This window comes from Zalophus californianus, chromosome 15 (assembly GCF_009762305.2).
Source record: "Zalophus californianus isolate mZalCal1 chromosome 15, mZalCal1.pri.v2, whole genome shotgun sequence".
Taxonomy (NCBI): Eukaryota; Metazoa; Chordata; class Mammalia; order Carnivora; family Otariidae; genus Zalophus; species Zalophus californianus.
This window is the reverse complement of record NC_045609.1, coordinates 146,700-218,788: the sequence shown is the minus strand read 5'-3', so window position 1 is coordinate 218,788 and position 72,089 is coordinate 146,700. Positions and strand designations below refer to the sequence as shown.

At 46.5% G+C, this 72,089-nt stretch overlaps 1 protein-coding gene and 2 pseudogenes across 1 annotated transcript; all 3 read right to left on the bottom strand.

Annotated features, from left to right (window-relative positions):
- Positions 1-27,701: 27,701 nt before the first annotated feature.
- LOC113920791 lies at positions 27,702-28,840 on the bottom strand (annotated as a pseudogene).
- Positions 28,841-40,416: 11,576 nt separating this feature from the next.
- LOC113933900 lies at positions 40,417-55,660 on the bottom strand (annotated as a pseudogene).
- Positions 55,661-61,330: 5,670 nt separating this feature from the next.
- LOC113933908 (tryptophan 5-hydroxylase 1-like) lies at positions 61,331-62,666 on the bottom strand. Its single transcript, XM_035724331.1, is given in 2 exon segments — positions 61,331-62,365; positions 62,367-62,666. Coding segments are annotated over 2 exon segments (1,335 nt in total).
- Positions 62,667-72,089: the final 9,423 nt, after the last annotated feature.

The window sequence follows — 72,089 nt, the reverse complement described above, 5'->3', positions numbered from 1 at the left end:
TCACAATTCCAGATTTCAAGTTCTAATACGAAGCGGTAGTCATCCTCACAGCATGGTCCTGGCACAAAACTAGATCCAGCGGCCACGGGAACAGGACAGAAGCTCAGACAGATACCCCCAATCATGCGGTCAATTAAACTAGCAAACTCCAGTCTCACAAATGTGCTCACCATTAGCTCTGGAATTCCCTGGGTGGTGTCTACACTGACCCACACAGGTGTCCCATCCAGACCACTCCCCAAATGCCCTATGGTTTCAAACCACTTCCAAGCTGCCCTTAGAAAGGCAGGAACTAACCTGAATAGGCACACCAGCAAAGTGATTCCATGTGCTGGAAACTCGGACAACATCCTCGCTGAACACCAACACTTCCAAGTCCAAGCTTCAAACCTTCGCTCACTGGGCACTGAGCACCATGTCGACATCAGCACTTCTCTTTCAATTCACTTGTTTCCCATTCCTTAAATTCGGAAACCAAGCTCCAGTCACCATTCTAGTTTCCCTTTAGAGTAATAAGGCAAATGATAGTAAAAAACACTACATGTTCACAACACATTTCTAATCAAAATATAATTCCTGGGTCTTTGTCATATGGGCAGCCCCACATTACCCATACTAATGAGAGATGCCACGAGGTCAGTCATTATAAATATATTTGACCTTGTGTTTTTCCTTTGGATATTTGTATCTCGAAGTCAATGTCTATATTGCTTTCTTAAAGTTATAATAATACTAATAATGACATGGTCACATAAGGGTCTAGATCTCCATAGCCACACAACATGGTTCTGGTCCAGCTGAGGATGAAGACACAACCTCAGCCCAGGAAGCAAAGCCCACACCCTCAGGGATCCCGACATGGCTCACAGGTGATGAGTTCCTTTGCTATATGGAGTTGTCCAAGTACAAAGGATGCAGGCACCCTCCAGCATTCATTCTGTTTTCTTCATAATTCCCCAGTTCAAGTCACAAGTGACTCACTGGGTCAAGCTTCCAGAGGCCAGGATGGGCCACCAGGTAAGCAGCCCCCTTGGGGAAGGCTAACAGGAGGCTCGATTTCCTTTGGGAGCACAATGAGCCACTCCCCGAGCTCCTGAAGAACCTACACTCTTCCATGTGTCCCTCTCACAAAGGCCACACCCTATCACAACTCTGAGGCTGGGTTTTACTTTAAAACATAATTTCTAATATCAGAATGTGTTTCACGGGAGGGGCGGAGCAAGGTGACGGAGGAGTAGGGGACATAGATTTCGTCTGGTCTCAGGAATTCAGCTGAATAGGGATCAAACCATTCTGAACACCTACGAACTCAACAGGAGATCGAACAGGAGAGTAGCAACAACTCTCTGAACAGAAAACCGACCACTTACTGGAAGGTAGGACATGCCGAGAAGTGAATCCAAGGCGATATTCGGGAGGATAGACGGCGGGGGAGGGGCCTCCCCCGGCCACTTCTGGCAAGTGCTAGAGCCGCGGAGCACAAAATCGGACTTTGAGAAGTTGGCTCGGATGAGGGACGTCGCTGCAGTAGCTAAGCAGGGGGTGGAATTCTCCCGGGACAATGTGGTCTCAGGACCCTTGGGGTCACAGAAAGACCAGGGGTGCCTGAGTGCGCCAGAGCTCCCAGGTATTGGAGCGGGGAAGCCGGCTGCAGAGACGGAGCCGAGGCGCGGGCTCTCAGCTCGGGGCGGCCATAAACTGTGATCCGCGCCCAGTCGGGCCACTGCTCCTCCAGCAGGGACCCAACAAGCGGCAGAGCCGGGGAGACTCCCCTTCCTTCCCGGGGAGGAGCGGCGCGGGAGCGCACCGCAGGGATCTGCTGGGTTTGGAGACTCCACACGGGGTCGGGTGCCAGAGATACAAACGCTCGGTCACAGGCCGGGTGAGCACGGAGTGCGGCCGGAGACCAGGGACAAGGGAGTGACTGCTTTTCTCTGGGGGCGCAGTGAGGAGTGGGGCCCCGAGTTCTCAGCTCCTCCGGGTGGAGATTGGGAGGCCACCATTTTCAGTCTGGTCCTCCAAAGCTGTACCAAGAGCTTACAGGGAACAGAATCTCCTGAGAGCAAACCGGAGCAGCTTCCTTAGCCCGGACCGACAAGGGCGGGGGAATTCAGCCTCCAGCAAAGACATTTGGAAACCACAGCAACAGGCCCCTCCCCCAGAAGATCAGCACGAACAGCCAGCAACCCAAGACCAAGATTACCGATCAAGGAGAACAGGAGAACTCCAGCGCTAGGGGAATAATGCACGTAGAATTCATGGCTTTTTTTTTACCATGATTCATTAGTTCATCAAAGTTAATTTTTGTTAACTGTTCTTTTATTTTTCTTTTTCCCCTTTCAACCAACATCTTATCAATCCCTTTAAAAAAAAAAAAAACATTTTTTTATTTTTCATTTTTAGAGTCATATTTTATCCCTTCATAGTAGTTACCCTTATTTTTGGCATATATATATATAAGTTGTTCTCTCTTTAAAATTTTCAGATACAGTTTCTTCTAACAGATCAAAATATACCCTAAATCACTAGTGTATGGCTTTGTTCTAGTCTCCTGCCTGATCACATTCTCTCCCTTTTTCCTTTTATTTTTTTCTTAAATCTTCTTTCTTTTTCAAACAGCTTATCTTATCAAGTCGTTTTATAAAATATTTATAATTTTCATCTTTACAGTCATCTTCCATCCCTTCATTGTATCAACCCTTATTTTGTACATATGTCTTTCTTCCTTTATAATTTTAGGAGGCACTTTTTTCTAACAGAACAAAATACGCCCAAAATCTAGTGTGTATCACTGATCTATGCACTAGCCTGATCATATTTGATCATATTCTGCTTTTTTTGTATTGTTCTGTTTTTGTTTTTATCTTTTTTTCTTTTTTTTCCTCTTTCTTTTTTCTTTCTTTCCCTTTCTTTTCCCCTTGTTTCAGGTCTTTTCTGATTTGTATACAGTATATTTGCTGGGGACGTTGTAAACCTGTTAGCATTTTGTTCTCTCATTCATCTATTCTCCTCTGGACAAAATGACAAGACGAAAAAAATCACCTCAGCAAAAAGAACAAGAGGTAGTACCGTCAGCCAGGGACCTACTCAATACGGACATTAGTACGATGTCGGACCTAGAGTTCAGAACCATGACTTTCAAGATACTAACTGGGCTTGAAAAAAGCGTGGAAGTTATTACAGAAACCATTTCTGGAGAAATAAAAGAACTAAAATCTAACCAAGTCGAAATCAAAAAGGCTATTGATGAGGTGCAATCCAAAATGGGGGCACTAACTGCTAGGATAAATGAAGCCGAAGAGAGAATCAGTGATATAGAAGACCAAATGATGGAAAATAAAGAGGCTGAGAAAAAGAGGGAGAAGCAACTACAGGATCACGAGGGCAGAATTCGAGAGATAACTGATACGTTAAGACGAAACAACATTAGAATAATTGGGATCCCAGAAGAAGAAGAAAGAGAGAGAGGGACAGAAGGTATATTGGAGCAAATAATAGCAGAGAACTTCCCTAATGTGAGGAAGGAAACAGGCATCAAAATCCAGGAGGCACAGAGAACCCCTCTCAAAATCAATAAAAATAGGTCAACACCCCGACATCTAATAGTAAAACTTACGAGTCTCAGAGACAAAGAGAAAATCTTGAAAGCAGCTCGGGAGAAGAGATATGTAACCTACAATGGTAGAAACATTAGACTGGCAACAGACCTATCCACAGAGACCTGGCAGGCCAGAAAAGACAGGCAAGATATCTTCAGAGCACTAAACAAGAAAAATATGCAGCCAAGAATACTATATCCAGCTAGGCTGTCATTGAAAATAGAAGGAGAGATAAAAAGCTTCCAGAACAAACAAAAGCTAAAGGAATTTGCAAACACGAAACCAGCCCTCCATGAAATATTGAAAGGGGTCCTCTAAGCAAAGAGAGAGCCTAAAAGCAGCAAAGATCAGAAAGGAACACAGACAACATACAGTAACAGTCACCTTACAGGCAATACAATGGCACTAAATTCATACCTTCAATAGTTACCCTGAATGTAAATGGGCTCAATGCCCCAATCAAAAGACACAGGCTATCAGATTGGATTAAAAAACAAGACCCATCAATAGGCTGTCTGCAAGAGACTCATTTTAGACCCAAAGACATCCCCAGATTGAAAATAAGGGGGTGGAAAACCATTTACCATGCTAATAGACACCAAAAGAAAGCTGGGGTGGCAATCCTTATATCAGACAAACTAGATTTTAAAAGAAAGATTGGAATAAGAGATGAGGAAGGACACTATATCCTACTTAAGTGTCTATCCAACAAGAAGATCTAACAATTGTAAATATCTATGCCCCGAACATGGGAGCAGCCAATTATATAAGGCAATTAATAACAAAAGCAAAGAAACACATTGACAACAATACAATAATAGTGGGGGACTTTAACACCCCCCTGACTGAAATGGACAGATCATCTAAGCAAAAGATCAACAAGGAGAACCAGGAGAGATGATGGACTCTGAAAAACAAACTGAGGTTTCTAGAGGGGAGGAGGGTAGGGGGATGGGTTACCCTGGTGATGGGTATTAAAGAGGGCACATTCTGCGTGGAGCACTGGGTGTTATGCACAAACAATGAATCATGGAACACTACACCAAAACAAATGATGTAATATATGGTGATTAACATAACAATAAAAAATTAAAAAAAAAAGATCAACAAGGAAATAAAGACTTTAAATGGCACACTGGGCCAAATGGACTTCACAGACATATTTAGAACATTCCATCCCAAAGCAACGGAATACACATTCTTCTCTAGTGCCCATGGAACATTCTCCAGAACTGATCACATCCTAGGTCACAAATCAGGTCTCAACCGGTACCAAAAGATTGGGATCATTCCCTGCATATTTTCAGACCACAATGCTTTGAAACTAGAACTCAATCACAAGAGGAAAGTCGGAAAGAACTCAAATACATGGAGGCTAAAGAGCACCCTACTAAAGAATGAATGGGTCAACCAGGAAATTAAAGAAGAATTAAAAAAATTCATGGAAACCAATGAAAATGAAAACACAACTGTTGAAAATCTTTGGGATACAGCAAAGGCAGACCTGAGAGGAAAGTATATAGCAATACAAGCCTTTCTCAAGAAACAAGAAAGGTCTCAAATACACAACCTAACCCTACACCTAAAGGAGCTGGAGAAAGAACAGCAAATAAAGCCTAAACCCAGCAGGAGAAGAGAAATCATAAAGATCAGAGCAGAAATCAATGAACTAGAAACCAAAAGAACAGTAGAACAGATCCACGAAACTAGGAGCTGGTTCTTTGAAAGAATTACCAAGATTGATAAACCCCTGGGGTGCCTGGGTGGCTCAGTTGGTTAAGCGACGGCCTTCGGCTCGGGTCATGATCCTGGAGTCCCGGGATCAAGTCCCACATCGGGCTTCCTGCTCAGCGGGGAGTGTGCTTCTCCCTCTGACCCTCTTCCCTCTCGTGCTCTCTGTCTCTCATTCTCTCTCTCTCTCAAATAAATAAATAAATAAAATCTTTAAAAAAAAAGAAAAAAGATTGATAAACCCCTGGCCAGACTGATCAAAAAAGAGAAATGACCCAAATCAACAAAATCATGAATGAAAGAGGAGAGATCACAACCAACACCAAAGAAATACAAGCAATTATAAGAACATATTATGAGTAACTCTATGCCAGCAGATTAGATAACCTGGAAGAAATGGGTGCATTCCTAGAGATGTATCAACTACCAAAATTGAACCAGGAAGAAATAGAAAACCTGAACAGACCTAAAACCACTAAGGAAATTGAAGCAGTCATCAAAAATCTCCCAAAAAACAAAAGCCTAGGGCCAGATGGCTTCCCAGGGGAATTCTATCAGACATTTAAAGAATAATTAATACCTATTCTCCTGAAACTGTTCCAAAAAATAGAAATGGAAGGAAAACTTCCAAACTCATTTTATGAGGCCAGCATTACCTTGATCCCAAAACCAGACAAAGACCCCAACAAAAAGGAGAATTACAGACCAATATCCATGATGAACATGGATGCAAAAATTCTCACCAAAATACTAGCCAATAGGATCCAACAGTACATTAAAAGGATTATTCACCACGACCAAGTGGGATTTATCCCTGGGCTGCAAGGCTGGTTCAACATCCGCAAATCATTCAACGTGATACAATACATAAACAAAAGAAAGAACAAGAATCATATGATCCTCTCAATAGATGCAGAAAAAGCATTTGACAAGGTACAGCATCCTTTCTTGATCAAAACTCTTCAGAGTATAGGGTTAGAGGTTACATACCTCAATATCATAAAAGCCATCTATGAAAAACCTACAGCAAATATCATTCTAAATGGGGAAAGGCTGAGAGGTTTTCCCCTAAGGTCAGCAACACGGCAGGGATTTCCACTCTCACCACTGCTATTCAACATAGTATTAGAAGTTCTAGCCACAGCAATCAGACAACAAAAAGAAATCACAGGCATCTAAATCAGCAAAGAGGAAGTCGAACTCTCACTCTTTGCAGATGATATGATACTTTATGTGGAAAACCCAAAAGACTCCACCCCAAAACTGCTGGAACTCATACAGGAATTCAGTAAAGTAGCAGGCTATAAAATCAATGCACAGAAATCAGTGGCATTCCTATACACCAACAACAAGACAGAAGAGAGACAAATCAAGGAGTCGATCCCATTTACAATTGCACCCAAAACCATTAGATACCTAGGAATAAATTTAACCAAAGAGGCAAAGGATCTTTACTCAGAAAACTATAAAATACTCAGGAAAGAAATTGAAGAAGACACAAAGAAATGGAAAAAACGTTCCATGCTCATGGATTGGGAGAACCAACATTGTGAAGATGTCAATGCTACCCAGAGCAATCTACACATTCAATGCAATCCCCATCAAAATGCCATTGAAAAAATACTTTTTTCAAAGAAATGGAAGAAATCATCCTAAAATTTGTATGGAACCAGAAGAGACCCCGAATAGCCAGAGGAATATTGAAAAAGAAAAGCAAAGCTGGCGGCATCACAATTCCGGACTTCCAGCTCTATTACAAAGCTGTCATCATCAAGACAGTATGGTACTGGCACAAAAACAGACACATAGATCCATGGAACAGAATCGAGAGCCCAGAAATGGACCCTCAACTCTATGGTCAACTTATCTTTGACAAACAGGAAAGAATGTCCAATGGAAAAAAGACAGTCTCTTCAACAAATGGTGTTGGGAAAACTGGACAGCCACCTGCAGAAGAATGAAACTGGACCATTTCCTTACACCACACACAAAAATAGACTCCAAATGGTTGAAAGACCTAAACGTGAGACAGGAGTCCATCAAAATCCTAAAGGAGAACACAGGTAGCAACCTCTTCGACCTCAGCCACAGCAACTTCTTCCTAGAAACATCGCCAAAGGCACGGGAAGCCAGGGCAAAAATGAACTATTGGGATTTCATCAAGATAAAAAGCTTTTTTTTTTTTTTAAGATTTTATTTATTTATTTGAAAGAGAGAATGAGATAGAGAGAGAGAGCATGAGAGGGGGGAGGGTCCGAGGGAGAGGCAGACTCCCTGTCGAGCAGGGAGCCCGATGCGGGACTCGATCCCGGGACTCCAGGATCATGACCTGAGGCGAAGGCAGTCGCTTAACCAACTGAGCCACCACCCAGGCGCCCCAAGATAAAAAGCTTTTGCACAGCAAAAGAAACAGTCCACAAAACCAAAAGACAACTGACAGGATGGGAGAAAATATTTGCAAATGACAGATCAGATAAAGGGCTAGTATCCAAAATCTATAAAGAACTTATCAAACTCAACACCCAAAGAACAAATAATCCAATCAAGAAATGGGCAGAAGACATGAACAGACATTTTTCCAAAGAAGACATCCAAATGGCCAACAGGCACATGAAAAAGTGCTCAACATCGCTCAGCATCAGGGAAATCCAAATCAAAACCTCAATGAGATACCACCTCACACCCGTCAGAATGGCTAAAATTAATAAGTCAGGGAACAACAGATGTTGGCGGGGATGTGGAGAAAGGGGAACCCTCCTACACTGTTGGTGGGAATGCAAGCTGGTGCAACCCCTCTGGAAAACAGTATGGAGGTTCCTCAAACAGTTGAAATTAGAGCTACCTTTCGATCCAGCAATTGCATTACTGGGTACTTACCACAAAGATACAAATGTAGGGACCCGAAGGGGTACGTGCACCCCAACGTTTATAGCAGCAATGTCCACAAGAACCAAACTGTGGAAAGAGCCAAGATGTCCATCGACAGATGAATGGATAAAGAAGAAGTGGTATATATACACAATGGAATATTATGCAACCATCAAAAGGAATGAGATCTTGCCATTTGCAAGAATGTGGATGGAACTGGAGGGTGTTATGCTTAGTGAAATAAGCCAATCAGAGAAAAATATGTATCATATGACCTCACTGATATGAGGAATTCTTAATCTCAGGAAACAAACTGAGTGTTACTGGAGTGGTTGGGGGTGGGAGGGATGGGGTGGCTGGGTGATAGACATTGGGGAGGTATGTGCTATGGTGAGCGCTGTGAATTGTGGAAGACTGTTGAATCACAGATCTGTACTTCTGAAACAAATAACGCAACATATTTTAAGAAAAAAGAAAAAGAAGAAGATTGCAGGAGAGGAAGAATGAAGGGGAGTAAGTCAGAGGGGGAGAGGAACCATGAGAGATGATGGACTCTGAAAAATAAACTGAGGTTTCTGGAGGGGAGGAGGGTGGGGGGATGGGTTAGCCTGGTGATGGGTATTGAGGAGGGCACGTTCTGCATGGATCACTGGGTGTTATGCACAAACAATGAATCATGGAACACTGCACCAAAAACTAATGATGTAATATATGGTGATTAACATAACAATAAAAAATTTTAAAAAAAAGAATGTGTTTACGGGAGAGAAAACCATGAACACCCACAAAGGATTCTTTTAATATTTCGGAAGATTGTTTTCCCATTGTTTAATTAAAAGAGGAAATAAAAACACACAGATAACCCTTTCCAGTAGGAGGTTGGATTCACTTCACTGATTGAAAGGAGAGCAGGAAATGAAAGAGTAACAGATGTTCTGGTGACCCATCATTTCCATCATCTAAGTTTTCTCAATTTCACACACACACAAAGAAAGAAGCACGAAGAAATGTCTCAGCCTGGCAACTCTGAGGAGTGTGAACTGGAGTGACAGGGACAGACGATGAGGTGGTGTTTTAGGTGAGGCTGGTGGCACAGAAGGCGCTTGGCCAGCTCTCCAACTGTGACTCACGTGTCCTCAGCCAGGACCCTGCTCACAGCCCTCACCTCTCACAACTCTCACATGGGAGACCTACTGCCGCCCCTGCAGCTCGCACTGCCCACACCCCCCTGCAGAATGCACTCAGCTCTCCTCTGGGACCCCTGTCAGCTTTACCCAGAGCTGGAACTCCCCCGTCTACTGCAGAGCTCCAGGATTCCCCCTCTTCTTCCAAAAGGACATTGGCTCAAGGCTTCCATGAGAAAGGTAGAAGGCTACCTAAGGAATGGTTCACACCTATTTTCCTCTTCTGTCGTATTTCTCTCCACTTACCTTCCTACCTGGGCAAACTGTAAGAAACAGATCAATGGAACATAAACAAGCTCTGAGATATGAATCTTTCATTGCAGCCTTCTTAGGACTCCTTCTACAATAAAGTACCATATCCTACGACAGGGGTTTTAAAACTATTATTTAGAGAATAATGCAGCCCAAATCACCTCATTTTTAGTTTCTCTTCATTAGGCAGAACAGTTTCTGTGTAAAAAGCTTTTTCATAGATATTACTTTCCAATAATTTCAGAAGGAGTCAATGGAAGTTTTGTGGGATAACCTGACTCAGCCAGGGTCAGGCAAGCAGCTCCAGAACTCAACCCAGGGCTCCTAACATCAAGCCTCTTGAAACCACTGATGAGGAAAGAGAAGGCTGGCTGAAGATAAAGCATAAGCCAACACCCAGCGACCTCCCCCAACCTCCCACTCCTGGGTGGGGCATGTGTGACATTCTTCCAGGAAGTTCCCTACTATCTTAATGTGAATGCCTTACTACAGGGGTCAACAACCTTAACTTGACAATGGCAAGGCCTCTGGTATCCTGTGAGTCTTCTTTAATGTACAAAAATCCTTTTGAAACCTCCCTTTTCCTTACCTTCCCCAACCCATAGTATATCATCAGCCACCCCTCACAACCCCGGAGCAGCAGCTCTTTCTGCGCACGGGGCCTGTCCCTGTGCTTTAATAAACCACCATTTTGCTCCAAAGATGCCTCAAGAATTCTTTCTTAGCCGTCACCTCCAAACTCCACCCCACTGAACCTCACTTATATTCTAAAACTTCATCATATGGTGTCCGAACGTGGGGCTTAGAGTCTTTACGTCTGGACTCTGAGCTTCGGTGCAAAATTGGTGAGTACTTTCTCTCTTCCTTTACACTCATTTCCAGGGCTCTTCAAGGAATACTTCCATGCCAATTGCTCAGACTGCAATCCTCTAACCCGTGGCTACTCTACAGAGAGGAGAAAGCCTCCCTTTTTGCTGGAAGTTAGTACCTGGCCGGAATGGTAATAAGATCCAGAAACTTGATGCCCTCTCTTTATTCCTGTCCGTATACAGAGTTGTGTGTCTTGGGCACAGGAGAGACACCTAAGTCGCCAGTATGGCTGCCAATCTTAAAGATGCCCATATGAGGTTTCCTCCTGATTGATCTAATGTGATCCCCTTCACATCCCTGGTCTAGGCACTTCTGGCCACGGGACCTCCACTGGGAGCTGGCTGAAACCGATACCCAATTGAATTAAAACCCACCCAGGGACCATTTCCTAGGGAAGTTGGCTGTAAAGACTACCTGTGTTGGAATGTCACTTAGACATTTCAATCTATACAGTTTTCCGTCAAAGTCCTCTAGTAACTATTAAAATTCAGTAATTTCCTCTTGTAAAACTTTTCTAGTATTTTCCATGGGTTAAGATGGCAGGTCAATAACACAACATTCAGGACGTAGGATAGTATGGCACAAGTGTTTTGGTACATTCACCAGGCAGCCATTGGCAGCCTAGGATGTGATGGGGAAGGGGAGGGATGCCAGCATCCCTCATACAGGCCTTTTATGGCAGGAAAGCTTCACGGGAAGGCAGAATGGTGATCATTAGCGACTTTTGTTTGAGGGATGCCTCTGGTCGCTTTTGATGCCTGGAACCTCTGACATAGTCTGCGTGGGACACCACCTGGGAGTTGGGGGCTATTTTGGTAATGGACCTGTTTACTTTTCTGGGAGCATGGCCTTAGCAGGCTTCTTTCGTTCCCAAGGACTCTCCCTTGGGGTGCCTTTTAACCCACTGGAAACTATTCCAATTACACAACTTAGGAAAGCACTAAGCTCCTGGAACACTGCATGGCCTCAGTGCGATCTATTGGTTCGATCTCCTCTGCAGGAAACAGGGCACATGGACCTAGGGTAACTTCATTGCTCATACCTAGGCCTTCATTGTTCTACACCAGGACCCTGACCTAAGGGCGTTTTGCAGAATCTGATTGCCTGGTGAGTCCGCTAGTAAACCCTCTCGTGACATATTGGATGATAATTATCTAAATAGGCCTCCTCCGACCAAACCGCAGTTCTGGAAGAAACAGCCCATTCCTAGCGAAGGGGACTCTGGCTGTCTTTCTCTCTGTTCCTCCTAATAGATGTGGGGGCTTCTCCCTCACTCGTTTCCTGGGTTAATGCCTATAACTGGAGCCAAATGTGGTTAGTCTCCCTCGGAAGGGGGATGTTAAGAAATATTCCCAAACAGCTGCCCAAATTCCCTGTTTCGGGGAAATTCCCTGTCTCCTCTGGCCCGACACGGACGGCCTAACCCCTGCCCCCTTGTTCGCGGGAAAACATGGCATCTGCGCCTCCGTTGGAGCTGATGAGCTCTAAAACTGGGGCTCTTTCTCTGCCTTCTGGCAGCACTTTGCGTCTTCTGTCTCCCCCTCCCCCTTCTATCTCTGCACCACCTTGGGGGCGGCCTGCATGACTGGCTTCTGTACCATTCTCGGTACCACAGGTTCCAGGGCTCCTTCCCCCTTCCTTGTCAAGGAGCACGAAGAGCAACCCCTGGACCTACCACCACCCACTCCAGATTTCCCCACCAGCATCTCAGTTAAAAATGAACAATGAGGAGGATCCAGGTGGAACATAATTCAGTATTTAAACTAAGTTAACTTTGTGGTTTAATTAAGAGCCATGTCTTTCGGGGCACCTGGGTGGCTCAGTTGGTTAAGTGACTGCCTTCGGCTCAGGTCATGGTCCTCGAGTCTCGGGATCGAGTCCCACGTCGGGCTCCCTGCTCAGCGGGGAGTCTGCTTCTCCCTCTGACCCTCTTCCCTCTCGTGCTCTCTATCGACCCATTCTCTCTCTAATAAATAAATAAAATCTTTAAAAAAAATTTTAAAAAGATAGACATGTCTTTCAAGTTATCAGCACTAAACGTGAAATTTATTCTATCAAGGTTTACTGAAGGTCCAATAAGCTCACGTTATTTCTGTTGCCAATTGTTAGCAAAAAGATGACTAAAATGATGGTTAACTGTCTCATCAAAGTTTTCATAGAAGTTAAGATAGCTTTCAAACTCTTTGTTAATTTGAAACTTTAAAGTTTGCTTGGATAGGGGTGCCTGGGTGGCTCAGTCGTTAAGCGTCTGCCTTCGGCTCAGGTCATGGTCCCAGGGTCCTGGGATCGAGCCCCACATCGGGCTCCCTGCTCGGCGGGAAGCCTGCTTCTCCCTCTCCCACTCGCCCCGCTGTGTTCCCTCTCTCGCTGTGTCTCCCTCTGTCAAATAAATAAATAAAATCTTTAAAAAAAATAAATAAATAAAATAAAGTTTGCTTGGATAAGAAATGGGATTAATTCGTTGGACATCTAGGTCTTTTCCAAATAGGATAAAATGTTAAATCATTGATTACTGGACATAGGGTTGTGCTTTTTCACTTCTTATTGCAAAGAAACTAAGGATATTGAAACCTGTTGGTAAACATGCTTTGTGCTTAACTGACAAATTTGCCATCTAAAGAATTCTGGTATAACAGTTCACAATTGGCTCTACTTAGTCTTCACTGGAGACTAAGGTTTCTAAGAGTGCAAAATTCTGCTAAATGTTATTAAGACGGATGGGAAATCTCCGGAAAGGAATTTTAGGTGTGGTCAGGATGGACTGAAACTGAAATGAATGGATTTTAAAGGTACAGGGGCATAAGACTGAAATTATTTTCTGTTCAAAAGACAAGGTTTCCTGAATTGTTCATCTGCTCTGGATAAGAAAATGTAAACAAAGGTTTTTTTCTCCTCTATCCAGAAAACCAGTTTGTATATTTTATCATCAGGTCTTCAATTACTTGGTTAAGACTTCTCAATATTAAAGGAGCTAAGTTTTGCTAACAACTATAGAGCCCTACATATTTGCCTTTCAAATCTCTTATTGTCACCTTGGTTAAATAAAAATAATTGTTTTGTAATGATCTGTAAGCCTATTCAGTCCTGTGCTATACCTTTCTAAGGTTTTAACAAACTTCCCGAGATTTAAATTGTAAATGAAGTCCTTTAACTCATTAGGCCTTTTATTTGGTATGCTAAGTCACTCCAGAAGTACCCTTAAATGATAAGCCTTAGGTTACATTTGTGTAAATGCTATAACTATTCTAGAACTTATGTGTAATTTCTAAATGTTAGTGTTTAATATAAGGTCATTATTACTTGATATTCTGGCTATTGAAGTGTTATGTGTCACAGAAATGACCTGATTTCCTTGCCAGCTCTATTGTAAACTCGCATCTCATCAGATCTTGCGCCATGTCTATTCTGAGTTGTATAATTGTTCTTATTCTCTTGCAAAATGAGTTTCATCTTCAAAGAGATTCACAAGAAGGACTTTCCGGACACACACAGGTATTCAATATCTTTAAAATCCTAAAACTAAAATGGGTAAGACTTTCCAGAACTAACTAAAGCTGCACTCAAACTAAGTAAGAAATAGTAACATGGGTCTCAATGAATTAAAGAGATGATTATAGTGTTGGGACTCTGGCTTGAAACATTGCTGGTTCTTGAATGTTTATTCTTCCAGACTAAGGAGACTCTCTTAAGATATCAATGACTTACAGAAACGTGATAAAATACTCAATTGTAAACAAAGTGAAGCATTTAGCTTTTCTCTCTACCTGAACCCTCTAAAATTACAAAGGTCTCAGTAAGTAGTCTTCCCTCCATGGCAACCATAGTCATTTGCATAAGTTCAATAAGAATCTGTTCCCCTTGGACCAGGACACCATGGGTAACACTGGTTATTTGACCAAGGCTTTGACTGGAATGTCATATTTCAGAGACACATGTATAGACTCAGATATGACCAAACAGCCTGAAGGAACTAAGGTTGATTTTATCAGACCTGGAGCCATAAAGCCCCTTGACCTTGTTTACAGGGTTCCCAGCAGCCTCACCAGGGGAGTAGAGAATGTCACTTCCTGGCACATAAGGGAACCTCAGGATTCTTTGGGGATCTCTGTGAAGAGGAATTCACCAGAATCTACAGGTATTGCAGGAGTGTCTGATGGCAAGTACTTGGCTTGGCTTCTGGCTGGGAGAGCCTACTGCAAATTCAACCTAGAGATTCCTTATAAAAGTTCCTGCAAAGCAGATTCAAAAAGATCTATATGATCAATCACTATTCTTGCTGAGCTAATGCAAATGAGTAGGCCAAGTTTGTTAAAACTGGACTTGTTTTTCAAATTAGTCCTGATTTGACTATCTCTGGAAATGAGGAGTATTTTAGAAAGAAAAATTATGTTTCAATAACCCACCTTTGCAGATGTTAAATCCTAGTTTTGATTATCCATAATGTTTGCTTAAGTTAGACAAACAGAGGTAAACCAGAGAAAATGCCACAATCGTTCATATAGACTATCGTTGTGCTTTTTATTCTGGGGGATAATAACAGGATCCCTATGGGCGTATCATTATTTGAACAACTGGAAAATGGGATCAATTCCCCAACACCTGTATCACTCCACTAGCACCTTGACCAATTCTATGTGGCTGGGATGATGAAATCATTCCCTAAAAGCCAGAGCATATCCCGGGCGCCTGGGTGGCTCAGTTGGTTAAGCGACTGCCTTCGGCTCAGGTCATGATCCTGGAGTCCCGGGATCGAGTCCCACATCGGGCTTCCTGCTCAGCAGGGAGTCTGCTTCTCCCTCTGACCCTCTTCCCTCTCGTGCTTTCTATCTCTCATTCTCTCTCTCTTTCTCAAATAAATAAATAAAATCTTAAAAAAAAAAAAAAAGCCAGAGCATATCCCACTCCATAAGGTTAACTATAGACTTGTGGAGATAATGGATGACCCCACTTTCTTTATGATTGCTCTGGCTAATGTACCTGGGGATGCCCTTATATCTTCACAAGTCTTCTCCCACTTGCCAGTGATTCCTTGTAATTAGGGTATTAATGCATTACCTCAAACAAAAAGGGCTTCTTAATGGTTTTGTCTCTCATAGTCATATATATCCTAGAAGCCACCTCCATGGATGTACTATTGCAAACAAAGGCTTTAGCTAAGCCTACAACACTGCTCCTGGTAAAAGGAGCCTCCAAGCTCACTTTGGGAGGGTCCCTGACTGGAATGACTTCCACATCAGGTTCAGAATGTCTTAGAGACCAAAGGCCACCAATAGATGATGGGAAGCCGACTTATTAAACACCAGGCAATGCTTACAGATATGCCTGAAATAACACTTAAAACCTGTCAGACTTTAAACCCAGCTAGCCTTATACCTGGATCTGACCATTGTACTTCTATAGAGCATAAGTGTTCAGAGGTTATTGAGGTGACCACATTTAAGATGCCCCTGTTAAAACTGCCAAGGACAGCTGGTTTACTGATGACAATAGTTTCATGGAAAAAGGAGTAAGAAAAGCTGGGTATGCTATAGTCACTCTAACTCAGACTGTTGAGGCCAGAGCTCTGTCAGGAAACACGTCTGCCCCCAAAGCAGAATTGATAGCACCCACCTGTGTTTTGCTATTGGCAAAACCTTAAAAATATTTATACTGACTTCAAATATGTCTTTGTAGTTTTACATGCACTTGGAGTAATTTCTTTAAAGAAAAGGGGATTACTATCAAGCCGTAACTCCCCAATCAAACATGGGCCTGAAATTACTGCATGCTCAAAAAAGGGGCCTCCAAAATTGAGGAGCCCTTAAAGTCCTGACTGCAGTTCAAGGAGGCCCAGTATTAGATGGCTGCCTCCTGGCTGGGACCCAGTGGCTATGCAGCTCTAACCTGTGGCCATGGCTTCCCCCAGGCTGGATAGGTCACTGTACTCTGGGTTTTGCCTAGATGCATGGACGCATTATTAAAACCTTTACGGACCCAGCTAACCCTTAACATTTAAAACCATGGTGAACACGTTCTATGTCTCATTGGTATGACCACCTAGCATCCATCCTTGTTACCTCTTTGAGACTGGGGAATCTTGTCTGACACATGGTCAAAGCTCTAAGTGATATCCAAAACAGTATTCCTCTACTAAATACTGAAATGACTCAAATGCATAAAGCAGTTCTACAAAACAGAACGGCCGTAGATGTTGTAACTGCTGCACAAGGTGGAACTTGCGTTACTACAAAGACAGAATACTGTGTGTACAGTCTAGATTAGCATGAAAGACTTCTGCGTGCTTTAAAGGATCTCTTTCCTTTAGTGATTGCTTCAAACTCCTGGACTGGAAGAAAATTATCAAAGATCTTTTATTCAGACTCCTCTTTCTTGTTATAATATTAACCTTATTTTGTTGTCATTTCTGGTGTCTCCGGGCCTAGCGTCAGAAGACCCCTTCACTGCCAGAACTTCCAGCTAACACACGATCCTTCCCACTCAAGGAGGTTCATATATATTGACCGCGTTGGATTCAGCTGCCTCCACCTTTTGTAACTCCTCTAACATTCCCCAACTGACCAATATTGACCCATAGGAAGGGGCATCTCTACGCCCCTGTTCAGCAGAAGGACATTACAGAAGATGAGACCTTCCACCTTCAAAAACCTTAAAGATTAAAGGGTCAAAATTGTCCAGGGGGGAATGATGAGGGAACAGAAGGCTGGCTGAAGACAAAGCATAAGCCAACACCCTGCAACCTCCCCCCACCCCCACTCCTGGGTGGGACATGTGTGACATTCTTCCAGGAAGTTCCCAACTATCTTAATGTGAATGCCTTGCTAGAGGGGTCAACAACCTTAACTTGACAATGGCAAGGACTCTGGTATCCCATGAGTCTTCTTTAACATACAAAAATCCTTTTGAAACCTCCCTTTTCCTTACCTTCCCCAACCCATAGTATATCATCAGCCATCCCTCACAACCCCGGGGCAGCAGCTCTTTCTGCGCACGGGGCCTGTCCCTGTGCTTTAATAAAACCACCATTTTGCACCAAAGCTGTCTCAAGAATTCTTTCTTAGGAGTCAGCTCCGGACTCCACCCCACTGAGCCTCACTTGTAGTCTAAAACTTCATCACCACCAGCATGCCTCTATCCAGAATTCCCAAAGACTCTCCTTCTGACTCCAGCACCAAAGAAACTACAGAGCAAATACGGCATGTCAAAATATCTAGATGAGGGGCGCCTGGGTGGCTCAGTTGGTTAAGCGACTGCCTCCGGCTCAGGTCACGATCCCAGAGTCCTGGGATCGAGTCCCACATCAGGCTGCCGGCTCCTCAGGGAGCCTGCTTCTCCCTCTTAAACTCTCTCCCCTCTCATACTGTTTTTCTCTCTCTCTTTCTCTCTCGAATAAATAAATAAAATCTTAAAAATTATTTTAATAAAAAAATATCAAGATGATACATTTAGTAAAACTAGAAAGTCAAGCTCAACTTTTAAACAGTAAAAGGCTGCTTTGAGTAATTTTGAATTTCCCCTCGACCCTAATTGTAACTCTTCTGATGGAAAGACTAATCAATTATGAAGCATCACCTTTGACAAATGACAAGACATCATCCAAGTCTGTATCTGACGAAAAAAACCACCTAACTCTAAATGCTGGCCACTCAACCATGTCTTGGGCCCAACTGAATAAACACTGTTAGATTAAGGAACAAATTATGTTAAAAACAGACAAAGTAAATTTCACCTTCCCTCTCTAATAAAAGTTATTTCCAGGAAACATATGATCAGAATATATCTTGTAAGCAATAAATGAACAGAGAAAACGGGATCCCCTGCAATGTTGTACCTGCAGGGAAATTAAATAACACTTGCACTAAATGGAGAATGCTGACAGCTACTTACGTTTTACTTCGTGACTCAACTAGAGAAAAGAGGAAAGCCCAGGAGGTTTAGGGTTAATGAGAAATTTTACCTCCAGTCCTGACATGAAGATGCCCTTGTGCCAAATGTACCTGCTGCTTTCTCTGAATGCTGACGTCCTGTGACAAGGCGCATCACTGACTCAGATGCGGATGTTCCAGACTTTGGTTCTCCTGGAGCCAGAGCAGAGAAGTGCTGTCAGGTGGGGATGAGAAGGCACCTCCCACCTATGGCCTGCACACGTGCTTCGGTTTGGGGAGAAGGGGAAACACATACTTCTTTTATAAGTAGTAATTAACTTCCTTCTAACGTAGACCAATGACGTTGTCATTTTTGGAAAAGCAAAATTAGTGTTCCAAACGAACACCTCAGCTCCTCTGTTTCTCATGCAACTTGAGTGGGGTCTGGTTGACTCCAGCCTCCAGCCCCCCCCCCCCCCCCCCCCCGCCCCGGGACCCTCCCGCACAATCCTGGCAGCCCATTACCACCATCCCCGGGGGACAGGGCGCACAACGCTGAAGGTGGGGGATGGCTCTGAGGCTTGTTGCCGCCGCACCTGTGCACTGGGGAACAGGGACACCCTGCTGAAATCGGGTGCTGCCAAGGCCCATTACCTGCACTGTCTGCGCCAGGGGACGGGGACACACCACTGAAGTTGGAGACTGTGTGTGGTCCTTACGTGCACTCTTCCCGGGGAACACGGCAAACCCTGAAATGTCCACAGCCCATCCCACAAAAGCTCAGGGGAGCGGGCGCGCCGGAGTTCCCGGGTCTCGGGGTACAGCCCGCTGACGGACATCCGGCAGAAGAGACTTTCAAGGGAAAAAGAAAACTCCTCTGAGTTCGTGGGATGAGCTAGGGCCCCGCAGCCTTCGAGGACCCCAACTCCCACCTGGGGCGCACGCTACCCCTGGGATCCCGCACCCCGGCTCACAGCGTAGACTCACCGGCCGGGAACCCCACAGGTAAACTCTCTCTTCACCTGCCCCACCTCTGCATCCGGGGGCAGCTCCTGGTCCTCCCACAGAGAGGTAGCTCCACCCCCACGCGGTGCTCGGTCGGGGAGGGTGGTGCCCCGAGCCCATTGGATGACGGGTCTGCCTGTACCGGGCAATCCGCCCTCACACTCCCGCCTCCCTGCGACTGGTCCTAGAGGCGCCTCCTGGCCACAACACCTGGCTTGGCGGCGCAGGCATGGGTGGGGTTGTGGCCAGTCCCCGCCCCCAGACATCGGACCTTTCTGTGGACCCCTCTGGCTGCAGACCACCCCCAGAGGCCTGCCCTTTCCCTTTCTGCACCAACCCTGCCGGCAGGGGTGTTCCTGGCTCCCCGCAAAGTCAGCTACTCTCAGACCTTCCAAGGTTTGGGCTTTAGGAATTGCAATGGTTTCCCACTTTTCCAAGGCAATTTTAAGACCCAAAAAGGAATGCTCTAAGCAGGAAGAGCTTCACCTTCCTTTCTCACCCATGCAGTGATAGTGCTTCTTGGACCTTCATAGCATCCTTCTAGGATGAGCCCATTTGTTCTGGAATATATATAGGTATGCTTGGTTCTGCAGGGAAGCTCCAGGATGAAGAAGAGCCGTCCTTCTGTGCCCTTGGAGTTGTGAACCAGGAACATTTATTTTTCACTTAAAAAGAAAACATATTGTTATTGTCGACACAAATGAACAAACCCTTTTAAACACTTTAGAGAGAAAAGAGAGTTTTATTCAAACCCAAGTCAGGACAGTGCCTGGGAGACAATCTTCACAAAGAAGGGAGCGCTCCCGGGAAGGAACATTCCGGTCATGTTTATGTACTTGTTCTGTGTTGTTTTACATACAGAGCAACACAACAACATGAGGAAGAACACTCCAGAAAGTTGCAGACTTTTTCTTATGTTTTCAGGATGTGGCAGCCAGAGAGGTTCTTTTGTTTTCCTTATCTTTATGTTTGCAGTGGCATTATTGGGGTCTCCTTTTCTTCTCAAAGCAGATCTACAATATGTCCTTGGGGCAGAAATAGGATCCACGCTCTGAGGTTTTGCCCAGTCATTTTGAGCTTGATAAAATGTTAAAGGATGGCTTCCCTGGGAGCCCAGGACCTGGGGCCATGGATGGTAAAAGGTAGAAATTTCCATTATCATTAGAATTACTCCTAAAGGGAGGAACTTGAGACAAAATACTTTTAAAAATAGTACCAAGAAATCAAAATGATGCCTACAGAAGGTTACCTGTTCCATGACTAACACAGGTTACAGAGGTGGTCACAGATGCTGGCCTCCTCCCCTTCTCCTGCCCAAATCTCTGAACCACACAGATAATTTAAAGTCAGAATTTTAGAACTGCCAGACGTCTGGAACCATTCCCTTGGACTAGAGAATAAAACAGAGGAGCTCATGGTCACAACACTCATTTCAACATGAAGTGCCCCTAAGGCTTGGATACACTAAATCCTTTCCTTGCAGATGTTGACTAATATAAGTCATAGTCATACCATATAAACACTACGATGATTGGGAGGTAAATAATCGTAGGTAAGGGGATATTGTAGCAATGTTCATAAGCACTGTCTCACTTTGTAGAAGAGGCTGAGCTGAATGTTTTTAAATACTATTTCAGACCTGTCTTACCACACAGTCTGAACATACCAGAGCCTGAATCAATTAAAAAAAAGTTCTTTCAGTGACTTTAATATCAGAAACATATTATAATGTCTCTATTCCTAGAGATCTTTGAGTATCTTTGAAGGTCCTCCACTGATCATGATGGGCATAGTTTAAAAGGTCAGCTGAATTCATTCCAGTTGGCCACACAACAAGAAAATCCTGGTACTTGATATATTTCCAGATGGAGAAGACCAGAGATAAGAGGGAACGAGTTCCGTGTACGGAATAACAAGGGATTTGGAGTCAGTTTGGAGATCCCACTTAGGTTTCTGACACTAAAATTCTCTGTGACTCGTATCATCTCTGAGCCCCTGTCTAACCATCTAGAAAATGTGACTGATACTATCTACATCATAGTTTAGAAGTTTAAGAGGAAGAACTCCACGAAGAGCCAGTGTGATGGCACTCAGGGGCAGGTGCTCAGGTGCCATTATTACTATTTGGGTCTATTTCTTTACCAGAAAAAAGAACACATGTTGAAACCATATTTCTAATAGATGACTCAAAAGATGATTTTCAAACCTTAAGGAAGGTCAAGAAGCTGCTATTGTGTCATATTTCACTCAGAAATCATGTCATTGGGGCACCTGGGTGGCTCAGTTGGTTAAGTGACTGCCTTCGGCTCAGGTCATGATCATGGAGTCTCAGGATCGAGTCCCACATTGGGCTCCCTGCTCAGCGGGGAGTCTGCTTCTCTCTCTGACCCTCTTCCCTCTCATGCTCTCTATCTCTTATTCTCTGTCTCTCAAATAAATAAATAAAATCTTAAAAAAAAAAAGAAATGTCGTTGGACTGCTGAGGACAATACAATAGCACCATCGTCACTAGCGATGTGGAGCTTCCCATTTCCATATGGCCATGTTGTCCCTCTTGCCTCAAGGCCACCAGAAAGGGCAGCTGGGGGTGGGGGACCACAGGCCAAGGCTGCCAGGTGTGGCTGAGGCAGGCAGAACTCGGACGTAAGGCTCAACTCCTGTCTACATTATTTATAGTGCTCTTCACAGATAGAAGGCTATTGTCTGTGAGCTCTGATGTAGGAAAGATTGAGAATTTCCTTCGTGATTTCCTCTCTGACCCTTAGGATATGTAGCAAAGTTACATTTAATTTTTAAACATTGAGGAACTTCTCGGTTTTCTTTTCATTATGACTATGGCTCAATTCCCCTGTGGTCTAAGGATATAATCTAGTTAATTTCAGGCTTATAAACTGTGTAGCCTTGATTCATGGCCTTATATACTGTCTATTTGGGTAAATATTCTAGGACCACTTGAAAATAATGTATTCTGCACTTACTATGTAATGTTCGATATATGTCAGTTAGGTCACCTTTGTTACCAATGTTTTGTCTTCTTTTGCTATCAGATTATGAGAAAGGTATATTAAAATCTTCAAACAATGCTACTCTAGTCAACATTGCATTGGAGAATCTCCCAAGTGTTATAAGCCAAGAGAAACAAAAAGAATGAGAATGGAGAGGATAATTATGACTACTCACAGATAACATGATGGTGTGCACAGAAAATCCAAAGTAGTCTATAAATACACTGTTGGAATTAAAAATGGCAAACTCACAAATCTTAGAACCAAGGAAGCAATCCAGAAAGCAGCCAGGGGGAAGAGATTTCTTACGTATGGAGGGAGGAACATCAGAATAATGACAGACCTGTCCACAGAGACCTGACAAGCCAGAAAGGGCTGGAAAGACATATTCAGGGTACTGAGAAGAACATGCAGCCAAGGATACTTTATCTAGCAAGGCTGTCATTCAGAATGGATGGAGAGAGAAGGACCTTCCAGGACCAGCAGAAACTGAAAGAATATGTGACCACCAAGCCAGCCCTGCAAGAAATATTCAGGGGGATTCTATAAAAAAAGAAAGACCCTAAGAGGAAGAAAGACCAGAAATTTAGAGAGACAATCTAAAGAAACTTCCTCACAGGCAATATGATGACACTAAAATCCTATCTTTCAATAGGCACTCTGAAAATGAATGGTCTAAATGCTCCCATCAAATGGCACAGGGTTGCTGACTGGATAAAAAGACATGACCCATCTACAAGAGAACCATCTTGCCTATAAGAGACTCATTTTGAACTAAAGATTAATCCAGACTGAAAGTGAAGGGATTAAGAACAATTTCTCACGCCAACAGACATCAAAAGAAAGCTCGGGTAGCAATTCTTATATCAGACAAATTAGATTTTAAGCTAAAGCCTGTAGTATGAGATGCAGAGGGACATTCAATTATGCTTAAAGGGTCTATCCAACAAGAAGATCTAACATTTGTAAATATCTGTACCCCCAACATGGGAGCAGCCAGCTACATAAGCCAACTTTTCACCAAAATGAAGAATCATATTGATCATAATACATTGATAGTAGGAGACCTCAACACTCCATTCTCAGCAATAGACAGATCATCTAAGCAGAAGATCAATAAAGAAACAAGAGCTTTGAAGGGCACGTTGAACTAGATGGACTTTGGGGTGCCTGGGTGGCTCAATCATTAGGCATCTGCCTTCGGCTCGGGTCATGGTCCCGGGGTCCTGGGATCGAGCCCCGCATCGGGCTCCCTGCTTCGCGGGAGGCCTGCTTCTCCCTCTCCCACTCCCCCTGCTTGTGTTCCCTCTCTCGCTGTGCCTCTGTCAAATAAATTAAAAAAAATCTTAAAAAAAAAAAAAAACAGAACTAGATGGCCCTCACAGTTATATACAGACCATTCCACCCAAAACAACAGAACACTCATTCTTCTCAAATGCACATGGAACTTTCTCCAGAATAGACCACATACTGGGTCACAAATCAGGCCTCAACCGATACCAAAAGATTGAAATTATTCCCTGCATATTTTCAGACCACGATGCTGTGAAACAGGAACTCGATCACAAGAAAAAATTTGGAAGGAATTCAAACACTTGGAAGCTAAAGACCATCCAGCTAAACAATGTTTGCATCAACCAGGAAATCAAAGTCGAACTTCAACAATTTACGGAAACCAATGAGAACAAAAACACATCAGTCCTAAACCTATGGGAAACTGCAAAGGCAGTCCTAAAGGGGCAATATATAGCCATCCAAGCATCACTCAAAAAAGTAGAAAAATCCCGAATGAACAAACTAAACTTACACCTAGAAGAACTGGAGAAAGAACAGCAAATTAAACCTAAACCAAGCAGAAGAAGAGAAATCATAAAGATTAGAGCAGAGACCAAGGAAATAGAAACCAGAAAGACAGTAGAGCAGATCAACGAAACTAGAAGCTGGTTCTTTTAAAGAATTAAAAAGATCGATACACCTCTGGCCAGACTTATCTGAAAGAAAAGAGAAAGGACCCAAATGAATAAAATCCCGAATGAAAGGGGAGAGATCACGACTAACACTGAGGAAATAGAAACAATTAGTAGAAACTATTATCAACAACTATATGGCAGTAAATTAAGCAAACTGGAAGAAATGCATGCCTTCCCGGAAACTTATAAACTACCAAGAATTAAACAGGAGGAAATAGACTATCTGAATAGACCAAAAACCAGTAACAAAATTGAAGCAGTTATAAAAAACCTCCCAGAAAACCAGAATCCAGAGCCAGATGGATTCCCAGGGGAATTTTACCAAACACTTAAAGAAGAAATAATACCTATTTCTCACGGGCATGGAAGCGAGCGTCCAGAAGGTCCAGACGACCTGCTCCCAGTCCCAGCGTGTGGAGCCTCGGTCAAGGATGGTCTGCGAGCAGAGGAAGACTTGGGCCCAGGGAGACTGAGGGAGGATGTGGCACAGTGAGCCTGCAGGAGGAGAGTGAGCACTATGTGGGCCTGGTGCTCAGACCTGCTGGGAGACCGCATCTCACCCACAGCAGCTCTGTCCCCAGGGCTGGAGGGTGTCAGGGTAGCCACCCTCCGAGGCTGTAGGCTGACAGTGACTGGCAGGAGAGGAGGTGCACCTGATGAAGAAGAGAACCCTCAGGCAGAGAGGAGGGGGCAGGTGCTCCCCCAGGAGCTGGAGGTTGTCAGGGTATCCACCCTCCGAGGCTGCAGGCTGGCAGTGACTGGTAGGAGAGGAGGCACCTGGTGCAGGGGAGAACAAACAGGCAGAGAGGAGAGGGCAGGTGCTCCCCCAGCAGCAGGTGAAATGGGGCAGGCTGAGGGGGCCTCCGTGGACAGCAGTGCCTGCAGCTGGGGTCTCCACACAGACCCCCTCCTCAGGCTCAGCACAAGCTTGTCTGGATGGTCTTTGTCCCCCAAATACAGAGTCTGGCCCAGGAAACCCCTCAAGGCCCAACTCACAATCCTTTGACCTCAGCTCAAGTGACAAGAAATGGCCAATAGTTTAGGTGGGGTTGGGTGCACAGGGACATTTGCTTTTCTGGCCCATGCTGTAACATTGCTGGCATTTTAAAGATCTCAGGGCTTTGATTCAAAAACGGTAGGATGCCGGGGACCCCAGTCGGCTTTCTGGAAACCTGCCTCTAGGCCTTGCAGCCCTCCCATCCCACCAGTTCTGCTCAGAATCCCTCCAGGTCACAGACCCACAGTCTTGGCTCCTCAGATGGCCCGGACGATGCACCTTCAAAAAGCGATCCCGGTGGGGCAGCAGGACACACTGTGGATTCCAGCAAATACACCTCCCAGAAACTGAGGGTGCTGCTGGATGAGCTGTCTGAAAACAGCCATGTCAGGGTTCCAGGAAGATACCAGAGGCACAGGAGTAACTGAGGAGCATCTGAAGGTCAGGTAGGGGCAGTCAGAGCTTCCAGACCCTTCTTCCCTAAAGCTCCTCATTCCTCAGCCTTTCTTTGGGTGATTCTGCCTGGTTTCTATTTGCCCCAACTGTTATCCATTGCCTTAGGCAGCAGAGACTCACGTATGCCTTTAAATGTTTTGGACATTGAATGTCCTCCAATAGCCACTTCACTGCTGGGAGAGTTGGTAGCAAGCAAGAAGTCCCAGAGGACTCCAAGGGTCTGGACTTGGTGTTTCCCTCTCCTGAGATGGGGACACCTGTGGGAGGGGCAGGTGGTCAGCTGGGGGAGGGGGGCAGGCACCTGACGTGGACAGATGGGGTATAGGTGAGGCCCGAGGCCCCCGGGGTATGTGCCTGGCATCCGGACTGAACAGGTCTTCAGAGCTGCAGACTGGCTGGGATCATCTTCAGGCTGAGGAGGAAGGTGAGGGGAGCAGAGGGGACTGAGGAGGTTCGGCTCAGACAGGAGAGGGCTGAGCCACACTTTTGGGGGAAAAGCGGGGTCAGGTTCAGGCTCACAGGGACAGACCTTGAGGCCATTATGCCATGTGAAATAAACCAGTCCCTAAAGGACCGACACTGGAGGACCCCACTTGTGAGGGATGGAGAGCACTCCCATCACAGAGGTGGAAGGAGCTGCTGGGTGCCGGGGCTGGGGAAGGGGAATGGGGGGTTAGGGTCTCGTGGGTAGAGGTTCAGTTGGGGATGATGAAAACATTGTGGCAATGGACCGGAAGTAGCCGGTGCAGAACAGGGAATATACTTATTGCCACTGAAACGCGCCTCATGGTATCAGCTGTATGTCCATTATACCACAATAGAAAAGAAGTGAGTCAGGACGTCGGGGCCATCGCAAATCCCTGGAGGGCCCAGGAGCAGGGAGCCTGTATCTTAGTTCTTGCTCGCATGCTCTGCCCCTTGTTAGGTGACTGAGCTCAGTAAGTGCTTGCTAAGACACAGTGCAGGCAGCTGGTCCAGAGAAAGTGCACAAGTGTAAACCCACTGGTGAGCACTGAGGAATCCCAAGGGGACGCACATCCAGACAGAGCAAGTGCCCACATTTCACAAACACCAGCATAGAAATAGCCATTTATTTTTTTTAAAGATTTTATTTATTTATTTGAGAGAGAGGGAATGAGAGACAGAGAGCACGAGAGGGAAGAGGGTCAGAGGTAGAAGCAGACTCCCTGCTGAGCAGGGAGCCAGTTGTGGGACTCGATCCTGGGACTCCAGGATCATGACCTGAGCCGAAGGCTGTCACTTAACCAACTGAGCCACCCAGGCGCCCAGAAATAGCCATTTAAAACCAAGGCAGGAACCTTATATAGCCCAGAGGGCTCCACGCTCCTGGAGGCCGAGCTAGTGGCCACGGCCAAGGCCTCTGGTGGTGAGGGCACTGGGGGGTCTGAGAGGTGACTCGGCGCACCCCGACCCTGAAGCCCCATGGCTGCGGTGAGGTGTAAGGACTGGGAGGGAAGACCCGGCCAGCACCTGTTCTGGATCCATGGCTGCTACAGGGCTGCTCCCAGCCCCAACAGGCAATGTCTGTTTAGAACCAGAGAGAAAACCTTTTCCCTCAATCGTTCTTTTTAAAGATGGTTGCTCAGCATTGACACAGAAAAACCTCTGACATAAAACTGGAGCCGTTCACAGTTGCAAATGACCCCGAAATGATCAAAATGTAGTGACCACAAAGAGAGGAACGTGTGCCCCCAGGCAGGCCTCCTGTGCACAGGGGTGCCTGGGGTGTTGGCGTGCCCGTGCAAGCAGTGCTGGGCTCCACAGTTTCCCTCAAGGGGACAGAAGTAGGAATCTGCTCTGATAGCTCCGCTCAAGGCAGCACCCCCTGATGGAGACGGGGGTAGCCCCTCGTGACTTCCAGATGTCCTGGTGATTCTTGGGCACAGCCATGGATCTCAGCTTCTTCATGACCCAGGGAATGATGGGGGGCCAGCCCAGCAGCCTCGGGTCCCGCAGATGCTCCAGGGGACAGCCCAGCAGCCGCGGGTCCTGCATGGCCTCTGGGGGCAGCCCCTCATGAGTTCTGTGTGTCCTGGTGATTCTTGGGCACAGCCATGGATCTCAGCTTCTTCATGACAGGGGCCAGCCCAGCAGCCGCGGGTCCCACAGGTCCTTCAGGGGACAGCCCAATACTGTGGGTCCCACAGCTCCTTTGGGGACAACCCCTCATGAGTTCTGGGTGTCCTGGTGATTCTTGGGCACAGCCATGGATCTCAGCTTCTTCATGACCCGGGGAATGATGTGGGGGCCAGCCCAGCAGCCGTGGGTCCCACAGGTCCTCTGGGGACAGCACCTTCATGGGCCCATGGTCCAGCAGGTACCTGTTCAGGTGGCTCTTATCAGGCCACACGGCCTCAATCCCATTGGCCCAGTTGACCCCCATCACCTGGTGACAGGCTGAGGTCAGTCGGGGAAACTCCACCACCAATTCTTGCCCTGGTCCCTGGGGATGTGGGTCTGGGACTGTGGCCAGCACTCGTAGCTAAAGTCCTCATGGGCTGCCCAGTAGAAACCGGGGTGTGGGGTGCCAAAGAGGGGGAACAGGATCTCCATGCCCACATGGTCCCAGAACTTCATTCCCGCATCCACGTCCACGCACACCAGGTCTTCCACGTCACAGAGGAAGCGCTGCTCGCAGAAGCGGCTGATCATCGCTATGTGCCACATGGACACATCCTGCCAGTGCAGGACGCCGTGGACCTCGACGACCACTGCCCTCCGGCCCTCCCAGAGTGGCACATGGGGCACAGCAACCAGCTGGTCGGTGAAGACGTAGTAACTGACCCTGTGTCCACCATGAGGACCACCATCCTCCGGCCCACCTGGAGGGGCACACGGGGCCCAGCAGCTGGCCAATTGGTGAAAACCTAGTAGGTGACCCCATGCCCCACCATGTAGTGCTTCTCTGCTGTCTGCAGGAACAGCTCCAGGAAGACCACGTATCCACAAGGGGCAGTGGACAGGGAAGGAAGTGGGTCACTGCCAGAGGCTGGCAGCAGGACCCCAGAGTTGGGGACCATGGACGTGTGCACCTTCGTCAAGGGGGCGGGCCCTGGGCTACTTTAAGCAACAGCCACCTCCTGACCTTCCTGAGGGAATCTGCCAGCAGGGCCTCCCTAATGTCTGTTCCCAGAGATGGGGGCCATCAGCACCCCGTCTTCCAAAGGGGAGCCTGAGGCTTCGGAGGCTAGAAACCCATGCAGCCCCACAGTGAGCATGCTGGAGCCAGGAACACTCCCCCTGTGCTGAGCTCCTGGGCAAACATTGCAGGTGCCCTCCAATGGCCACCCCCCCTGCAGATCCCATCCCCATCTTCTAGCAGGGAAGCACCTTTGGGCACAGCCCTCATTTCTATGTCTTACAGAGCGGCTAGAATCACCAGGGCCGGCCACCTGTCCCACTTTGCTTTGAGTGTGCTGCCGCTAGCCCCCACAGACCTGTCTCCACTTCCTGTAGTGTCCTCCCTGGAAGGCTGCTGGGCATCCCGCTGACAAGGTGCTCAGTAAGCCACTGGTATTCCTAGGAGGGGTCACCCTCAAACTCTGCCACATCAGGAATCAGGTCCAGCCCGTGGACAGGGAAGGCAAAAGACGACACCAGGAAGAAGAGGGGGCTTGCTTAGGCCCCAGGCTTGAATCCAAGGGTGTGAGCTTCCAGGTCCAGGTCTACATCTCCCTGGCCCCAAAAGGTTGGAAGTCTTGTCCAGCCACGTCCCATGGCTGGTCCCCCTTTAAGGGTACTACCTGCTCCCCCCTGTGAGGACAGCAGCTCCCCCATTATCAGCAAGTGTGGTGAGCCCCTCTGAGACTGATGTTTTTCTGCAGACATTAAGGCTACTTCCCTGTGCCAGTCCCATATGCGGCAGGTTAGTAAATCGCTCACACAGGGAAGGCGGGCACTACATTTAAATAGGGGACAAGCACACTCAACCAGCAGACATGGGTCAGGTCACCAGAGGGCAAGTCCAGACCCAGCCAATGGGGGAACAAGCCAGATATGAAGCAGGGGATAGAAGAGTGATCCTGGCAGAGGGCACAGCAAAAGCAAAGGCTTGTAGTCAGGCCCAGGGCACATGTGGGACGACCACACACTTGGGTGGCCCACAGAAGGGGGGGCCGTGGTGGAAGAGGTGAGGCTGGAGAGGACGGGCAGGAGGGGAGCAGACCACAGAGAGGCCCAAAGGTTATGTTCCGAAAATATCACTCTAGTTACAGAGGAGAATGGGTTCTGTGCAGCAGGGGACAGGGAGACCCTAACCCTAAACCTAATCCCTAACTCCTAACCCTAACCACTATTACCAACCCCACAAAATCAGCAAAATACATTCCTGTACCTTTCTTAAAAGAGATGTAAGAAGCCAGATCAGAAGAATTGCAAAGCCAAGAGCTCATAGACTGTGCACCCTAAGCAAGTGACTGCATAAACACCTCAAAGGTTATTCAATAGAGTGAAACAAGCAATGTTATACAGCCAATGAATTTTTAAATAAAAACATGTGGTCATATTAATTGATGCAGAAAATATTCTAACCAAAGTCCAACGTCTGTGGCTGATATAAATACTCACGAAAGCAGGAATAAGGAGTAATTTTCTCATTAAATCTCTAGCAAACACCATGCTTAAGTCTGAAGATGGACAGCTCTACTCTGAAATCAGGAACAAGGACAAGATGCTGGTTTTCACCTGTTGCTCGATATTGGACTGAAAGTTCTACCCAGAAGGATAAGCCAAGAAAGAAGGCATCCACATGTGAAAGGAAACACTAGAACTCTGTCTATTCAGAGACCAGGGATGACATCATCTTATAAAGAGCTTCCTAAAGAATCAACAAAAAATGATTACAGCCAGTTACCTAATTCAGCAAAGTTACAGGACAAAATATCAATACACAAAAATCTCTCTTATTTGTGTACACTAGCAATGAATCATCCAAAAAGGAATTTAGGAAAACAATTCCATTTTAGAGAACATCAACATTAACCAAATATTTAGGAATAGATGTAATCAAGGTGCACATCTTGTACACTGAAAGTTACAAAACATCGCTGAAAGAAAGTAAGGGAAACCTAAATAATTCTGAAGACACCCCATGGTAAAGAAAAGACATGCTATTGATAAGATGGCAGTAGAACACAAGGCGATGTGGAGATTCAATGTGTTCCCAAGAAAATTCACAAAGGCCTTGGGAAGAAATGCACAAGGTAATCCTAACAGTCATATGGAATTTCAAGGGACCACAAGATAGCCAGAACAATCTTGACAAAGAAAAGCAAAGGTGAAAGGTCAAACTTCCAAAGTTCAAATCTAATACAAAGAAACAGTCAAGAAAACTTTGTGATACTGTCGTAAAGGTATGCATTCACCCTGAAGCAAATAATACATTATATGTTAATTAATTGAATTTAAATTTAAAAAAAATTTAAATAAATATATCAAATAACAATTTTTATTAAGAATACCCTTTTGAAAAGGTATGCATACAGATCAGTGGGATTTAACTGAGACCAGAAATAAACCCGTTCTTCTATGGTCCACTGAATTTTGACAATGGTGGACAACATTACATTGGGGGACAATTGGTTATCCATGTGCAGAGGAAAGAAACTGGATCTTTACCTCATACCACATAGAAACGTTAGCTCAAAATAAGTAAAGGCTTAAATGTAAGAGGTAACATTATAAACTCTAGAAGAAATAAATGGGGATAAATCTTCATAACTTTGGATTTAGCAATGCTTTTAGCTCTGACAGCAAAGCATAAGGAAAGAAACAAAAAACAATATCCTCAAAATTAAAAATCTTTTCTGCACGCCTGGGTGGCTCAGGCAGTTAAGCATCTAACTTAATTTTGGCTCAGATCATGATCTCAGGGTCATGATATCAAGCCCCATGTCAGGCTCCACGCTGAGTGTAGGGCCTGCTTGAGAGTCTCTCTCCCTCTCCCTCTCCCCCGACCGCTCACACACTCTCTCTCCCTTGCTCTTAAAAAATGTAAAAAAAAAATTATGAGACTCGTAGGAGGATTAAATCAGCAGCCCCTGTGTCTTGGGTGCAGTAGAAGCAGTGGGATCTGGAATTCCAATTTTTCATAACCCTCCTCCAAAACCTGGTTAGAACTGTGAAAATGCAAGAAGGGAACCTCAAGAAAGTGGACTGGGGACGCCAGCAGGGGAGGCTGGAGAGGGGAGCCCACCACTCAGGGTCAGTGACGGGAACGACCGTCAGTTACAGACCCAGTGTTAGAAGCCTCCACAGGAGAGACTCATCAGTCACAGGCCCCAAAGGGGAAGACGCAGGTGTCCTCTCCTCCAAGAACTCCACGCTCCCTGCAGCTCAGCGGGTGAGAGCCGCCATCACCCTGAAGGGCTGCTTCTCTCCAGCGGACTTTCCTTCAGAACAACCCTCCCAGCTTCCTCCTCCTTCTCCATGAAATACTGTTCCTCTCCTTCCTTTCTTGTCTGCGATGTGGCCGGAGCTTGCTTGTGCCGGATTGCAAGTCTCTGCTCTTCCCAAATAAACCCATTTTGCTGGTAAAACAACCGGCACTTTTAGTTTAAGCTTAACAGAAAGAATAAATTCGATAAGTTGGCAAGGAACAAAACCAATAGACAAAAATCAGCTGTATTTCTATGTGCTCCTAACAAATCATCAGAAGGAGACACACTGAGAACAGTCTCCTTTACACCCGCATCAAAAAGAACCATATACCTAGGAATACATTTCCCCAAGGAGCTGACAGACCTGTTCTCTGACCCCCGTGAGACACTGACCACAGACATCGAGGGAGACACGCCGGGAAGACACCCTGAGCTCAGGGAAGAGCGGACACTGTGAAAATGTCTACTCTCCCCAAAGCGGTCCGCAGAGTCCACACCATCGCTACAGGCTCTGGGCCCTGGGTGGGAGCTGGGGTCGTGCGCCCTCTGCAGGCGGGGGAGGCAGTGCAGGACAAGGTGAACTCCCCGTTCAATGGAAGCACCTGCTCGCTCGCTGGGTCCAGCTGAAGCCATTAAATTCTGAAAATTCAAGCTAAATGGAGCCCAATATCCCCCCAACTTCTCCAAAAATAGCTAAGAAAGAATTAATTGGAAACAATACGGAATGACAACAGTCCCTGACCCAAACAGTGCCACTGAACATGACCCTGGCCCTGACTGAACATGATTCTGACCCAACCTTGATCTCAAGCCTGGTCTTGACCCCAGCCGAAGACCCTACCCTAGCCCCCAAACCCAAACAATGTTCACAATAATCACAAGGCAGAAACCATGCAAATGTCCATCCATGGTGAATGCATAAACAAAGTGTGGTCAAGGGTTTGGGTCTGGGTTCAAGTTCAGGTTTGGGTCAGAGTTCTAGATCAGGGTTTGGGTTTAGGATCAGGGTGAGGGTGAGGGTTTTGGGTGAGGGTGAGGTTAATGGTTAGGATTAGAGTTTAGGGCTTTAGGCTTATGATTTAGGGTTTAAGCCTTAGGGCTTAGGGGATAAAGTTTAAGGTCACATTTGGGTTTGGGTTCTTGCTGGGGTTTGGGTTCAGGGCTCATGACTCAGAGTTCTGGTTCAGGGTTTGGGTTCATGGTTCAGGGCTTGGATCAAGGTCTTGGGTTCAGAGTTTGGGTGTGGGGTTCAATTTCAGGTTTGAGATTCAGGGTTCCAGTTTGGGGCTTAGGGTCACGTTAGCTTTTAGGGTTAAAGTCAAGTGTTAGAGTTAGGTTTAAGGATCACACGTGTTCTTTAGTTGTCATGATGGACACAAAATTTCTATCTGAAGTTTCTAAATCTGAACTCTATTTAGTCTGGGTGTCAGGAGCTTGTTCAGAATTTAGGGTCACAGTAACTGCCTACCAACAGCATTCTGATCCTAGAGTCTCCCAGTCACCCAGAAGCTGCTTTTTTCTTGGTTCAAGCATACACTTTGCACAGAAGGGTGAGCTGGTGCCAAATCTGGGATGATTTCACAATGGCAGAGGTTTGAAACCAAATATTGTGGAAAGGTTCATGGAAAATGAAAAAGGAGACAAATAATTTGTCGATTCCTGATTCTTCCACAATAACAAAGACCAAGTTCCCAATAGAGTCTGATAATGTTCCCTAGGAAGGACTATGGTACTCTTTACCAATACCACAAAAAAGGCCCCCTCCCCTGGTTTAAACTAAGAATCACAAGAGGATACTTCCTATTTTGTTGTCAAAAATAAAATTTTATTCTTTGGATGTTCCAGTGTACAATTTGTAGAGGCATTGCCAACATTTTCCGTTCTCAAACACCCATCCACACACGGATAAAATGCAGGCAACATTGTAATGCACTTCTCATTGGGGTACCAAGAAGAAGGAGGGCTATTAAAAGTAATAAAACTATATCTACTATTAAACTCAGAAAAAGCACTCTTTATGGGCACTTAATGAGGATCGCTATCCATAAGACCTCACATCTCATCATATGGAACCGACCCATAAAATTCATCAATAACAATAGCCTGCCGACCACTGTAACCCCCTGCCATTTCCCTATGGGATTGTAATACACACTCCAACCGCTAGAGACAACTTCAACAGCAGAACAGGACTCACCCACCCCTGGGGGGCAACTATTACAGTGACCTAAAAAAATCCCACTCCCTCGGCATCACGATTCCGGACTTCCAGCTCTATTACAAAGCTGTCATCATCAAGACAGTATGGTACTGGCACAAAAACAGACACATAGATCAATGGACAGAATAGAGAGCCGAGAAATGGACCGTCAACTGTATGGTCCACTAATCTTTGACAAAGCAGGAAAGAATGTCCAATGGAAAAAGACAGTCTCTTTAACAAATGGTGTTGGGAAAATTGGACAGCCACCTGCAGAAGAATGAAACTGGACAATTTGCTTACACCACACACAAAAATAGACTCCAAATGGTTGGAAGACCTAAGCATGAGCAGGAGTCCATCAAAATCCTAAAGGAGAACACAGGCAGCAAACTCTTTGACCTCAGCTGCAGCAACTTCTTCCTAGAAACATCGCCAAAGGCAAGAGAAGCAAGGGCAAAAATGATCTATTGGGATTTCATCAAGATAAAAAGCTTTTGCACAGCAAAAGTAACAGTCCAAAAAACCAAAAGACAACTGACAGGATGGGAGAAAATATTTGCAAATGACATCTCAGATAAAGGGCTAGTATCCAAAATCTATAAGGAACTGATCAAACTCAACCCCCAAAGAATAAATAATCCAATCAAGAAATGGGCAGAAGACATGAACAGACATTTTCCCAAAGAAGACATCCAAATGGCCAACAGACATATGAAAAAGTGCTCAACATCGCTCGGCATCAGGGAAATCCTAATCAAAACCTCAATGAGATACCACCTCACACCAGTCAGAATGGCTAAAATTAACAAGTCAGGAAACGACAGATGTTGGCGGGGATGTGGAGAAAGGGGAACCCTCCTACACTTTTGGTGGGAATGCAAGCTGGTGCAGCCACTCTGGAAAACAGTATGGAATTTCCTCAAACAGTTGAAAATAGAGCTACCATACGATTCTGCAATTGCACTACTGGGTATTTACCACAAAGATCCAAATGTAGGGATCCAGAGGGGTACGTGCACCCCAATGTTTATAGCAGCAATGTCCACAATAGCCACTGCGGAACGAGCCAAGATGTCCATCGACAGATGAATGGATAAAGAAGCAGTGGTATATATACACAATGGAATATTATGCAACCATCAAAAGGAATGAGATCTTGCCATTTGCAATGACGTGGATGGAACTGGAGGATGTTATGCTGAGTGAAATAAGTCAATCAGAGAAAGACATGTGTCATATGATCTCACTGATATGAGGAATTCTTAATCTCAGGAAACAAACTGAGGGTTGCTGGAATGGTTGGGGTGGGAGGGATGGGGTGGCTGGGTGACAGACATTGGGGAGGGTATGAGCTATGGTGAGCGCTGTGAATTGTGCAAGACTGTTGAATCACAGATCTGTACTTCTGAAACAAATAATGCAATATATGTTAAGAAAAAAAAGGAAGAAGAAGATAGGAGGAGAAAATGAAGGTGAGTAAGTCGGAGGGGGAGACAAACCATGAGAGATGATGGACTTGAAAAACAAACTGAGGGTTCTAGAGGGGAGGGGGTTGCGAGGATGGGTTAGCCTGGTGATGGGTATTAAAGAGGGAACGTTCTGCGTGGAGCACTGGGTGTTATGCACAATGAATCATGGAACACTATATCAAAAAGTAATGACGTAATGTATGGTGAGTAACATAACAATAAAAAATAAATAATAATAAAAAAATCCCACCCCTTGGAAATCCAAGCTGTTAGGACAAAGGCATAGAAACCACACCCACAACTTAATAAAGGACAGGCATCCGGTTAGGCGGATGTTGCAGATCACCACAACTTAATAAAGGACAGGTATCCGGTTAGGCGGATGTTGCAGATCACCACCACTCTCACGAAGTCACTCCACAGTCAACTCAGGATCTGTGCTCTCCCCAGGATTACGAGGTGTGCCACATTCTTCCAATATTCCATCCTTAGAACAAAACCGTTAACTGTCCTCATCAGTCCTGTGTGCAGGCTCACAGTGAGCCCTGCGAAAGCCAGACACCTTCTTGAGAGCACTCAGCCTCTCTCGCCTATCCTAGCAGATGGGGGTGCTGTTCTCCCTGACTTCTGTGCCAACTAGAATATACTTGGAACAAGTCTTGCCATACTCCATGCAAAAAGGCATATTCTTCATCTACATTATTGACTATGAAAGACCATAGATTCCTCGAAACTTCTTGAACCTGGGTAAATTTTAGATACAGGGTGGCCAGAGATATTAACCCCAATCCCCAAACCACCCCCCACACACACCCCTACCTTGTGCATTCCAGACCAGTTTCCATCAATGTTGCTTATTCTCAGCCATTGTCCCTGCAGAATAGTAGAGTAGTACTGAGGTGCTAGGACGGAGTTGCTAGGTACTAAGCCATCAACTTGGTCCCACTCACTACCAGAAATCAATACTCATTTTATCAACAGATGCATCACAGAAGACATTGACACCACAGCAGTTAGAAAAGTCATTACAACAGAGGACCTAACAACCTGTACCAGTCTCCACGGCCCCACTCCCTGGCTCCAGGGATTGGCTCATCCATGGGCATGAGACCTGGTCCCAGCCAGGGAGGTGACAGAAACCTTGGGTCTCAGCCTGCAGAGCAAAGCATGGGGTGGACCGCCCAGTACAGGGGCTTTTCCATCACGACTGCAGAAGTGGCCTAGGCCAGGCCAGTGCCAGCGCCACAGAGGGCCCAGGAAGCCAGGGGCTCAAAAACATTGCTGTGGGCTGAATCAAACTCGTCCTGAAGCCCACACATGCTAGGTCCTCCACTGACTCATGAGAACCATAAATGTGTTCATGATTTGGCCTGAACAAGATGACTGTCTGTGTGGTATATACCCCGCAAGATACACCCACTAGGCAAAGGGGACATATTCAGTCAAACAATACCTACGTGTACTTCAACCACAGACAACCATCTTGTGGGAAGCTAGAGGCATACAGAGAAATGCGGGGGAGTTCCTGAGGCCTTAATTGTAAGTCAGCCTTGCTATAATCTTTCTTTTAAAGTTGAAGGGCCGGGGTCAGGCAGGATAGATCCCAGTGTATGCCCACGCTGCCATTTGAAAATAAGAGCCCTCTCCCCCATCGTCCATCAGGTTGCAAACCTGGGGTGTGGGAAACTGCCATCCATGGGCCAAATGTGGCCTCCCCCTGTATTCTGTAAATAAAGTGCGGCTGGAACATTAGTTATGGACGGTCTGTGGCTGCTTTCAAGCCACAGTGCAAGAGTGGAGTCACTGTCAGGGAGACCACGTGGATTGCAACGCCTAACAGAAAATCCTTACAGAAGATTTTACAGAAAAGTCTGTGCCGATCCCTTTTCTAAAACGTAATATTATCATGTCACTCCTTTGAGCAGAACGTAGTGTTTTCTGGGGAAAAACTAATTTCTTTACCCGCGTAGGCAAGGACTTCCATCATTTTAGCCAGAACTCCATATCCACCGTCCTCTATTTCTACCTTTAATGGCACATCTACATACCTGCAGCCCAATGGGAATTCACTGTAGTTTACATGGCAGTGATGCTCAGAAACGGAGGTGCAAGTGTGAACGTGTGAGTGTGACCGTGTGTTTACTCTGTTAGCCACGGTATGCAAGTAGAACACAATACAGTAGCATGCTTTCTGTCTCACAGGGACGGCCACGTTATGTGGTTACATAATGATATCAGAAAGAATCCACCTTCATAGAACAAACTTCATCTAGGAAGACTCTCAAATCCCTAGTCCTGGGCACTATGCTCCACCGAGGCTGGGGGCACACAGAGGGACAGAGACTCACCCTGCCCATCAGGGTTTTGTTGGGTACCTGCTATCCCAGGAGAAAAGATCCCGAAACCATTCATCTACCTGTCATCCAGCCAGGCAGCTGTGAGAGAGACCTACTCCTACAGGAAGGGCAGACCGAGAAACAACACATGACAGCATGCTGCGACAAGTGCCACTGCCGGGGACGCTCAGGAGGACTGGGAGTGTGCAGGGTTGGCCAGAGCAGGGGCAGGGGGGGCCGGGAATGCTCCAGGAGGATGATCAGGGCTGTGTCACTACAAGGGACGGTCAGGAGGACTGGGGTGTGCAGGGTTGGCCAGAGCAGGGGCAGGGGGGGCCGGGAATGCTCCCGGATGATGATCAAGGCTGTGTCACTACAGGGGACGGTCAGGAGGACTGGGGTGTGCAGGGTTGGCCAGAGCAGGGGCAGGGGGACCGGGAATGCTCCAGGAGGATGATCAAGGCTGTGTCACTACAAGGGGACGCTCAGGAGGACTGGAGGTGTGCAGGGTTGGCCAGAGCAGGGGCAGGGGGACCGGGAATGCTCCAGGAGGATGATCACAGCTTGTCATTACTTGGGAATCTCAGGAGGACTGGGGTGTGCAGGGTTGGCCAGAGCAGGGGCAGTGGGACGAGGAATGCTCCAAGAGGATGTCACAGTTGTGTCCTTGTGTGGCGACACATGTTAGTGTGACTGGGCTTTGGCCACACAGGAAATGATGGGGGGGGGGAGGTGTCGCTGAACTGTCTTCTGTAAGGTAAAAGATAAGTAATGAGATTTCTTTTAGTATGATTTCATTTTACATGCTTTTATGAGCCCCTAAACCTAGTTGTGTATGACATGAGGTAGGTAGTTTGCCATTTCTTTCAAGTCTGCGGTACCAGGCGCACAGCACACTTGATATTTATTTTTGTTGCTTTTATAATATGATGACTTTTCCTGCTTTTATCTCCGACCCAATGACAGGGAACAAAGACAACACAGATCTGCACACTTTGAAATATCAACAGAAACCTGCAAACCCAGGTTCTCATAGGAGCTAAAGTTTAAGGACCAGGGTGACAAAAAGGGGAGGAAGATAGCAAGTAACCAAAAGGAGATGTCATGTGTCTGTGAGCTGGCCACCTTCTCCACCTGTCGGAAGGAAGCCATGCCTGAGAGGAGGGAGCCACACCTGGGCCTGGTCCCTCTGGGCTGCCCTTGAGCCTACAAGAGGATGTGCTGAGCTGGGGGTGGGTGCAGTGGGGAGATGGGCAGCTGGCCACAGATGCTACCTGCCAAGTACCTGTAGGAGCAGCTCCCGGTCCTCAGCTAAGGTGAAGCAATAATTACGTTTAGTTACATAATTATCATGACAGGAAAGGTGATCAGTGCTTTGAGTGACTATATTCTCTCCCATTTTATTTTTTAAAAACACTTTATGGAGTGATGACTGACATACAAAAAGCTGTGGGGTATGGGGGGAGGGTTAGCATTGAGCAGTGGGGGAGGGGAGCCCTTGGGGGTCTCTTGTGTGAGGAGGAAGTTGGGTAAGGGGACCCCAGGCAGTGGTGACCTCAATTCCCTGACAACAGAGCCCAACGGATTTTGGAACCCCGGTAACCAGGCACCCACATTCCACAGACAGCCCCCTGCCCAGCTCATTTCATTGGAGATCATCAAGGCAAGATGTTCGCATGTTGCCTGCCGAGGTCCGGAGGCTGCAGGTGGAAGAAAGCGCGCCATGCAGACGCTGTCCCCCGCTGGGGATTTTGGGTCAGGGTTCCCCACCGCCTCTGGCCATTTGGCCGAAAGCACAGAAAGGTGACACCAGGAGGCCCAGAGCCAGCCACCCAGCCCCACTCGCTCTGATGACCTGTGTAGCTCCAGGTGCCCTCCCTGTGTGTGTGTGTGTGTGTGTGTGTGTGTGGATGGGGGTGTGTGTCTGTGTGTGAGTGTGTGTGAGTGTGTGTGTAAAGAGGAGTCATGAGGGGTGGGGCCACCCCGAGCAGGAGGTCATGTTCAAGGTCAAGGCTGGCTGTGTGGGATGGGGTGTGCGGGCGCTGCCCCTTCTGCCCAAAGTTTATCCCGATAGCCCTGCAGGGATGGGTCACTGCATCCCGGGTGCAGGGCTGTGCATGCACAGGTGTGTGTCTGATCTGGGAGCAGCAGGGGGACTGGGCAGGAGGACAGTGCGGATGACCGGGCAGGGCTGTGATTCCTCGGGGCCGGCTACCGGTCCCTGTCTTTGCAGAAGGCCACGGAGGACATGGAGAGGAGGCTGCTGGACACGCCCTCCGTCTCCTCGACAGAGGGGGTGACCCCACAGGGGTCCCCAGGAGCAGATGCTGGGGATTGTAGGGGAAGACCTCCTACACCACCCAGACCACTGTCCCAGGTGGTTGTCCACCGGACAGTGGTCCAGGAGCCAGAGCCCACGGAGGCCAAGGCTGAGGGTGAGAAGGCTGGGGCTGGGTGTTTGTGGTGTGTGGGGATGGGTCGCTCCTGGCCCCACAGGGAGGAGCCCGCAGAGGCTGGTTGGGGCCAGGAGCAAGACTGGGCTCAGAGCACACAGCGGGTGGACTGCAGTCGGGGAGACGTCCCTGTGAGGGTTCCTTCCCGGCTGTGGCTTCTCTGGGAGGCCCTGGGCTGGGCTCTGTCTCTGCAAAGGCCCACGGAGAGTAGGCACAGAGGTGAGCTTTTCTCTTTTCACAGCTGCTCCACCCTCTGAGGAGCTAGAGCTGGCTCCAACTCCATCAGCAGCTCTGGGGGGAGGGGTGGTGCCTACAGCAACTTCAGGAGGACACCAGGAGCTGGCAGGTAACCAAGCACCTGCCCACGGAGAGCCTGGCATGGACCAGGAAGAACTGGCACTTGCTCCTACCCCAGCCCCTGCCACAGTTCCTGCCCCTGCCCCTGGCCCTGCTCTTACACCCAGCCCTGCCCCTATCCTAACCCCTGCCCCTACTCCTGTTTCTGCAGGGCTCCCAGAGCCACATCCAGGGCCCACAGCCCTGCAGGGAGAGCTCCTTGTACCATCGCTGGACCCTGACGCCTCACCAGATTGTTTCATCCCCTCCCCCGATGTTCTTTCTCTCTGGTTCATATTAAATGTTATTTTATCTTTTCATGTTCTGTATACTGTTTATTATTTGTTTTAAATAAAATTACTTGTTTTCAATTGAACATGTCATGAGCATTAAGTACATGCCCAACGCTGTGCCACCACACCCCAGAACATTGCTGCAGAATATCTCATTCCCCAAAGGAGTCCCCGAACCAGAAGGCCTCCCTGCCCATTTATCCCCCAGCCCAGACCCTGGCAACCCCTAAACTGCTTTCTCTCTCTGTTCTTTTACCTGTTCTGGATGATTCCATAAGTGGAATCACGCAGTAAGGGCCTTTGTGTCTGCCCACCTATTTTCAAAAGGGACTCGTTTTCTCCTGTGTTTACTTGACATAGAATTTCTCTTATTTGATATTGAAATCCCCGATGGATTGCACATCACATGTAATCATAGAGGCCACTTTAGGAATTATGGGCACAATCTCTGGGCCGAGACCCCTGGTCCTGCTGGGACACCACAGCCTGACCCCACACAGGAAACGGCTGGTTCCTCCTGTGGCCCACACAGAAACCAGGGAAATGCAGAAAGCTGGAAGACACACCACAAAGGGCAAAAGCATTGCTCACAACCCAAGGCCAGAGAAAGGTTTCACCTGACTCTGGTCCAAACCACGCTCCAAGTCAGTGGGTTCCACAGGGATGGAGACCAAACACATGCAAGTCCAAGGCGGAAGGATAGGCATGCAGGGAATATGTGTCAGAGATGCGGGAGCTCCTGGGGAAGGACTCCAGCAAAGGAAACCCTATGGAGGCAGCGCTGGTCACCCTCAGACCGGCAGGTGTCTGGTCTGGGGAGAACGTGAGGAAGCGGAGGTCCAATGCAGGTCCCCTGGAAAGAAGGGTGACGGGCACCCCTGTCTGGGAGAACAGTGAGCAGCACCCATCCCAGGCCACAGGTGCACCCATCACCTGGTATGCTCAGCCTCGGACTCACCCCCGGAAACTCTGGCTCGTTTTTTCACAGATGTATTTTCAGGAGTGTTCATCACAGCGATGCTGGAGAGAGCAGGGAATGGAACAGCACTAATGCCCAAGGAGATGGATGGGATCCACGGTCCCAGTTCTCATGACAGAATGCCCTGCAGCTACTGTCCCGGTGTCATCCTGGGCACAGGATCTGGGAAGCCCCTCCTGAGACCCCCCTTCCTGCCACGCTGTTCCTGGGAACATTGAGAATTGTTTGAGGAGGAGGGGGAGAGGATCCAGGATGACAGCAGGTCCAAGGAGAAGGAAGGTCAGCACTGGGAGGACAGATGGACATGTCCTGAGCCACCATCCAGGGCCCGGGCTGTGATGCCCTTGGACCTTATCCCAAATAATGGCTCCCGAGGTATGGATCCAGCTTCTGTGGTTTCATTCCCTCCCTCCCTGCATCATTTATTCACTCCCTCATTCATTACCCCCCTCTCTCCCTCCTTCCCCTCCACCCCTCCCTCCCTCCCTGCCTCCCTCCCTCGATTCTACCCCTCCCATCCTCCCTTCCCTCCTCCCTCTCTCCCCTCCCTCTCCAGATCCTGCCTCCCTTCCAACCTCCCTTCCCTCCTCCCTCTCTCTTTCCCTCTCTCCCATCCTCCCTCATTCAGCAGAGGATCTGGGGTCCCTGCTGTGTACTGAGCACTGGGGCTTCATCAGTGAGCACCCCCCAACCCACATGGTCACGTCCACTGTGGGAGGTGACGGGGGCAGTCCTCAAGGCTAGCAGTGGTGATGAGCACCAGGAATCTGCTCCTGAAAACAGGCCAGTTGCACAAAGAAACGAATGGAGAGACCCACGCTTAGCACTTCCTCTAGAAAAATCTAGTCCTGAAAAGTGATGAAAAGTAAGTATATCCTAGACTTCATGCGATGTGAGTTCTTTTTCTTTAATTATTTATTGTTATGTTAATCACCATATATTACATCATTTGTTTTGGTGTACTGTTCCATGATTCATTGTTTGTTCATAACACCCAGTGCTCCACGCAGAATGTGCCCTCTTTAATACCCATCACCAGGCTAACCCATCCCCCTCCCCTCCTCCCCTCTAGAACCCTCAGTTTGTTTTTCAGAGTCCATCGTCTCTCCTGGTCCGTCTCCCCCTCCGACTTACTCCCCTTCATTCTTCCTCTCCTGCTATCTTCTTCTTTTTCTTTTTTCTTAAAATATGTTGCATTATTTGTTTCAGAAGTACAGATCTGTGATTCAACAGTCTTGCACAATTCACAGCGCTCACCGTAGCACATACCCTCCCCAATGTCTATCACCCAGCCACCCCATCCCTCCCACCCCCGACCACTTCAGCAACCCTCAGTTTGTTCCTGAGATTAAGAATTCCTCATATCAGTGAGGTCATATGATACATGTCTTTCTCTGATTGACTTATTTCACTCAGCATAACACCCTCCAGTTCCATCCATGTCGTTGCAAATGGCAAGATCTCATTCCTTTTGATGGCTGCATAATATTCCATTGTGTATATATACCACTTCTTCTTTATCCATTCATCTGTCGATGGACATCTTGGCTCTTTCCACAGTTTGGCTATTGTGGACATTGCTGCTATAAACATTGGGGTGCACGTACACCTTCGGGTCGGTACATTTGTAACTTTGGGATATATACCAGTAGTGCAATTGCTGGATCGAACGGTAGCTCTAATTTCCACTGTTTGAGGAACCTCCATACTGTTTTTCAGAGGGGTTGCACCAGCTTGCATTCCCACCAACAGTGTAGGCGGGTTCCCCTTTCTCCACATCCCCGCCAACATCTGTCGTTTCCTGACTTCTTAATTTTAGCCATTCTGACGGGTGTGAGGTGGTATCTCATTGAGGTTTTGATTTGGATTTCCTTCATGCCTAGCGATGTTGAGCAATTTTCATGTGCCTGTTGGCCATTTGGATGTCTTCTTTGGAAAAATGTCTGTTCATGTCTTCTGCCCATTTCTTGACTGGATTATTTGTTCTTTGAGTGTTGAGTTTGATAAGTTCTTTATAGATTTTGGATACTAGCCCTTTATCTGATATGTCATTTGCAAGTATTTTCTCCCATTCTGTTGGTTGTCTTTTGGTTTTGTGGACTGTTTCTTTTGCTGTGCAAAAGATTTTTATCTTGATGAAATCCCAATAGTTCATTTTTGCCCTGGCTTCCCGTGCCTTTGGTGATGTTTCTAGGAAGAAGTTGCTGCAGCTGAGGTCGAAGAGGTTGCTGCCTGTGTTCTCCTTTAGGATTTGGATGGACTCCTGTCTCATGTTTAGGTCTTTCAACCATTTGGAGTCTATTTTTGTGTGTGGTGTAAGGAAATGGTCCAGTTTCATTCTTGTGCATGTGGCTGTCCAATTTTCCCAACACCATTTGTTGAAGAGACTGTCTTTTTGCCATTGGACATTCTTTCCTGCTTTGTCAAAGATAACTTGAGGATAGAGTTGAGGGTCCATTTCTGGGCTCTCGATTCTGTTCCATTGATCTATGTGTCTGTTTTTGTGCCAGTACCATACTTGATGATGACAGCTTTGTAATAGAGCTGGAAGTCCGGAATTGTGATGCCGCCAGCTTTGCTTTTCTTTTTCAACATTCCTCTGGCTATTTGGGGTCTCTTCTGGTTCCATAAAAATTTTAGGATTATTTGTTCCATTTCTTTGAAAAAAGTGGATGGTATTTTGATGGGGATTGCATTGAATGTGTAGATTGCTCTAGGTAGCATTGACATCTTTACGATGTTGGTTCTCCCAATCCATGAGCATGGAACGTTTTTCCATTTCTTTGTGTCTTCTTCAATGTCTTTCCTGAGTATTTTATAGTTTTCTGAGTACAGATCCTTTGCCTCTTTGGTTAAATTTATTCCTAGGTATCTTATGGTTTTGGGTGCAGTTATGAATGGGATCGACTCCTTGATTTGTCTCTCTTCTGTTTTGTTGTTGGTGTATAGGAATGCCACTGATTTCTGTGCATTGATTTTATAGCCTGGTACTTGACTGAATTCCTGTATGAGTTCTAGCAGTTTTGGGGTGGAGTCTTTTGGGTTTTCCACATAAAGTATCATATCATCTGCAAAGAGTGAGAGTTTGACTTCCTCTTCACTGATTTGGAGGCATTTGATTTCTTTTTGTTGTCTGATTGCTGTGGCTAGGACTTCTAATACGATGTTGAATAGCAGTGGTGAGAGTGGACATCCCTGCCGCGTTCCTGACCTTAGGGCAAAAGCTCTCAGCTTTTCCCCATTGAGAATGATATTCGCTGTAGGTTTTTCATAGAAGGGTTTTATGATATTGAGGTATGTACCCTCTATCCCTATACTCTGAAGAGTTCTGATCAAGAAAGGATGCTGTACTTTGTCAAATGCTTTTTCTGCATCTATTGAGAGGATCATATGATTCTTGTTCTTTCTTTTGTTAATGTATTGTATCACGTTGATTGATTTGCGGATGTTGAACCAGCCTTGCCGCCCAAGGATAAATCCCACTTGGTCGTGGTGAATAATCCTTTTAATGTACTGTTGGATCCTATTGGCTAGTATTTTGGTGAGAATTTTTGCATCCATGTTCATCAAGGATATTGGTCTGTAATTCTCCTTTTTGATGGGGTCTTTGCTGGTTTGGGGATCAAGGTAATGGTGGCCTCATAAAATGAATTTGGAAGTTTTCCTTCCATTTCTATTTTTTGGAACAGTTTCAGGAGAATAGGTATTAATTCTTTTTTAAATGTCTGATAGAATTCCCCTGGGAAGCCATCTGGCCCTGGGCTTTTGTTTCTTGGGAGATTTTTGATGACTGCTTCAATTTCATTAGTGGTTATAGGTCTGTTCAGGTTTTCTATTTCTTCCTGGTTCAGTTTTGGTAGTTGATACATCTCTAGGAATGCACCCATTTCTTCCAGGTTATCTAATTTGCTGGCATAGAGTTGCTCATCATATGTTCTTATAATTGTTTGTATTTCTTTGGTGTTGATTGTGATCTCTCCTCTTTCATTCATGATTTTGTTGATTTGGGTCATTTCTCTTTTCTTTTTGATCAGTCTGGCCAGGGGTTTATCAATCTTGTTAATTCTTTCAAAGAACCAGCTCCTAGTTTCGTTGATCTGTTCTACTCTTCTTTTGGTTTCTAGTTCATTGATTTCTGCTCTGATCTTTATGATTTCTCTTCTCCTGCTGGGTTTAGACTTTATTTGCTGTTCTTTCTCCAGCTCCTTTAGGTGTAGGGTTAGGTTGTGTATTTGAGACCTTTCTTGTTTCTTGAGAAAGGCTTGTATTGCTATATACTTTCCTCTCAGGACTGCCTTTGCTGCATCCCAAAGATTTTGGACAGTTGTGTTTTCAATTTCATTGGTTTCCATGAATTTTTTTAATTCTTCTTTAATTTCCTGGTTGACCCATTCATTCTTTAGTAGGATGCTCTTTAGCCTACATGTATTTGAGTTCTTTCCCACTTTCCTCTTGTGATTGAGTTCCAGTTTCAAAGCATTGTGGTCTGAAAATATGCAGGGAATAATCCCAATCTTTTGGTACCGGTTGAGATCTGATTTGTGACCTAGAATGTGATCAATTCTGGAGAATGTTCCATGGGCACTAGAGAAGAATGTGTATTCCGTTGCTTTGGGATGGAATGTTCTGAATATGTCTGTGAAGTCCATTTGGTTCAGTGTGTCATTTAAAGTTTTATTTCCTTGTTGATCTTTTGCTTAGATGATCTGTCCATTTCAGTCAGGGGGGTGTTAAAGTCCCCCACTATTATTGTATTGTTGTCAATGTATTTATTTGCTTTTGTTATTAATTGCCTTATATAATTGGCTGCTCCCATGTTCGGGGCATAGATATTTACAATTGTTAGATCTTCTTGTTGGATAGACCCTTTAAGTAGGATATAGTGTCCTTCCTCAACTCTTATTACAGTCTTTGTTTTAAAATCTAGTTTGTCTGATATAAGGATTGCCACCCCACCTTTCTTTTGGTGTCCATTAGCATGCTAAATGGTTTTCCACCCCTCACTTTCAATCTGGGGGTGTCTTTGGGTCTAAAATGAGTCTCTTGCAGACAGCATATGGATGGGTCTTGTTTTTTAATCCAATCTGATAGCCTGTGTCTTTTGATTGGGGCATTGAGCCCATTTACATTCAGGGTAACTATTGAAAGGTAAGCATTTAGTGCCATTGTATTGCCTGTAAGGTGACTGTTACTGTATGTTGTCTGTGTTCCTTTCTGATCTTTGCTGCTTTTAGGCTCTCTCTTTGCTTAGAGGACCCCTTTCAATATTTCTTGGAGGGCTGGTTTCGTGTTTGCAAATTCCTTTAGCTTTTGTTTGTTCTGGAAGCTTTTTATCTCTCCTTCTATTTTCAATGACAGCCTAGCTGGATATAGTATTCTTGGCTGCATATTTTTCTCGTTTAGTGCTCTGAAGATATCTTGCCAGTCCTTTCTGGCCTGCCAGGTCTCTGTGGATAGGTCTGTTGCCAATCTAATATTTTTACCATTGTAGGTTACATATCTCTTCTCTCGAGCTGCTTTCAGGATTTTCTCTTTGTCTCTGAGACTCGTAAGTTTTACTATTAGATCTCGGGTTGTTGACCCTTTATTATTGATTTTGAGAGGGGTTTTCTGTGCCTCCTGGATTTTGATTCCTTTTTACTTTCTCACATTAGGGAAGTTCTCTGCTATTATTTGCTCCAATATACCTTCTGCATCTCTCTCTCTTTCTTCTTTTTCTGGGATCCCAATTATTCTAATGTTGTTTCGTCTTATCGTATCACTTATCTCTCGAATTCTGCCCTCGTGATCCTGTAGTTGTTTCTCCCTCTTTTTCTCAGCCTCTTTATTTTCCATCATTTGTTCTTCTATATCACTGATTCTCTCTTCTGTCTCATTTATCCTAGAAGTTAGTGCCCCCATTTTTGATTGCACCTCATCAATAGCTTTTTTGATTTCGACTTGGTTAGATTTTAGTTCTTTATTTCTCTAGAAAGGGTTTCTCTAATAACTTCCACGCTTTTTTCAAGCCCAGCTAGTATCTTTAAAGTCATGATTCTGAACTCTAGGTCCGACATCGTACTAATGTCCGTATTGAGTAGGTCCCTGGCAGACGGTACTACCTCTTGTTCTTTTTGCTGAGATGATTTTTTTCGTCTTGTCATTTAGTCCAGAGGAGAATAGATGAATGAGAGAACAAAATGCTAACAGGTTTAGAACGTCCCCAGCAAATATACTGTATAGAAATCAGAAAAGACCTGAAACCAGGGGAAAAGAAAGGGAAAGAAAGAAAAAAGAAAGAGAAAAAAAAAGAAAAAAAATATAAAAACAAAAACAGAACAATACAAAAAAAGCAGAATGTGATCAAATATGATCAGGCTAGTGCATAGATCAGTGCCACACACTAGATTTTGGGCGTATTTTGGTCTGTTAGAAAAAAGTGCCTCCTAAAATTTTAAAGGAAGAAAGACATATATGTACAAAATAAGGGTAGATACAGTGAAGGGTTAGAAGATGACTGTAAAGATGAAAATTATTAAAGATTTTATAAAAGGACTTGATAAGATAAGAAGTTTTTTGAAGGGCAGGGCGCCTGGGTGGCTCAGTTGGTTAAGCAACTGCCTTCGGCTCAGGTCATGATCCTGGAGTCCCGGGATCGAGTCCCACATCGGGCTCCCTGCTCAGCAGGAAGTCTGCTTCTCCCTCTGACCCTCTTCCTTCTCGTGCTCTCTATCTCCCATTCTCTCTCTCTCAAATAAATAAATAAATAAATAAATAAGTTGTTTGAAAAAAGAAAGATTAAAAAAAAAAAAAGAAAAAAGGGAGAGAATGTGATCAGGCAGGAGACCAGAACAGAGCCATACACTAGTGATTTAGGGTATGTTTTGATCTGTTAGAAGAAACTGTATCTCAAAATTTTAAAGAGAGAACAACTTATATATATATATGCCAAAAATAAGGGTAACTACTATGAAGGGATAAAATATGACTCTAAAAATGAAAAATAAAAAATCTTTTTTTTTTTTTAAAAGAGATTGATAAGATGTTGGTTGAAAAAGGGAAAAAGAAAAAAAAAACAGTTAACAAAAATTAACTTTGATGAACTAATGAATCATGGTAAAAAAAAAAAAAAGGCCATGAATTCTATGTGCAGTATTCCCCTAGCGCTGGAGTTCTCCTGTTCTCCTTGATTGGTAATCTTGGTCTTGGGTTGCTGGCTGTTCCTGCTGATCTTCTGGGGGAGGGGCCTGTTGCTGTGGTTTCCAAATGTCTTTGCCGGAGGCTGAATTGCCCCGCCCTTGTCGGTCCGGGCTAAGCAAGCTGCTCGGGTTTGATCTCAGGAGCTTTTGTTCCCTGCAAGCTCTCTGTACAGCCTTGGAGGACAAGGGCAAAAATGGTGGCCTCCCAATCTCCGCCCGGAGGACCTGAGAACTCGGGGCCCCGCTCCTCAGTGCGCCCCCAGAGAAAAGCAGTCACTCCCGTGTCCCCGGTCTCCGGCCGCTCTCCGTGCTCACCCGGCCTGTGACCGAGCGTTGCTATCTCTGGCACCCGACCCCGTGTGGAGTCTCCAAACCCAGCAGATCCCTGCGGTGCGCTCCCGCTCCACTCCTCCCCGGGAAGGAAGGGGAGTCTCCCCGGATCTGCCGCTTGTTGGGTCCCTGCTGCAGGAGCAGTGGCCCGACTGCCCCGCGGATCACAGTTTATGGCCACCCCGAGCTGAGAGCCTGCGCCTCAGCTCCGTCTCTGCAGCCGGCTTCCCCGCTCCGATACCTGGGAGCTCTGGGGCACTCAGGCACCCCCAGTCTTTCTGTGACTCCAAGGGTCCTGAGACCACACTGTCCCGGGAGGATTCCACCCCCTGCTTAGCCACTGCAGCGACGTCCCTCAGCGGAGCCGACTTCTAACAGTTCCGATTTTGTGCTCTGTGGCTCTATCACTTGCCGGAAGCAGCCGGCGGAGGCCCCTCCCCGCCGTCTATCCTCCCGAATATCGCCTCGGATTCACTTCTCCGCACGTCCTACCTTCCAGTAAGTGGTCGCTTCTCTGTTCAGAGAGTTGTTGCTACTCTCCTCTTTGATCTCCTGTTGAGTTCGTAGGTGTTCAGAATGGTTTGATCCCTATTCAGCTGAATTCCTGAGACCAGATGAAATCTAGGTCTCCTACTCTGCCATCTTGCTCCGCCCCCCCATGCGATGTGAGTTCTAATGACAGGTACGCACTAAATCCTAGAACCAACAAAGAGTAAATCATCCAGTATTGACTGGGGTGTTGTGACTTTTCTGACCAAATGACAGCGTTTCAGCCAACATCTCCAAGGCCTCTGAGTTTTCCCAAGGGCCTCTGTGATCCTTTGGTCCTTCCATCGACCTCCTTGGGAAGCTCTGTCCTGTCGTCTTCCTTGTCCCCTGCCTCTTCTGGGACCCTTCCGTGGCTTCCCCTCCCCCCACCAGGGTCGCCCTCACCAGGAATCCCCATGCCCCTTGACTGGGTGCCGGGATCCCACACTGGGCCCCATGAGCCCAGTGCCTTGTGCAAGTCCCGTGCGCTCCCTCTGGGATCACTTGGCTTCTCCCTTGCAGCGGAGTGAATCTTCCTGCACTGGGTCTCCTCTGAGCAGTCTGTGAGCCTGCACTGTGCCCATGTCACGGGCACAGAGGAGAGAGTCCAGAAGGTCCAGATTACCTGCTCCAAGTCTCAGCGTGTGGAGCCTGGGCAGAGAGTGGTCCCTGAGCAGAGGAGGACTTGGGCCCAGGGAGCCTGAGGGAGGATGTGGCACAGTGAGCCCACAGGAGGAGAGTGAGCAATGTATGAACCTGGTGCTCAGAACTGCTGGGAGACCACATCGCACTGGCTCTGTCCCCAGGGCTGGAGGCTGTCAGGGTATACACCCTCCCAGACTGCAGGCTGGCAGTGACTGGCAGGAGAGAAGGCACCTGGTACAGGACAGAGCTCTCAGGCAAAGAGGAGGAGGCAGGTGCTCCCCCAGCAGCTGGAGGAACTCTGGGTAGCCACCCTCCCAGGCTGCAGGCTGACAGTAACTCACAGGAGGAGGCGCACCTGGTGCAGGAGAGAGCTCTCAGGCAGAGAGGAGGAGGCAGGTGTTCCCCCAGCAGCTGGAGGAACTCAGGATAACCACCCTCCCAGGCTGCAGGCTGACAGTAACTCACAGGAGGAGGCGCACCTGGTGCAGGAGAGCGCTCTCAGGCAAAGAGGAGGAGGCAGGTGCTCCCCCAGCAGCTGGAGGAACTCTGGGTAGCCACCCTCCCAGGCTGCAGGCTGGCAGTGACTGGCAGGAGAGGAGGCACCTGGTGCAGGAGAGAGCCCTCTGCAGAGAGGAGGGGGCAGGTGCTCCCCCAGCAGCTGGAGGAACTCTGGGTAGCCATCCTCCCTGGCTGCAGGCTGGCAGGGGCTGGCAGGGACTGGCAGGAGGAGGCGCACCTGGTGCAGGAGTGAGCCCTCTGCAGAGAGGAGGGGGCAGGTACTCCCCCAGCAGCTGGAGGAACTCGGGGTAGCCACCCTCCCAGGCTGCAGGCTGGCAGGAGAGGAGGCACCTGGTGCAGGAGAGCGCCCTCAGGCAGAGAGGAGGGGGCAGGTGCTCCCCTAGCAGCAGGGGCACTTGAGCAGGCTGAGGGGGCATCAGTGGACAGCAGTGACTGCAGCTGGGGTCTCCACACAGACCCTCTCCTGAGGCTCAGCACAAGCTTGTCTGATGGGCTTTGTCCCCCCAATACAAAGTCTGGCCCAGGACCCACCCCCTCAAGCCCCAACTCCTAATCCTTTATACTCAGCTCAAGTGACAAGAAATGGCCAATAGTTTAGGTGGTGTTGGTTGCACAAGGACATTTGTTTTTGTGGCCCATGCTGTACAGTTGCTGGCATTTTAAAGATCTCAGGGCTTTGATTCGGAAATGGAAGGATGCCGGGGACCCCAGAGAGCTTTCTGGAAACCTGCCTCTGGGCCTTGCAGCCCTCCCATCCCACCAGTTCTGCTCAGAATCCCTCCAGACCACAGACCCACAGTCTTGGCTCCTCAGATGGCCCAGACGATGTGCCTTCAAAGACCGATCCTGGTGGGGCTGCAGTACACACTGCAGATTCCACCAAATCCCCCTCCCAGAAAGTGAGGGTACCACTGGACCAGCTGTCCGAAAACTGACAGGTCAGGGTTCCAAGAAGACACCAGAGGCACCGGAGTAACTGAGGAGCATCTGAAGTCCAGGTAGTGACAGTGAGAATCTTCAGTTTTGCCTAGGGGCAGCTCCCGTCCCCCTAAACCCTCAGTGGGATGGCTTTACTGGGTGATTGGGGGGGACCATTCCTGGAGGACCCATGGCTCCACTGTTAGAGGTCACCGACTTGATCAGTGCACGGGTGGGGAAACCTGGCCACACCCCGAAGAATAATTTCTAGAAACAGTAGCCATCTCAGTGGTAGCTGACCTGGGAGGTCAACCTTCCAGCTGCCTGAGGTGGGATCGAGCCACAGACCAGCACACTAGCCAGAAATGGAAGAAGGAGAACAAGTTCTTCATTTCAGAGTTTCTAAGTCACTGGTTTGTTCCTACGGTCAGTATACTTTGCATCCTGGGAAATCTCTGCCTGTCTAAGGTCATGAAAATATTCTCCTCATGTTCTCTGCTGCAGAAGTTCTTGAAAAATCTCTGGTTTATAGGTAAAAATCATCCAAAAGTGACTTTGGATGGCACAGCCATGCTGGGAAAAGGATGGATTTTTCCCCAAAATACTAAAAATAGAACTCCTGTATGATCCCACTATCAGGTAGACCTTTTCAGGAAATGAAGTCAGTTTCTCGAAGTAAGACCTGCACTCTCCCACCCAATCCCCCTGAGGAGGGGCGGCCACCCTTAGCAACCCTCCGTTTGAGGCAGATGCCTCCCTGGACAAGGGGCTACCCCAGGGCTGGGAGGTCTCCACAGCAGCACACCCAATATCCTGGATACTAGGAGACAGAGTACAGCACCAGGCCAGTGAGGGTCAGGACACACTAACCCAAATATGGCACCTTGGCAAATTAAAGATACAAGCTAAAAGAACTTTTGCATAGAGCAGAAACAAGAAGGACTCTCTGATGCCCAGCCATCAGCCCTTCTTCCCTTAAGCCGGTCAGAATACTCCCATGTGGAACTTTCTCTCCCCGGACCAGAGGGATGATGTGCTTATCACCAGAGTCATGGAATTTAGGACCACGGGGTCTATATGAACACACCTGGTTAAACGAATCCTATCTTCCTAGTTAACTTCTTTACCGTTTACGAGCCCTTGTCCAAACCCCTGTGTCTGTCAATTCTTCACACACTTACTGCTTCTTTGTCTAAAAGGTAGAAGAGCTGTCTGCTCCAGTCACCTCTGCTGGTCGTCAGGGTCTTGTGAGGCTCCCACCAAAACAATCAATATATTTTGCTTGCTTTTCTCCTGTCCATCTGTCTTTGCCAATTTCCAGACTCAGCCAGGGACCTCAAGAGGGTTGAGGAAAACATTTTCCTTTCTTGCAACACTGTGGGGTAGGGGGTGGGGAGTCAGAAAACGCCATCCCATCTTCCTGGGTTTGGTGAAAACGGACCTCTACTGGGAAGCAGCACAGGACAGTGCATGGCTGGAGGAGCCAGAGAGAGGCACGTGGAACATGTAGGACCCACTTGGCCCCCAGCCAGGGGACTTGGCCCCAGTGACAAGTCCAGGGTGTGATTATGACTATTATAATGGAAGCATCCCGAACATCAGACCTTCCCCACGCCAGGCTTCATGATTGCTGCTCCCTGTAGTTGCTACTGTTGGTTTAGTGACTTTTCTGAACTAACTTTGTCAAGTCTGTATTCTTTGCTGTGTGTATGGCTACTGAATCCCTGTGCTGTTAACTTAGTGGTCAGCCAATGGCTGGGCAGAGAAATCACCCCTGTTTCCAAGGTATGGGCTACAGATTGGAGGTCCCCACAACCCCTTCAGGTTTGAATAATCTGCTCCAGTGGCTCATGGAACTCAGAGAAACATGTTACTTACTAGATGACCACTTCATTGAAAGGACAGTACTCAGGGCCAGGCAGCTGGAAGCGAGGAGCAGGGCAAGGTGTATAGAAGCAGCTCAGAGCTTCCCTGCTCTCTGAAAGAGGCCTTTGCCCACCTCCACTCTGACCTTCATCTATACTTCCTAACTGAAGACATCCTTCTTTTGAGCTCATCTGTTAACTCAAGTGAAAGACCCGGTGGGCACCAAAACGACTCCTCAAGTACTAACCACTGCTGCCGTCCTGGTGATTCTTGGGCACAGCCATGAATCTCAGCTTCTACATGATGGGGGCAGCCCAGCAGCTGTGGGTCCCACAGGTCCTCTGGGGACAGCACCTTAATAGGCTTATGGTCCAGCAGGTACCTGTTCAGGTGTCTCTCGTCCTACCACACAGCCTCAATCCCATTGGCCAGGTTGACCCCCATTGTCTGGTGACAGGCCAAGGTCAGTTGGTGAACCTCTACCACCAACCCCCCAGAAAAGGCCCCCTTGTAGTCAAAGTCGCCCTTGCCCCTGGGGGATGTGCGCCTGGGACTGTGGCCGATGCTCGTAGCTGAAGTCCTTGTGGGCTGCCTGGTAGAAAACGGGGTGCAGGGTGCCGAAGTGGGGAGACAGGATCTCCATACTCACGTGGTTGTGGAACTTCATGTCCACCTCTGTGCACACCAGGTAGTCCACCTCACGGAGGAATTGTGGAGTTAATCTTAGAAAATATATTGTCAGCCCTAAGGAGTGATTGTGGAAGCAGCTGAAACGTCAGCAGTGTTCCTGTTCTCGGGCTACTGAACACATTGGCCCGGTCGGAGCAGGATCCCAAGATCCCCAGAGGCAGGGCCTAGGTTAGGAGCCAGGAAAGAATGTAACCCTCCGTGCCCTCCTTCCCGCACCTGGCGTTTGCTAGCACAAAATCCCACTCTTCCCTGATCCCATGACGGCCTCCCTGCGTGCCTGCGCCTACGGGAGAGTGCAGGCCTGCTTCACAGCTTCAGCATACTTGACATCCCTTTGTCCTCCTTTCCCACGCTTTGAGGCGTCTGCCCTTGCTTTTCTGAAAGAAATGACATAAAAGTGATGTGCAGAACCCAGCTGCTGCTGCCCTACTTACAGAGGCAGCCCTGCATGGCCGCTCAGATTGGTGTCTGAGAACTTTATTTCAGCGCGCGATGACAGGAAGAGCTGCTTACAGAAGCGGCGGATCATCACGTGCTCTGCATGGACGCGTCCTCCCAGCGCGCGGTGCCGGGAACCTTGAGGATCACCACCTTCCGGCCTTCCCGGAGGGGCACATGGGGCCTGGCGGGCAACTGATTGGTGAAGATGTAGTAGGTGACCCTGTGTCCCACCATGAAGTGTTTCTCAACTGTCGGCAGGAACAGCTCCAGGAAGACCATGTATCCACAGGGACAGGGCACAGGGCTGGAGGAGGGTCACTGCCAGAGGCTGGCGGCAGGACCCCAAGACTTGGGCCGTGAACGTGTGCACTTTCTTCAAGGGGGCAGGCCCTGGGCTGATTTAAGCAACAGCCACCCTTCTGGCCTGGCCTGAGTGCATCTGCTGGTGGGGCCTCCCTACCTTCGGCTCCCAGAGATGGGAGCCCTCAGGACCCCATCTTACAAAGGGGAGCCTGAGGCTTAGAGGCTAGAAACCCATGCAGCTGATTCTACCCAGTCTGTAGGGCATAGAAACAAGGGCTGTGCCCAAAGGTGCTCAACTCATGGCAGGTGGGGACAGAACCTGCAGGGGGTCAGCCAGGGGAGGGGACGTGCAGGGTTTGCCCGGGAGCTCAGCACAGGGGGAGTGTTCCTGGCGCCAGCATGCTGAGCGTCGGGCTTCATGGGTCACAGGGTCACCTACCCTAACCCTAACCCTTAAACCTAACCCTTACCCCTAAACCCAACCCTAACTCTAATCAAACATCATGCTCAATTTTGAGGACTGACAGCTCTACTCTGAAATCAAACACAAGTCCATCATGCTGGCTTTCACTCATTGCTCAGTATCGTACTGAAAGTTCTACCCAGAATGATAAGGCAAGAAATCCACATGTGGAAGAAAACAGTAGAACTAGGTCTATTCAGAGACCAGAGATGACATCATCTTATACACAGAGCTTCCTAAACAATCAACAAAAAATGATTATAGCCAGTTAATATCAATACACAAGAATCTCTCTTATTTGTATACATTAGCCATGAATCATCCAAAAAATAATTTAAGAAAACATTTCCATTTTAGGGAACATTAACATTGACAAAATACTTAGGAACAGATGTAATCAAGATGCAAGCCTTGTACGCTGAAAATTACAAAACATTGCTGAAAGAAAGGGAAACCTAAATAAATCTGAGGACCCCATGGCGATGAAAAGACATACTATTGATAAGATGGCAATAGTACACAATGCAATGTGGAAATTCAATGTGTTCCCAAGAAAATTCACAAAGGCTTTTGGAAAGAACTGCACAAGCTAATCCTAACAGTCATATGGAGTTTCAAGGGACCACAAAATAGCCAAAACAATCTTGAAAAAAAATCAAAGGTGAAAGGTCATTCTTCCAAGTTCAAATATTAATACAAAGCAACAGTAAATAAAACATTTTGATACTGTCATAAAGGTATGCATTCACCCTGAAACAAATAATACATTATACGTTAATTGAATTTAAATTTAAAACATTTTTAAAAATAAAGAAATAAAATAATTTTTTTTAAAAAGATATGCATACAGATCAGTGGGGTTTAACTGAGAGCCCAGAAATAAACCCCTTCATCTATGGTCCACTGAATTTTGACAAGGGTGGACAACATTACACTGGGGGACAGAAGGGTCTTTTCAACAAAGGGTGCTAGACAATTGGCTATCCATGTACAGAGGAATGAAACTGGACCCTTACCTCACACCACATATAAACATTAACTCAAAATACATTAAAGGCTTAAATGTAAGAGGTAAAACTATAAACTCTAGAAGAAATAAGTGGGGATGAATCTTCATAACCTTGGATCTAGCAATGCTATTAGATCTGACACCAAAGCGTAAGAAAGCAAAGAAAAACATAGATAAAATAATATCCTCAAAATTAAAAATCTGTTCTGGGTGCCTGGGTGGCTCAGTTGGTTAGGTGTCTGACTCTTAATTTTGGCTCAGATCACGATCTCGGGGTCATGAGATCGAGCCCACGTCAGGCTCCACACTGAGTGTGGGGCCTGCTTAAGATTCTCTCTCCTTCTCCCTCTGCCCCTGACGACTCGCACACTCACTCACTCTTAAAAAAGAAATGTAAAAAAAAAAAATTAAAAATCTTTGTACATCATAAGATACTATCTGGAAAGTGAACAGACAGCCCGCCGAATGGAAGAAAATATTTGTACATTATGTATCTAATAAGAGTCTGTTGCCCAGAACATGTAAAGAGCGTTTACAACTCCTCAGCAAAAAGACGACCCATTTCTTAAAATAGACAAAAGACTTGGATAGACCTTTCTCCAAAGAAATCATACAAATGGTGAATAGCACATGAGTAGATGTTAAACATCCTTAGTCTTTATGGAAATGAAGATTTAAACCAGTTAGATGTCCTTTTACACACAACGGAATCACTATTTTCAAGAAAACTAAAATAACAAATTTTGGAAAGGATGTTGAGAAACGGAAACCCTTACACCTTGCTTGTGAAAGATGGTGCAGTCTATGTATAAAATATTTTGGCATTTAGGCAAATAGATCAAAGGAGAATTACCATATGGTTCAACAATTATACTCCTAGATACATACCCCAAAATTGAAAGGAGAAGTACCCTTATTCAGAGCAGCATTTTTCACCGCAGCCAAAAGGGGGAAGCAACCCAAGTGTCCACTGACAGACGAATGGATAAACGAAACGTGGTGTACACACCACGGAACACGATTCAGCCTTAAAAACGAAGGGGGCTCTGACACAGGCGACACCACGCATGAAGCGGGAAGTCATCACGCTGAGCGACATCAGCCAGTCACAGAAGGACAGACGCCCTGTGGTCCCACTTACCGGAAGTGTCCTGAGACACACAGTAGAATGTGGCTGCCGGGGCCGAGGGGAAGGGGACGGGGAGCTGGCGTCTCCCGCAGACAGAGCCGCCCTCGGGGAGAAGGAAGAAGTTCTGGAGAACGACGTGCCCCCGCGGGACCCCAGCTACGGCCGGGAACTGCGCACCGGACACGTTCTGAGGGTTCGGTGGCGGGTCCGCGGGACGGCGCCCCGTCGGGGGTAACACGCCCTGAGGCAGCCCGCGTCTACACAGCGCGCCCTTCCTCCGCGGGGTCCTGTGAGCTCGCACCCCCTCCGCAGTCCCCGCTCAGGCGGCTTCTCCTCACCTCCTCCTCCCTCGGCGAGTCCTGAGGAGGCCGGCTCCCGTCAGCGTGGACGCGGACCCACATCCTCCACAGCGGGTCCTGAGGAGTCCCGGCTCCCGTCAGCGTGGACGCGGCCCCACGTCCTCCCGAAGTCTCCACAGCGGGTCCTCAGGAGGCCTAGTTCCTGTCAGTGTGGACACGACCCCACGTCCTCCCGAAGTCTCCACAGCGGGTCCTGAGGGGCCCGGCTCCTGACCGTGGCTGAGGCCCCAAGTCCTCCCGAAGCCTGGGCGTCAGCACAGCGGATCGGTCCTGAGGCCTTGGAACACCTGTCCTCGCCCCGGAGGAGGAGGGCTGAGCGCGCATGCCCCGCACGGGTCGCGGGGCGGGACTCGGGCGCCCCCTGCGGGAGGTGGGTGCAGTGCAGGATGCGGTGCACTCAGTTCCGTGGAGGCACCTGTCCCTTCTGGGGTCCAGCTGAATCCATTACATTTGGGAAATTCGAACTGAAATGGAGTCCAATTATCCCCTGACTTCCCCAGAAATAGAAACTATTAATTAGAAACCATACGGAATTAAGTGAAATGCAGACACAGGCTTTACAACTTACACCAAAATTCATTCAAAATTGTAGATAAATTTAAAATGTAAAACTATCAAAATAAAGGGGGAGCCTGGGTGGCTCAGTGGGTTAAACGGCTGCCTGCGGCTCAGGTCGTGATCCCAGGGTCCTGGGATCGAGCCCCGCGTCGGGCTCCTTGCTCAGCAGGGAGCCTGCTTCTCCCCTGCCTGCTGTTCCCCCTGCTGGTGCTTGCTCTCTCTCTTTCTCTCTCTCTGTCAAATAAATAAATAAAATCTTTCAAAAAACAAAAAGTAAAAAAAGAAAATCCACATGGTCTTGGGTTCAGTGAGGAGCTTTAACACACAACACCAAAAGCCAATCCACAAATGAAAAAAATTGATAACATGAACTTCCTAAAATTAAAAATTTGTGGGGCGCCTGGGTGGTTCAGTCGTTAAGGGTCTGCCTTCGGCTCAGGTCATGATCTCAGGATCCTGGGATCGAGCCCTTCATCGGGCTCCCTGCTCAGCGGGAAGCCCGATTCTCCCTCTCCCACTCCCCCTGCTTGTGTTCCCTCTCTCGCTGTGTCTCTCTCTGTCAAATAAATAAATAAAATCTTAAAAAAATAAAAAAAAAACTTTTGCTCTGTGAAAGACCTTGCTCAGAAAACTAAAAGAAAAGCCATGAACTGGGAGGAAATTTTTGCAAAGTGCAAATCTGGTAAAAGATTTGTATTCAAAAAATACAAAAGACTACCAGAACTCAATGATAAGGAAACAAACATCCTAATTGATAATGGGTAAGGATCTGAACAGATGCCTGGACAAAGAAGATATACAGATACAAAATAAGCATACAAAAATATGTTTGACATCATCATTAGGAAAGTACAAATTTAAACAACAGTGAGACAGCACTGCACACCTATCACAAATACTAAACTCCAAAAACAAGAACACCAATTGCTGGAAGGTGAGGAATGGCAACAACTGTCCCTTCAGAAGACATTTTGGCCATTTTTTCCAAACCTAAGTAAGTCTCATGTTAAGATCCAACAATTGCACTTCTAGTATTTAGCAACTGCTTTGAAAACCTATTTCTGAACAAAAACTCACATGCAGTTATGCACGGTAGCTCTATTCATAATGGTTACAAACTTAAAGAAACCAGGATGTCCTTCCATAAATGAATCCATAAGCAAACTAAGTGCATCCATGTGAAGGAAGCAGAATATGCCATGCAAAATATACCTCTTTGGCACAAGGGATATTTGGGTTGATTAATTTTAAGAAATGCCAGACATGGGAGAATCTCTGAAAACTGGGTAAAAGTTGCCATTTGGTGAGTGAAATGTACACTTATAAAGAACACCCCATTTGTAAACCTGTCTCCCTCTGTATCAGGAACAGAATTACTAAATCTCAAGAAACTCTTACCAAAAGAGAAGGCACAGACTTAAAGCTGTGTAACAACCATACCCTCATTAATGTTCTCACCTGATAACATCCCTTAACTGACCTTCCCACCACCCAAAATATTTTGGTCTTTAGCTGAAGATAGCATTTAGGGTGAGAGCTGGGCCACTTCAAGGAATTACTCCATTTTCCTGGGTATCTCCCATGAATACAGGACATATGCATGATATTAAACTTTGACTTGTTTTTCTCCTGTTAATCTATTCAGCAATAAAAAGAAATGAACCATCACCCCATACAATCACATGGATGAACTTTACGTGTATTTTTCTAAGTGAAAGAATCCAGTCTGAAAAGGCTGCACACTGAGTGACCCGATTTGTAGAAGATTCTGGAAAAGGCAAAACTAGAGATGATATAAGGATCTGCGAGTGAATTCCATGACATTTTCATGATTTATACCTACCACTATGCATTTGTCAAAACCCAAACCTTTTGGGGCACCTGGCTGGCTCAGTCGGTGGATATGCCACTCATTTTTTTTGTATGGTATATGAATCATATTTCACTAAAGCCGTTACCAAAAAAATAATAGGTAGTGGTATACAGTATTCAGGCACAAATTTCCAAAGGACTAATTAAGGAATAGGAGTAGAGAATATTGTTTGGAGGCTGTCCCTCCTCAACCAGGTCTTCAAGAAAAGAAGGAGCTGACCCACAGGCCTCTGAATTGACACTCACACTCTCAGCATCAGATGCTTGGCTGTCTGCTGACCTTCGAAAAGGCATCAATGATGACATCGAGATCATGCTGCAGCTCATTCATGGCGCTGGTTATGCTCTTGGTGTCTTTCAAGATCTGAATACTCCGTGTGTATGGATTATACTTCACTCCAAATGGACGCTTAATTGTTTTGGTAAATTCTCTCATCTTCTCCTTTGCATCTTCAAAGCTTTCAGATACAAAGGAGACATCCTGAAAAGTTGTGATGAGACACTCCTGTTTGCAGGTAATCTTGGGATCAAAGGGCTTTACTTTGGCATGTCTAGAAGGTGAATGCTTAAGTTCACTGATAGAAGAAAGTAATCCAGCACCAAAGACTCGCAACTGCCCATCTTGTTTACAGAGACCAAACTCCACAGTGAAAAAGTAGCACGTTGCCAGTTTTTGAACAGCCTCCTCTGAAGCTCCAAGGGAAGCCAGGCCAATTTCTTGGGAGAATTGCGCAAAACCAGGTTCAGCCAAAAGGGGGACATGACCTAAGAGTTCATGGCAAGTATCTGGCTCTGGGGTATAGAATGGGTCTGAACTGTGTCTCACTTACTGTGTGCAGTGAAAAACCCGGAAGGCTAAACCTGATAAGAAATCTCTTGGTGATAAGTAACCAGCCACAGGACGGATGGAAAAAACCGTGCGCTCTTTTAAAAAGTTTGAGACATCTTCCCATTGTGGGATATTATCTTCCCGGTATCCACAATATTTAGAAAGCAAAGGTAAGTTTTTGAGATACTCTCTGCAGGCATGGGTTGGGTAAAGTTTGTTGAGCTCTTGGAATACAGTTCCCCAGGTCTTAATCTCCTCTTCAGTGAATTCAACCTTGGGAATGGGGTCTCCATGTTTATAGTTCATAGCCAAGTCTGCAAAATACTTCCGTCTTTTATGGTAGACATTGTCTTTGAAGCCAGGATGATCTGCATCCAGTTCAGAACTATACATCAGAACTCTGTTGGCACAATGGTCCAGGTCAGGAATCTTCTTTGGAAACCAAGGAACAGTTTCCATACCCATCTTCCTTCACAGTAAAATTGTCTGGTGGATTCACAGAGAGAACGTTAGTACGGGACTTCAACAGATGAAAAATGTCATTCAATTGTTCTCTGTTGATATCACAGTCAACAAAAATCTCAAATTCTGAGTTTCTTCTCTTTGATTTTTGGGACTCAATATGTAACAGGTTCACATGCTTCTCCTGGAAGATTTTCAGTGCTTTTATAAGTCCACCAACTTCATTCTTCAAGGAAAAAATGAGAGTTGCTCTTCCTCTTTGTAAGGAATGGTCTTTATTTTCCTTATTGTCTTCAATCATAGTCAGTTGGTGTAGTTCTCTGTGCAGCTGTGGGCGGTAAGCTGGGACTGGAGAGTGCAACTCTTGATCTTGGGGTTGTGAATTTGGGCCCCATGTTGGGTGTGGAGATAACTTAAAAATAAAATCTTTAAAAAATACAAATATTTCTACATCCCAAAGAGTAAATAATAATCTTCTGAAAGTAAGTTCTTTAGGATGTGGGAGTGTCACCGGATGGTGTGCGGGCCAAGGGCAGACTGCCCCAAATCTGCCACTTTGACATACAGATCATTTTAAATAAAAGTTACTTAAGAGACAGCCTATGCAATGAGGACACTTAGACCCTCCTCTGGCCCCCTGGAAAGGAAATCAATCTCCCATGTGAAGATATCCCTGTACCAGGAGGTAAAGAGATTTCAACATCACCAGAGATGGGAGATTTGGAGCCCATAAGGCTGTATAAACAACCCTTGTTACTTTTTACTAATTTACGAACCCAGCCCAAATTTTGTTTCGAATTCCTTACTAATCGAAGCTCCCAAGGTTAAGTTTTCTTTGTCCTGTGATTTCATCACAGGTATAGTTTCTCTTTGTCCAAAAAGTATAAAACCTGGCTTCCTTGGTCACTTCTTTAGACCTCAGGTTCATTATTGGGTCTCCCTGTGCACATCATTGCACTTTAGGTTTTTTTCTCTTATTTATCTGTCTCATGTCAATTTCTTTCTTCATCCCGCGGTAAGAACCTTGGACCAAGGATAATTTCTTCCTCCCCTTCAATGGAATACAGAACATGACACATAATCTAACTGTATTAGAAACATATGGGGGAGAAAAACCCTCACTGTAGGTTGTATGACAAAAGGTGCTGACCTAAGTAAATTTGGAAATGAATGGAATCTGTAGATTAAAGAAAAAATGTACTGTACATATACAGTGGACTCTATTTGATAAAGTTCTCTGCCAACAGAGTGGTAGCTAACAGTTCTGAAAACACCACATCTGTAATCAGGAATGGATCAATGAATTAAATAAAGGGCCGGTGGTGAGTGCCAGGTTTGTCACTCTTAGAGTAGGAAGTTACAGATCAGCAAAGGGAGAAGACCACAATCTCCATGTGGAGGCGGACCATGTTGGAGACATCAGTATAAACTCATCCTTAGCTTAATATGGACGCAGACGGTTCCATACAGAAATCTTTATCATTAGGTGTGTCGACATAGGTGGGAATACAGACATATATTGCCTTGCATTGTCCACTGAGCATGGACATTTAGCTCCCACGTGTAAGACTTTAATACCGTTCTCTACTAACCAGAGCTCCTTAAAGAACTTGCTGACGCTAGAACTTGGACAGTAAGTATAGGAGCCAGGATAATCTTGACGTATCAGAGAGTAAGGAAGTACCAAGAAAAGAGCCACAGAGACGGAATGATGTCAATGGAAAGCAGGAGCCAATGGAAAGTGCTCTCCATCACCAAAGGAGGAATGAGCCAGCGACCAACACTGTCGTGCTGGAACATAACCTACCCTGGTGTCTGCGCTGGTAAAAATAAATGATTCTTTTTAAGATTTTATTTATTTGAGAGGGAGAGAGAGTGCATAAGCAGAATGGAGAGGCAGAGGGAGAGGGAGAAACAGACCCGCCATTGAGCAGGGAGCCCGACGTGGGGCTCGATCCCAGGACTCTGAGATCATGACCTGAGCTGAAGGTAGACACTTAACTGACTGAGCCACCCAGGTGCCCCCAAATAAATGATTTTTTAAAAAGAAACCACAGGGCCAAAATGGAGTCACTTATGTCAAGAGACCCAAGCCAGCAAACCAAGACTTACTACCTGACCTAACTGCAGTTCCACACACCCTCACCTCCACATAAACTTTCACCGGTCAACCTGGAAAATGAACTGAATGGCCCCTTCTGTTCCCCTTAGGAGGGGGACATTGCCTAAAATAGTGCATCCTTTTCTAGTAATTTCTTTTTTTCAATGCCCTCTCTGCCTTTAAAATCCTTCCCCTCCCTGCAGCTCAAAGGAGCCCGTTTCTTTTTGCTAAACGGGATGCTGCCTGTTTCATGAATTGTTCAATGAAGCCAATGGGATTGGGATCTTTTAAATTACTTTGTTGCCTTTTTATTAACAAATTACATAGCTTTTTGTAAGCAGGATTGAATAGACCTCTCCTATAAGAATTCCAAATAATAGATTTAGATACTCAACCATTCATCAAGTAAATGGAGCTAACTCTCCTCTCCTAAAGTGGGGGTTCAGGGCTGTTGTCTTCCTGCACATGGGAAAGAGTAACTTCCTGGTGGGGAAGCCTGACCAATGCTGCCTCAGCCAGGTGACCAACGTTAACAGGGACAGTGACAAGTGTTCCCTTGTTGTAAAGTAATGGCAAAGCACTTTACCTCCCTGATCTGCTTCCTCAAAACCCATAACCCCAGTCTAATCAGGAGGAAAACAAGTAAATCCCAATGGGGGACTTTCTACAAAATGCCTGACCGGTCCTCCTCAACACTGCCAAGGTCACTGAAACAAAGCAAGTCTGAGAAACTGTCACAGCCAAGGAGAGCCTAAAGACACATGGTGAGCACATGTCACGTGGTGCCCTGCATGGGATCCTGGAGTGAGAAAAGGTAGAACAGAGGGAACCTGAATAAAATATGGACTCCCGCTAAAAATAACATATCAATATTTGTTCACTAATTGTGACAGTTTTGTAGTAAACTAGAAAAAGAGGAGAAATCAGGGGCACCTGGGTGGCTCAGTCAGTTAAGCATCTGCCTTTGGCTCAGGTCATGATCCCGGGGTCCTGGGATCGAGCCCCACGTTGGGCTCCCTGCTCCGCGGGAGCCTGCTTCTCCTTCTCCCAGGATCCTGCTCACCCTGCTTTTGCTCTCCCTCTCGCTTGTTTGCTCTGTCAAATAAATAAATAAGATTTAAAAAAAAAACAGACATTAAAGGTCAAATAAGGGAAACCTATTGCATCAGACTGGAAGCCTAGAGGAAATGGGTGATTTCCTAATAAAAATGCACAATAATAAAATGGACGCTAAAATAAGGAAAAAACAGGCAGACCAATTAGCCATCCAGGGCCTCATCTTCCTGCTGGTTCTCCTCTCACCGTTCTGGGGTTTTCCTCTCCTAGGACAGAAAAGGAACAGGGACAGAACTGTTCTCGGGCTGCCCTTAGACCCGACCCCACTCACTGTCTTCCTCTCCCCCAGCCATACCCTGCTCAGCGAGGACACTGTGCACGGGGAGTCTCAGGGATTGTGGATCCTGATGTGTCACCCAGTTCTTTTTTGGATGGCAAGAGACTGGACACACTTACTAAAGTAAAAGAAGTTAATATTTTTTAATGGTAGAAACACCTTAATACCTGCAAGAGACAAGAGTGGGTTTGGACCTGGCAGGCCCAAAGGCTCACACTCTCACAATGTGACCTAGACCCTCTCCAACCCTCCATCCTGCTAAGCGACCTGGGGTGGCCCCATTCATAGGCACATTCTCTCTCACTGCATCTGGGGCCTCCCACAAATCCAGGCTGACATCCACTCACCATCCATTCTACTGGGAAGGGTTTCTCTTTCCCGTGGGTTCCATGAAAAGTCATGGCTTTAAGGGTCTTTGGCCTGGCTTGGGTCACACTCTCATCCTTGAAGCCATCAGAGCACCCAGAAAATAGAGCAGGGGGTTGGGTAGACTTGGATCATATACCCTACACTGAAGTGGGTGGAAAGTGGGGTCTGCCCTCTGGAACTGTCTGGATGGTAGGCAGGTGACATGGGATTCCCAAAGGCAAGCTGAGGTGCTGGACTTGGACGTGAGAAGAGATGCCAGGCTGGGAAAGCAGCAGATTCCGCATCACTGGTGACTGACTGCATGGCTTTGGATCTGAAGCCCAAGGAAGGAAGGGGTCACTTAGGGTCACGGGCTGCAGCCGCGCATCCAGTGCTCTTGCTGTTTTCCCATGATGGCAAGGCGCTCTCCCACTTGCTGAAGAAGCAACTTTGCTGTTGGTAGGAAACTCAAGGCTCCTGCCTTGGATATTGGGTCCTCACATCTCAGAGACCGGAAGGCACACAGACCTCGCTCTTCTCCCTGGGAGGAAGGAGCCCCGGACTCACATCTGCCCCCCACATTAATCGCTCCTCCCCAAAGAACAAACTGGCTCATTCTCCAGTCTCTTCTCTCTCCTTTATGAAGAACAGAGAGCAAATGTGAGGATGATAAGGAAAGTATCGCTCACTGAAACAGTGGGAGGCTCAAGGATTATTCCACACCACAAATCCACACATGGCAGACTTTCTGGGGGCCACAGTCCCTGAATCATGCATGTGACTCTCTGAAACCAGGCAGCCTCACTGAGAAACTGCCTGCTGGGAGGCACAGTTACTCCCATAACCTTAATTCTTAACAAATACGTATGTCAAAGGTTTACATCACAATCGGGAGGCCAAAGGACTGCAGGGTCAGTCTGCTGTATGGCTGTATGGCTGCTGTGGACAGGGCCACATCCAACATTTGGAGGGTTAAGAGACTGTGATGGAGGAAGCACTTGTCTCAACCACACAGACGTTGGGAATGGAAACATCCTGTGGGGCTGTCTACACTGCCCATGGGCCTGTTACACTGCCAGGAGCACAGTCAGCTCAGTAATGGCTGAGGGGGTTGTCAGGACCCTTTCTGGCCTGAGATGGAGGGCCACAGATGCCTCCCTGGATGGTCAGAGGCCAAGGGCTGTCCTGTCTACTACCTGTTTCCTGCCGATCACTCAGATGGGACGAAGGATGTAGCTAGCGCCGGGGGGGCCCCCAACAGCCCGCAAGAAGGCTGTATATGGGGGCGGGCAGGCCATGGCAGTCAGTCCTATATGAATCCATTCATGTCTACAGAGTGCCCTTGTGGGGTGGGGCCGTGCTGGAACTTGTAGCTGCCCAGGCAGAGTGGGGCCAGCAGCACCCTTCCCAGGTCGGAGGGTGGAAGAACCCTGTATAACCTCTGAGACCCCTATAAACCTTGACTGGGGATGCGTTGGATCTCAAACAGTCAGGGATCAGGTGGACATGTCACTTTTCTTCTGTCTGAGCCCAGGAGTGAAGGGCTGAAAACCAATGCTCCAGCTCACCTCTGACTCGTGTGTGACCCTGGGTGAGTCCTGTCTACCCTGGAGGCCCAGGGAGTTGGAGGAGGGGGCCAATTATGCTTAAACCTAACCCCGATCCAGACCCTGGCCCTGACCCCAACCCATGACCCTCACCCCAACCCCACCCAGATTCTCAGGCTGATCCACACTTGCATCACGAACAGGCCCAAATCAGTTTTAGGGGGTTATTTTCTCCAGAGAGCTGCTCAGCTCTGCACTCCTGCCCACATGCCCATGGAGGTGGCCCTGCCTCCTGAGGACGCATAGGTTGCTGACTCCCACACCTCTTGCATACATCACCCAGCAGCATGGTGGGGTTTGTTTTGATTTTTTGCTAAGTTTTATTTTAATCCAAGGACTTTGATTCATACCAAATGTCATTGTAGAAACAATAGCAGAATCCAAAGTCTGGGTGATCAATATTACTCAGGCAGCAAACTCGTCAATCACAGGATTGTTTTAAAGCAGGTCCCAGTTGTGTTGCATGGTTAGGACTTCTTTTGGGTTTTTTTTTTTTTTAACAATGTTCTTAAATATAAAGTTTTGCAACAAACCTTTGATTTATATCAAATATAATTAAAAATTTACAAATGAGTACATTGTATCAAAAAGTACAAAGATATACATTTCATGCACATACTCGTATATATGTATATATGTATATATTTTACATGCACACATAACTTATTCAAACTAAGCCACTGCTTGACGGTCCAGATCCAGATAACTGGTTAATGCATTTCAAATTTGACAACTCACTATGAGATCTCAGTGGAAACATATGATAGCTGAGAAGAGATGATACAGAAACAAAACCCAAAGTCAGGAAAACAAGACACAGTATCTCTTCCCCCACTCCCTGTAGTTTTCACGAATTCCAGTGTCTAGAAGAATCCAGACAGACTGGTGAGGCTGTGTGGGGCTAGAACAGTGATTCTCCACCCAACATGGCCTGGGAAGCAGCTGCGGTTCTGCACAGAATGGATACATTCACAATAACATGGGCCAGAGATGAAACATCAGTATCAAAATACACATCCTTCTGCTTTGCAACAGGAACAGAGCTATCTCATGCAGAGTCTGAGATACCATTCCAGTTATTATTTCCTATTGTGGTAAAATACTCTGTAATCTTTTTTTTTTATTTTTTATTGTTATGTTAATCACCATATATTACATCATTTGTTTTGGTGTACTGTTCCATGATTCATTGTTTGTTCATAACACCCAGTGCTCCATGCAGAATGTGCCCTCCTCAATACCCATCACCAGGCTAACCAATCCCCCTACCCTCCTCCCCTCTAGAAACCTCAGTTTATTTTTCAGAGTCCATCATCTCTCCTGGTTCGTCTCCCCCTCTGACTTACTCCCCTTCATTCTTCCTCTCCTGCCATCTTCTTCTTTTTCTTTTTTCTTAAAATATGTTGCGTTATTTGTTTCAGAAGTACAGATCTGTGATTCAACAGTCTTACACAATTCACAGCGCTCACCGTAGCACATACTCTCCCCAATGTCTATCACCCAGCCACCCCATCCCTCCCACCCCCCACCACTCCAGCAACCCTCAGTTTGTTCCTGAGATTAAGAATTCCTCATATCAATGAGGTCATATGATACATATCTTTCTCTGATTGACTTATTTCACTCAGCATAACACCCTCCAGTTCCATCCACGTCGTTGCAAATGGCAAGATCTCATTCCTTTGGATGGCTGCATAATATTCCATTGTGTATATATACCACATCTTCTTTATCCATTCATCTGTCGATGGACATCTTGGCTCTATCCACAGTTTGGCTATTGTGGACATTGCTGCTATAAACATTGGGGTGCACGTACCCCTTTGGGTCCCTACATTTGTATATTTGGGGTAAATACCCAGTAGTGCAATTGCTGGATCGAATGGTAGCTCTAATTTCAACTGTTTGAGGAACCTCCATACTGTTTTCCAGAGGGGTTGCACCAGCTTGCATTCCCACCAACAGTGTAGGAGGGTTCCCCTTTCTCCACATCCCCGCCAACATCTGCCGTTCCCTGACTTGTTAATTTTAGCCATTCTGACGGGTGTGAGGTGGTATCTCATGGAGGTTTTGATTTGGATTTCCCTGATGCCGAGCGATGTTGAGCACTTTTTCATGTGCCTGTTGGCCATTTGGATGTCTTCTTTGGAAAAATGTCTGTTCATGTCTTCTGCCCATTTCTTCATTGGATTATTTGTTCTTTGGGTGTTGAGTTTCATAAGTTCTTTAAAGATTTTGGATACTAGCCCTTTATCTGATATGTCACTTGCAAATATTTTCTCCCATCCTGTCAGTTGTCTTTTGGTTTTGTGGACTGTTTCTTTTGCTGTGCAAAAGCTTTTTATCTTGATGAAATCCCAATAGTTCATTTTTGCCCTTGCTTCCCGTGCCTTTGGTGATGTTTCTAGGAAGAAGTTGCTGCGGCTGAGGTCGAAGAGGTTGCTACCTGTGTTCTCCTTTAGGATTTTGATGGACTCCTGTCTCACGTTTAGGTCTTTCAACCATTTGGAGTCTATTTCTTTGTGTGGTGTAAGAAAATGGTCCAGTTTCATTCTTCTGCATGTGGCTGTCCAATTTTCCCAACACCATTTGTTGAAGAGACTGTCTTTTTTCCATTGGACATTCTTTCCTGCTTTGTCGAAGATAAGTTGACCATAGAGTTGAGGGTCCATTTCTGGGCTCTCGATTCTGTTCCATTGTTCTATGTGTCTGTTTTTGTGCCAGTACCATACTGTCTTGATGATGACAGCTTTGTAATAGAGCTGGAAGTCCGGAATTGTGATGCCGCCAGCTTTGCTTTTCTTTTTCAATATTCCTCTGGCTATTCGGGGTCTCTTCTGGTTCCATACAAATTTTAGGATGATTTGTTCCATTTCTTTGAAAAAGTGGATGGTATTTTGATGGGGATTGCATTGAATGTGTAGATTGCTCTAGGTAGCATTGACATCTTCACAATGTTGTTTCTCCCAATCCATGAGCATGGAACGTTTTTCCATTTCTTTGTGTCTTCTTCAATTTCTTTCCTGAGTATTTTATAGTTTTCTGAGTACAGATCCTTTGCCTCTTTGGTTAAATTTATTCCTAGGTATCTTATGGTTTTGGGTGCAATTGTGAATGGGATCGACTCCTTGATTTGTCTCTCTTCTGTCTTGTTGTTGGTGTATAGGAATGCCACTGATTTCTGTGCATTGATTTTATAGCCTGCTACTTGACTGAATTCCTGTATGAGTTCTAGCAGTTTTGGGGTGGAGTCTTTTGGGTTTTCCACATAAAGTATCATATCATCTGCAAAGAGTGAGAGTTTGACTTCCTCTTTGGTGTTTTGGATGCCTTTGATTTCTTTTTGTTGTCTGATTGCTGTGGCTAGGACTTCTAATACTATGTTGAATAGCAGTGGTGAGAGTGGACATCCCTGCCGCGTTCCTGACCTTGGGGGAAAAGCTCTCATGTGCAGAGACAACGTGGCAAACACCTATGTGGTCGTGGGAGTCACTAGCTGGGGGGTAGGCTGTGCCCGAACTAAGCACCTCGGTTCATGGCCACCTGGCCCTATCTGAACTGGACTGCTTCCAAGATCGTTTCTAATGCCTTGCACATGGCTCAATCACCCACCCCTCCCCATCCAACTTCTCAAGCAATCCCGGCTAGACAACCCTCTGCCCGCCCTTCTGCTCACCCTCCTTGGTACTTCCAATGCCCTCCTCGACCTCCTCCCAGGCCCCCTGCATCTCGACCTTGACCCAAACCCCTGGCCCCAACCCCACCCCCTCCCCCACCTATCACTAAAGCTCCCCAAGTACTTTCTTTTGCCAAGCGACTACAGCAACTCACAGAGATCTTGAAGGGGAAGACCTTTTCTAATGCAAAGGGGTATTACGAAATGGAGACCACGGATCTCCCAGAACTGACTGCCGCCTCCTGATCCAATCCCACTCTCAACAGACCCAGTGAGCCCTTTACTCCCAAGAAAACAAAGATGAAATAAATAAATATAAATATAGATATATATATTATATAACTATATTTATATTTGCTTTCTGGACTTCTTCCTACCTGCCCTCCCCGACTCAATCCAAACTCTCCCCCAGCAAATCTGTCCTCCCTCTGTCACCCTCCAACAGGGTGGAATTGCTTGTGTGTCAGGGGTCATTGTGGTTTCCTAAATCTTGATTTTTGTAGTTGGAACAAGGCGATCTGGGGTGACAGGCCAGGTATGGTCCGGATCTCACACTCAGAGTCTCTGCTTATTAAATCAGTGCAGGTGGGCCCTGGAGC